This window comes from Cryptomeria japonica, chromosome 5 (assembly GCF_030272615.1).
Source record: "Cryptomeria japonica chromosome 5, Sugi_1.0, whole genome shotgun sequence".
Classification (NCBI taxonomy): domain Eukaryota; kingdom Viridiplantae; phylum Streptophyta; class Pinopsida; order Cupressales; family Cupressaceae; genus Cryptomeria; species Cryptomeria japonica.
The window spans coordinates 761,613,118-761,685,206 of record NC_081409.1 but is presented as its reverse complement, the minus strand read 5'-3'; the positions used below and the strand labels follow the sequence as shown (position 1 = coordinate 761,685,206).

The 72,089-nt window shown below is 35.9% G+C and overlaps 3 protein-coding genes and 1 long non-coding RNA gene across 4 annotated transcripts; all 4 read left to right on the top strand.

Moving 5' to 3' along the window:
- The first annotated feature begins 476 nt into the window (after window positions 1–476).
- On the top strand, window positions 477–1,887 carry LOC131036518 (auxin response factor 4-like). The gene is made up of 4 exons (XM_057968423.2): window positions 477–624; window positions 808–920; window positions 1,557–1,673; window positions 1,798–1,887. The coding sequence occupies exons 1-4, from the start codon at window positions 513–515 to the stop codon at window positions 1,885–1,887; spliced, it is 432 nt and encodes a 143-aa protein (XP_057824406.1). The 5' UTR covers window positions 477–512.
- A 1,480-nt stretch (window positions 1,888–3,367) lies between these two features.
- LOC131036517 (auxin response factor 2A-like) lies at window positions 3,368–7,191 on the top strand. Its single transcript, XM_057968422.2, has 8 exons — window positions 3,368–3,443; window positions 3,540–3,704; window positions 4,363–4,482; window positions 4,784–4,859; window positions 4,976–5,138; window positions 5,244–6,184; window positions 6,294–6,484; window positions 6,608–7,191. Exons 2-8 carry the CDS (start codon window positions 3,580–3,582, stop codon window positions 6,768–6,770), a joined length of 1,779 nt encoding a protein of 592 aa, XP_057824405.2. The 5' UTR covers window positions 3,368–3,443; window positions 3,540–3,579; the 3' UTR covers window positions 6,771–7,191.
- A 45,314-nt stretch (window positions 7,192–52,505) lies between these two features.
- On the top strand, window positions 52,506–56,450 carry LOC131036516 (auxin response factor 2-like). The gene is made up of 9 exons (XM_057968421.2): window positions 52,506–52,579; window positions 52,763–52,875; window positions 53,512–53,628; window positions 53,753–53,809; window positions 53,907–54,071; window positions 54,191–54,269; window positions 55,308–55,398; window positions 55,495–55,659; window positions 56,318–56,450. Exons 1-9 carry the CDS (start codon window positions 52,534–52,536, stop codon window positions 56,448–56,450), a joined length of 966 nt encoding a protein of 321 aa, XP_057824404.2. The 5' UTR covers window positions 52,506–52,533.
- A 15-nt stretch (window positions 56,451–56,465) lies between these two features.
- On the top strand, window positions 56,466–57,378 carry LOC131036570 (uncharacterized). The gene is made up of 3 exons (XR_009104119.2): window positions 56,466–56,814; window positions 56,931–57,093; window positions 57,199–57,378. It is a non-coding gene; the product is annotated as an uncharacterized LOC131036570 (long non-coding RNA).
- The last annotated feature ends 14,711 nt before the right edge of the window (window positions 57,379–72,089 follow it).

Here is a 72,089-nt window from a genome sequence, read left to right as displayed (position 1 = left end):
TTGTTTATTGTTTATTTGTTTGAACGTGTCTTTGAGAATTGGGGGTCAAAACAAGGAGGCTGCCAAGCAGCAGACGTGCATTAATTTGTTTAGTTTAAATTTAGGTTAAGATGAATTTGTGGACCACCTTTCATTAAAAATCAAAAAGTTGGGAGTCAAAATGGGGTTGCTAAGCAGCAAACATGCATTAATTGGTTTTATTTAGATTTAGGTCAAAATGAATTTGTGGACAACCTTTCATTAAAAATAAAAAATTGGGGGTCAAAACAACGGGGCTGCTAATCAGTAGACATGCATTAACACGTGAAAAAAAATTAAAAAATAGTTGGTGGAGTGTGCACATTCAATTTTATTTACTCATCTTCATTTTTGAATGCAATATATTTATTAGATCTAAATGATGACAAAGCATTTGATTCGGTATCGAGAGATTTGAAATTTCCAAGTAAGATTTGGAGAAGCACCGAATTAGAGAGCACAACTACTAAGCCGTTTTCCTAAATGAAAAACTCATGTTCTCGCTAATAACACCAACAATAATAGACAGTAACTATTGTTCTGAGCTTGTTTTGGGAGGCATGGCTGCTGGTCCTAGGACTCCATCTGATTCATCTTGTTGTACAGGTGAGTGGTGTTCTCCATTGTGTGTGTTTTTTTGTTGTGTTAGGATCTTTATTCTTGTTATAACCACATTTAGAATGTTAGATTCAGCTGGGGCTATAATGGAGTTTCTGCACAATGCATTTAGAACCATCCTTTAATCTCCTGATAATGTTTATATTGTTCGTTCCTTTAATTTTGTTACAGATATCACTGATCCTCTCTATAAAGAGCTCTGGCATGCCTGTGCTGGCCCCTGTGTTACCATGCCAAGGATTGGAGAGCGGGTGTTTTACTTCCCGCAGGGTCATATAGAGCAGGTATGTATATTTTATTTTATGATTACTTGGCTGTTCTTAAGGAGTGGCATATATATGACTTCTGACTTCAATGTGAATGTAAGCATGAAAAACTTCTGGCAGCTATTGGGGTATATACTTATGACCTAGAAATCTTCATAGCTTCATGTGTGGCTCTGTTTAATGGCTTTGCATGCGATGTTTATATTGTTCCTACTTCCTAGTACGTTTTAGCTCCTGTTGAATTGACATACTATTACGGCTTTCTGTAGCGGCAAAGTTTTTATCGGCGAATATGTTCTAATAGCTCTCGGTACATTAAGAAGCGTTTCCATCACCAGATCAGTCACACGATACAACATAATGCCCGTGAAGAATGTGTTTTGTTTGTTCCTCACACATTTACTTTATGTCAAATCACCTGAGACAGTTCGGATTCTGTTTGTACTTTCATAAACTGACTATTAAATTGGAAAGACCACCAAATCATCGTCATTCTGTGCTCGGCCTTCCCCTAAATTAGTAATAGACTCTGTGGAGATCTATATCTACCCTTTAAGTACTATACCAATTTGATTATTTTTTTCGTAGTCAATGCCTCTTTACCTAGACTTCGATTGAAATGAATGTTTGTACAAATTCGGTTTTGTATTACAGATTGAAGCATCAATAACCAAATACCTAGACATCAATAACCAGGAAGCTGAACAACAGGTGCCTTTGTATGACCTGCCCTCCAAAATTCTTTGCCGGGTGACGAATGTGTTGCTGCAGGTAAATTAATATCAATTCTTTCGTGCTTATGCCGGTTGATTGACCTCATTTTGCATGGTTCAGGACTATGGAGCTTAGTTTCCCATTCTTTGTCAATCTATTTACCTTATGACATTCCTTACAGGCTGAACCAGACACCGATGAACTGTTTGCTCATATTACCTTGGTTCCGGAGACAGAGGTATGCTCTACAATCCTTCTTATGCTATTATAGGTCCATATGACCTTATATTGTTCCATTCAAAGCAGGATGAATGCTCATATTGTTCCATTCACAGCAGGATGACTGCTCCACCGATATGGATCCTCCGCGTCCAACCCCTCCACCCCCTCCAAGGCCTTCTGTGCATTCCTTTTGTAAGACTCTCACAGTTTCTGAGACAAGTCCACGTGGAATTTTATCTGTTCCCAGGAGACAGGCTGATAAATGCCTCGCACCTCTGGTTAGTTTTCCAAGTACACAATAGTATAAGCATTGATATTAAATTTTATATTACCTTGGGCGCTTTTTGAAGATAGTATTGATCATACTATATTCATTTATGTAATGCCTTTTTTATAGGACAAGAATCAACAACCTCAAGAATTAGTTGCCAAAGATCTACATGGAAATGACTGGAGTTTTCGGCATATCTATCGTGGTGGGTTGCTTGCCATATTCTCTCTCGTAGCTTTAATTAAATTAGATTTCAAATTTAAGAAGAAATGTTAAATTTTTCCGTCCAAAGTCTTATTCAATATAACCCATATTATGAAAAGATGGATGCATCTGTTCTTAGACAAACATATTCTAGGATATGTTGGTTTTCTTAAATAAACCCCATGATCTGGATTTGGGTGTGTTTTATTCTTGGTCTATCATGTTCCTGTCCTCGGCTGAAGGCAGCATGGTTTTCAACCTAGATTCGAACCCTCTGTGAACTGCCCTTTTAAAAAGGCAATTCTCTGGTTTTGTTTTTGTGATCACATTCCATGAAAGAATAAATAAATTTCCAAATGCTATTTCTTCAAAAATGGCGGGACACTTGTAGCAATGACATCATTACATTTAGGAAGCTGAGAAGAATGTGGCATTCTCTACGTTGTCGGCTGCTGGATAAACCTGCTATGCTTCCGCCATAGCCAGATAAACAGAGAAGCTGGGGGGTTTTACGGCTTACAAGATTATTTAGGTTTTGACTTGGAAAATAATATAATTGTACAGCTTAGAAGATTTTAGGTTTTGACTTTTAAATTAAGAATGTTTACTAAAAATATTATTTGTAGTTGTTTTGTTTATTATCTATATATAATGTTATGTGGACTAATTTCCAATTTTAGGCTTATTTCTGTGTGCGTTTTTCCCAACACTTTCTAATCATTAACAGTCTACTTCTCTTTTAATCTTGCAATTGGATGACATTTATATGCAATGACATCAACAGAAACAAATTTATTTGTCTACTGAAATCAGCTGGTTCAGACATTGTTTCTAGTTTATATAGTGAAATACTGGAGTCCTGCTTTAAACTGTAAATCATTTGTCATTAATATCATTGAGTTTTTGAGTGTTTTAATTTAGTGAATTGAGAATATGTGAAAGAAGCTTTTATGATTAATCGTTGCTAAGGAGTTTTTTATAAAAGAAATTTGTTTTTAATTACTAACACATTTTCATTTTGTTTGATTGCAAAACATAGATGAGAGAAGGATACATTTGCTGACAGTTGGGTGGAAAGTCTTTGTTAACTCCAAAAGGCTTGTAGCAGGAGATGCGTTCATCTTTCTCAGGTTTCTAGGCTTCGCCATTGTCATCTGTATCAAGCTTTCGTAAAATGTTATATTTTGTGTATTCTTGTCATTTATATAAGATGTTTTTGGCTTCAGGGATGAAAATGGCGAATTACGTGTAGGGGTCAGGCGTGCCATGTGTCAGCAAAGTAACATTCCATCCTCAGTTATATCCAGTGGCAGAATGCAGATTGCTGTCCTTGCAGCTGCGTCACATGCCATTTCAAGTAGGACTAAGTTTAGTGTCTACTACAAGCCAAGGTGAAAACTGATGATATTTACTGCTAGGCTCTTACCACTCAATATTTTTCTGAAAAAATCAAAAGGACGCTGAGTAACTTTTAATGTTAGTAGATTTTCATAATCCATGAAATTATGCTGTAATTGATGCTTTTGGATTAGATTGCATATATCTATATTTTCAAATATACACCAATCTAATCCAGAAGCATCCAGGTAACCTGTCAAATTGTACGAACTTACAAAGCCCTGATAGTTTTATGATTTGGGATGGGATGCATTTTAGTACTTTACAAAGATATCCATATTAAATACACATGGTTGCAGTAAGTACTAGGCACCCGCAAGCCTGTCCTTTAGGTTATGAGATAGTTGCATGGTTGTTTAAACAAATTGTTTTGAGTTTATGGGGTTCCCAAAGTAGTATTACGTTGCACTATCACAAAATAGAGAAATGGGCAGCAATTTATTTCTTATATCCATTTTATGAGTATTTTTCTTATAAGCCACGCTTAAGTGTTACAGACATCTGCACTCCTAGTTTACCGAGGAGCTTCCTATATTTTCTAGATTACATTGATAAAGAAACATTATGTTACTTGAATCTGCTTATATCATTTGCCTGTTCTAAATTTTTCTTTCATCCGTTCTGATGTATGGATCTGTACATATTATGCAGAAATAGCCCGTCAGAATTCATTATTCCTTATGACCAATACGTGGAGGCCATGAACAGTAATTTCTTAGTTGGCATGAGATTCAGGATGAGAATTGAGGGAGAAGCAGCTCCGGAGCAACGGTCTTCCTATTGATTACTTTTTACTTTAAAATGGATGGATTATGATTTAATAGATAGCAAAGCATTCAATAATCGTTCTATGTTGGATTAGGATATAGTGAATTTTGAAATATGCCTAGCGCTTTAAGTTTATAAAATAGATATATGATGTTCATTGTACTGTATTGGAGATCAGTAACTAGCAGCCGTTGGATGGCTATAGATAGAAGATAAATGCAATTGCATAGTAACAGGAATTTCCTTTGAAAGATGATGTATTTGTTACAGTGTGGTACGCCTGATATGTGTTTCCGTTGGACAGATTTACTGGTACTATCATTGAAATAGGTGATTCTGATCCCCTGAGGTGGCCGGGTTCGAAGTGGAGATACCTCAAGGTATTTATGGAACAGAAGAAAGTCTTTCTTCAGTTTTAATTATCATCATCATATAATCAATACAGAACTGTGCATCTTCTTGCTTATAGTCACTCTTCGAGTTTTGTGAACTTCAGGTACAATGGGATGCAATATCAGCTATTCCACAACCAGAGAGGGTCTCACCATGGAAAATAGAACCTGCCTTGACCCAGTCAGAAATTAATCCTCTGCCGAAAGCCAAAAACAAGAGATCCCGGCCGAATGTACTGCCTCCAAAACAAGATTTGTCAGTTCTCGGTAAGTAATATGTTTTTAATCACACATAACCAAAGAGTCATTATTAAAGTGGCATTGTTGTTTTTTTTTCACAAAAGTTCTTCTTTTGACTGATTTTCGTCTCAGATAAGGCATTAATTGATTCTACACAGTTGCAAAGATTTAATACAATGGTCTTGCAAGGTCAAGAAGTCATGACCTCGGGAGGATCTTTGGATGAAAATAAGGTTGACAGTGTTCCGAGGACAGTTGTGTGGTATCCAAAACTAGATGATGTCGAAACAAAAAGTGTATTCTCTCAAGGAAGATTGGTTTCTGTAAATTGGATCCCACTGCAAAGGCATGACTCAGCATATGGAGACTCGTTTCCCAGTTCTCAGGGCATTGGTGAAATGCAAGAACTTTGTGGATCATATACTAATCGTATTGCGGAAGATCCACAACAAATAAAGTTTTCCAGTAAACCATTTCAGGAAATGAATGAGTCTAATCAGAAACAATATCTAACATCAATGGCGCCATCTCCCAAAACCGGTGGATATGTGAAGTGGAATGGCTTCAATGCGTACCCACATTTGTCAAACTTGGGAATGGAAGCATCCGGAAAACGGAAAATGCATATGATGCCATGCCATTCAGAAGTTTCAGGGGCACATGGTGGTGTTGACATAAATTTAATGAGAAACATGCAAGCTAATAAACATGGAACAACAGAGCATCAGCCTGGTTTTCCTTCACGGGAAGCTTCTAAGGATAAGAGAGTTGATGTCGTTTCAGGCCCTGCAAACAATAATCGCAAATTATCTAGTCGTCATTTGATTGACTTTTTCCCAAGCAGTGAGACAAATCCATCAAAAAATAGAGATTCTGTCAACGAGGAAGACCTACAAGTTTCTGCTCATGCCCCAAAAGAATTTCTTTCACAATTCTCCGAGGTTGACCAACAATTGGAGCCAAGAAGGCTGATCAAGTCTCCTACATCTGCTATGAGCTGTGAGCAACAAACATCATCTTGGATACCATTACAAGAAATACAGTGCAGAGCTCACAGAAGAAGCTGTACTAAGGTAGTAATCATTTTAAGTTTCTGTAGGACAAAAATTAGAATTTTGTAAATTTTATATATTGTTGGAAAGATTCTGACAGTTCAGAACCATATTTTTAATCACAATGAAGGTACATAAACAGGGTAGTGCTCTTGGGCGAGCTCTGGATCTTACAAAATTTGTAGGATACAAAGAGCTCTTCCATGAGCTTGAGGTGATGTTCAATTTTGAAGGACAACTGGAGGATCCAAGCAAAGGCTGGCAACTTGTCTACACAGATGATGAGGGAGATATGATGCTTGTAGGAGATGATCCGTGGCAGTAAGTATCAATGTCCAATATTCAACCCCCAAAACTTAGCTTGCTTCTCAATGGGTGATTCTGTTATAACCTGGCCATGTTGTAATTATTTTCTATTAACTTTTTTTGTTTTTTTTAAATCAGGGAGTTTTGCAGCATTGTACGTAAGATTTATATATATAAACGAGAGGAGGTTGAGAAAATGACCCCCGGTGCCCCTAATTTGGAGTTCAGGAGAGAGAGTGAAGAACAACCAATCACAAGCGAAATTTCTACTCTTGCCGCCACTGATGCTCGACAAAGTTAATGTTGACAACTGATGCTCACGTCGAGTCTCATCACATGTGACTTTCATGCTGCTGCCAAACGAATCTATTTTTAGAGCCGTTTACAGTTCTACTCTTAGTTCCATAGTTTTCAAATAGTTCAGAGCATTCTTTAACTGCCAGTACTAGTGCTGGCCAAATAATGCAAAGACCAAGCATAGTTTTGATTAGCCTATATTTAGTTTGCGAGAGTAGTAAACTTTCTTAGAAATTTTGTTTTTTTATTCCAGCAAATAAAGCATGCTGTACATGCTCCAGTAGCTACGATTTGTTTTTGATAGTAAACTGCTGTTTTTTCTTAGTCTTCGATCTGTTTGCTGAGATGGAAGGATGCTGCAAACTCTGTTTATGTTCAGCTTCTCTGTTTTTTAGTCAAAGATTCAATAAAATTATATTGAGACTTCCGTCATTGAGTTTTCCGTTGAATGCTTATATTGAGAATTGGAATTTGGCCAAAATTTTATTATGTTGATTTCTTAATTCCTTGAAAATGAGTATGACTATTGGTGTATTAAAAAGATAACTTTTTTTTTAAAGAAAAAGATGTGTGCGAGATTGTTGAATCAGGTTATGTAGAGTCAATTGATTAGAATACCCTCACAACCAATGATAAAACAGTCTAGAAGAAGAATGTTAAGCATTGTTTAAGATTCAAATAGCTATTGATAAGAGCTTATTTTAATTAATTGCAAATGCAAAGACAATTGAAGGTCTATCTTGAAGAATCTAAGAGAAGTTTACCAAGGTATCCTCAAGTCAAAGTTGTAAAGCTATAGACATGGAAGAGAGAATTATAGAATTTGAAGATGGAAGAAGTTGGAAGTGTGAAAGAATATTGTGTCAGGGTAAAAGATGTGGTCAATAGATGGCTATGGTTGGAGAAATTATGAATAATGAGGTTTTGAGGAGAAAGGTGTAAAGTAATCTCACCCAAAGGTGGAACTATGTTGCTTTAATCATAGAAGAAAGGAAAAAATTCCCTACCCTTTAGTTTGAGCACCTAGTTGGATATTTGATGTTTCATAAAGAAAAGTTGAGAGATTCTTTTGGAAAAAGTGATGTGAAAGATTGTTCCTCCAAATTACAAATTACAAAGAATGAAGATGTCAAGAGTATCACCAAAAGCAATCAAGGCCAAGGTAGTGGTCAAAATCAGAATCAAAATAGAGGTGGATGTGGTCTAAGAGGAAGAGGTAGAGGCCGGTTTAATAAAAATAAATATCCAATGTTACCTTTGTAACAAGTATGGACACTTTCAAAGAGATTGTAGATTAAAAGAAGATAAAAGTCTTTATTATGTTCAAGAAGGTGATGAGATTCATCCAAATCATCTATTTTTATCTTATGCCAAAGCTAAAAATACTAGTAAAGATGTTTTCTATTTAGATTCTGATTGTTCTAACCATATGTCAAGAAATGAGAAGTTGTTTTAAGCAATGGATGAAAGTGTGAAATCTATAATCCAATTTGGTGATAAAAAACCATTGGAATTTGCTGCAAAAGAAGCTATAAAAGACCATAAAAAAGAAGGTATGAAGATTTTTATAGAAATTTATTACCTAGTTAAAGAATAATTTGTGAAGTGTTGGACAATTGTGTGATTAGAATTGTAAAGTTTTCTTTCAAAATAAAAAATATACAATCAAAGATAAGAATTAGGGGAATATGGTGGTTATAGTTGTGCCTATGATAAATAGTACGATGTTCCCATTCAAGTTTGGTGAATACAACAACCATATTGCCAATATGACATATGAGGATACAAGTTGGTTCTGGCATTTGAGGTACGAGAATTTAATTTTTTATGATTTGAACATTCTAACATATAGACAAACTACCTATATAGTGTCATGACGAGAGACATTTGTAGCAACATCTGTGTCCTAAACTGGGAAGGATATGTCATTTACAACACAAGAAATTTTATTTCCAAACTATGAGTCCATATCTTTAACTATAAAAAAATGTGGATCATTCTTCCAGATGATTTGCAGTACAAATTTTTGCATTCTCATAGTTTCAATTATAAGTGGAGAGTAGAATTTATTGATGACATCAATTACTCACTCAAGAAGTTTAGGAAGAACAACAACAATTTCTAACATGCTTAGCATTGTATCCAATTCATTATGATAATTGTAATTTCATCTTAATTATACTCTTAATGCTTCTAATCCTCATCATAACACTTTTAATCCTTGTCATGATACTCACTCTATTGATTGCTTAGGGTCCTCTTATTAATACTTCTAATCCTCATGTTTATTGTAACACCTCAATAAGGAACCCTAGAGTATAACGACAAGCTAACTAAATAAACATAGCAATATTTTTTTTTAAACAATTTGTATTACATTAATACCTCATTAATAAATCAATAACACAAGTGGAAGATAATCATTCACCCAAACTAATTTCTCTTCCAGGCTCCCTAACATCGCTACCTATGCAATGCTCTAAACAATATCTAAGAATATGAAAACCATGATGCACTAATGATAACATTATGCAAAGTAAAACCATCGATATCGAATACTAGGTTCAAGTTATAACACAAATGAAACATTCCTATGATAACCTTTAGCATAGAACATGATTATACATTCATCCATGATTACATCATTTAAATATTACCAACACCACACTACTTAAACATCATTCAAAGATTATATAACTTCCAATTACATTAACTATTATTGCATCAATCTTCCATGGGGGCTTCACTTAGTGAGCTTGGGTTATATCATCCGCGTTCATGGCATACTAAAGAATCCGCCTATTTTCAAAAAATATTTCCCTAAACTCCTTTTTTTCCACCCCCTCCCAATACATAGCCTGAAATAAAAGCCCCCCTATTTGCACAAACCATTGCATTTTTTCATAGCCTTAATTAAAACCCCCCTTATTTTCACTGATGGGCAATATATTGCACCCTTATTTTTGGGATATTAATCCCCTCAATATGAAGGTGCATGATATGATAGTGAATCCCCCATGCAATCTCCCAAAGGAGTATCCAATATAGAATGATAATGTTACAACTCCAATGATATCAATGATAGCTCGTGCGGAACTAAACAATCCTTTCATAGAGACAAGGAAGTTTGATCATGCTAGATCAACATCACTAGGATGGACAAGCCTTCCCAATCTCATCCTGAGCCTAAATGAGCACTCTAGGCCATGAGTGGGAAACCAAAATTATCTTATTAATGTAAAATTCTACGCATCCCGTAATCCATTAAATTAGGTTATCACTCGATGAGATTCTCTGGCAGCCACTTTAGGGCCCCAACATAGATTGAGAGCCAACCCCTCTAACTTGCACCTCTATACCTATAACCTAGGGTTTCCAAATAGGATTAATACAACATTATAAAATCCATGGTACACATAATGAATTATCACAATTCCATCACATAAGAAAAGATCACTTTAACTGAAATAGGACTTCCACATGACCATATCAACAAAGGGTTAAGTCTTGAATCTGCAAATGTATGCATAAGAACTAACTATTTATCATCAAAGAATATTATTGGGCACATGATCACCAATTAAATCCCAATAAATCCATACAAACCAAATAAAACATGATCAATAGACACAAGACCATAACAAGCCTCTCAAACTAATTAACAGTCAACTTACCACCGAAACCCTTCCAACCGGATCTCTGAGACTTTTTGCGCCCTCCTGCTTAACTTCAAGCCGCTCAATACAAAATGAGCGGCTTGGGCGGATTTCGGCACCTATATAGGGCAAGGGTTGCTCCTGCTGGAAATCCCTTGGCACGAGAGCGCAACATGGCTGCCGAATGGGGCTAAATCGGTCAGGCTGGAATAGTTCCAGCCGGAACCTTTCTGACCAGAATAGTCATTGTTAGCCTAAAGTGCGACCCAGATCTGTACGATTACCCGATAGTTTTATAATTTGGGATGGGATGCATTTTAGTACTTTACAAAGATATCCATATTAAATACACATGGTTGCAGTAAGTAGTAGGCATCCGCAAGCCTGTCCTTTAGGTTATGAGATAGTTGCATGGTTGTTTAAACAAATTTTTATGAGTTTATGGGGTTCCCAAAGTAGTAGTACATTGCACTATCACAAAATAGAGAAATGGGCAGCAATTTGTTTCTAATTTCCATTTTATGAGCATATTTCTTATAAGCCATGCTTAAGTGTTACGGACATCTGCACTCCTCGTTTTCCGAGGAGCTTCCTATATTTTCTAGATTACATTGATAAAGGAATAGCATGTTACTTGAATTTGCTTATATCATTTGCGTGTTCTAAATTTTTGTTTCATCCTTTCTGATGTATGGATCTGTACATATTATGCAGAACCAGCCCGTCAGAATTCATTATTCCTTATGACCAATACATTGAGGCCATAAACAATAATTTCTCAGTTGGCATGAGATTCGGGATGAGAATTGAGGGAGAAGCAGCCTCGGAGCAACGGTCTTCCTATCGATCACTTTTTACTTTAAAATGGATGGATTATGATTTAATAGATAGCAAAGCATTCAATAATCGTTCTATGTTGGATTAGGATATAGTGAATTTTGAAATATGGCTAGCGCTGTAAGTTTATTAAATAGATATGTGATGTTCATTGTACTGTATTGTAACTAGCAGTTGTTTGATGGCTATAGATAGAAGATAAATGCAATTGCACAGTAACAGGAATTTCCTTTCAAATATGATGTATTTGTTACAGTGTGGTATGCCTGATATGTGTTTCCGTTGGATAGATTTACTTGTACTATCATTGAAATAGGTGATTCTGATCCCTTGAGGTGGCCTGGTTCAAAGTGGAGATGCCTCAAGGTATTTATGGAACAGAGGAAAGTCTTTCTTCAGCTTTAATTATCATCATCATATAATCAATACAGAATTGTGCATCTTCTTGCTTATAGTCACTCTTCTAATTTTGTGAACTTCAGGTACAATGGGATACAACATCAGCTATTCCACGACCAACGAGGGCCTCACCATGAAAAATAGAACCTGCCTTGACCCCATCAGAAATTAATCCTCTGCCAAAAGCCAAAAACAAGAGGTCCTGCCCAAATGTACTGCCTCCAAAACAAGATTTGTTAGTTCTCGGTAAGTAATATGTTTTTAATAAAACATAACCAAAGAGTCATTATTAAGGTGACATTGTTGTTGTTTTCTTATCAAAAGTTCTTCTTTTGTCTGATTTTCGTCTTAGATAAGGCATTAGTTGATTTTACATAGTTGAAAAGATTTAATACAATGGTCTTGCAAGGTCAAGAAGTCATGACCTCGCGGGGAGGATCTTTGGTTGAAAATAACGTTGACAATTTTCCGAGGACAGTTGTGTGGTGGCCAAAACTAGATGATGTCAAAACAAAAGGTGTATTCTCTCAAGGAAGATTGGTTTCTGTAAATTGGATCCCACTGCAAAGGCATGACTCAGCATATGGAGACTTGTTTCCCAGTTTTCAGGGCATTGGTGAAATGCAAGAACTTTGTGGACCATATACTAATCATATTGTGGAAGATCCACAACAAATAAAGCTTTCCAGAAAACCATTTCAGGAAATGAATGAGTCTAATCAGAAACAATATCTAACATTGAAATGGCGCCATCTCCCTATAAAAAATCAATTACATTTACTGATTATTATCCTCCTATCTTTGATGGATTATTTAAGCAACAAATATTGGAAAATAACACAACTGTAATTTCACAAACTCATATAAATGCGCAACACAATGAACACAATATTTTTTGGACAATTGTCCCTGGAAAAACCCCTAAGGGAAAACCAGTACTGTAGATGAGAAATATATTAAACTTCAACAAATTAAGAGATACAAATATTGCTTGCCTCTTACTAGTAGAGCTCCGATGATCTCCTAATCCTCCTGCTAAGATTCCACCATGCTACTATCCCAACGCTATCACTGCGCCCTTGCTAACACTGCAAGTTCTTCACACAATTCATTCATTCATTCATTGTTTTCCAAATGCCCCCTGACCCCCTTATATACTACTCTCACTGAAAACCAACGGCCGAGATTAATTCTCAATCAATGGTTGAGATTAAAAACATCTAAACAACCCTAACCAAATTGGTTGGTAGAAGTTTCTAAAAAAAGTCAAATAATTAATAAGAATTGTGTGAACACTAACTACATTTGTTAGCAAACAATTATTCACTAATTATTTAGCAAATGGACAAACAACTGTTCAAGCTAACAAACTAACAAACTAACACTCCCTCTTAGTGAGGAAGCTGTTCTGCATGACACCCAACATCTCTCTAAAGAAGATGAATTTCACCTTCCCCAATGCCTTTATTAGAATGTCTGCTACCTGCTGATCTGTAGGTATAAACTGTAGCTGAACAACTCCACGTTGTACACAATCTCTAGTGAAGTGATACCTAATGTCTATATGTTTTGACCTATCATGAAACACCGGATTCTTAGTCAACTTAATGCAACTTTGATTGTCGCAGTGTACCACTGTAGTCTCCACCTTCTGACCAAACAAGGCTACTAGCAACTTCCGAAGCCATATAGCTTCACATGTCGCCATGCTAGCTGCTATGTATTTTGACTCTTCAGAACTCAGAGCCACAGACTTTTGCTTCCTACTGAACCAAGAGACAACTCCTGATCCCAGACTAAAACAACACCCTAAAGTGTTCCTCTTGTCTGTTGTACTGCCTGCCCAATCTGCATCAGTATAGCCCATCAACCTGATTCCATCACCGCGAGCATATCTAATCCCATACTCGATTGTACCTCACAAATAATGCAGCACATGCTTTGCCGCTGTCCAGTGCACTCCCTTTGGTTCAACCATGAACTGACTAAGAGAGTTAACTACAAAACCTATATCTAGCCTGGTGTTGACCAAATACATGAGAGAACCAATCAACTACCTATATAAGGTGGGATCTACATCCTTCTCCCTGGATGTATCTACCTTCCTCCAATTTGTGATCATAGGTGTAGACATGGCTTTACAATCTTCCATCCTGAACCTTTTCAAGATTTCAATGCAATATTTCCCTTCTCCAAGGAAAATCTCTCCATCTGTCTGCCATACCTCCATGCCTAGAAAGTAGTGCATAAGTCCCAAATCCTTCATCTCAAACTCTACTGCAAGGTCCCTCTTGCACTCTTCTATGAGCCCTAGTGAACCTATTAGAAACAAGTCATCCACATATAGAACAAGAATGAGATTCTCACCCCCAACCACCAAGTAGTAGAGATTAGCATCCGCCTCACTCTTCACAAAGCCCATTTCCTACAAGTAACTATCAATGCGTTCATACCACGCTCTGGGAGCCTACTTGAGTCCATACAAAGCTCTCTTTAATATACACACATGAGTCTCTTTGTTGTGTGCTACAAAGCCTTCTGGTTGTTCTATGTATACCTCCTCTTTCAACTCACCATTGAGGAATGCTGTCTTGACATCCATTTGATGGATCTGACATCCCATTTGTGCTGAAATTGAGATTATAGCTCGTATATAAGTATACCTGGCAATTGGAGAAAATGTCTCCTCATAGTCTATTCCCTCCTTCTAAGAGAACCCTTTTGCCACAAACCTTGCCTTGTATTTCTCGATGCTACCATCTGCACCATGCTTGATCTTATAGATCCAACATGATCCAACCACAGCTCTATCTATTGGTCTAGGCACTACCTCCCAAACATCATTCTACATAATTGAAGTATACTCCTCAATAATAGCATCTTGCCACACTTGATGTTGTGCAGCCTCCTGATAGCTAGCAGGTTTACTATCTACCAACTGACTAACTAATGCAACATAGTCATCAAACTTGGCTGGTTGTTTCCATTGTCTACTACTCCTCCTAGGAGTACCCACTAACTCCTGAGTATTCTTTTGTGTCGGCTGAACCTCATGATTCCTATTGCCAACTGTAGAGGATGAAACATCAACCTCCATGTCTTCTTGATGCATCTCCTGCTACACCAGTTGATCCATACTCTGTGAACTCTCACTACCTAAGCCTATGCTTGTACTAGTAACTGTACTTGAGCTTTGCTGCCCTTGACTTGATTGAGCTATCCTTGGAGCTTCTGTCGGTTGCTCAGTCTGATCATCTACTGGCAAATCTCTAGACCTTCTAAATGTCTTGTCCTCCATGAACTTGATGTCACATCGAACAATAATCTGCTTGGTCCCTGGAATGAATATCCGATATGCCTTTGAGGTTTCACTGTACCCCACAAAGTACCATCTTTCTGCAGTCTGATCTAACTTGGTATGTGTATCCTTTGGAATGTGACAATATGCCATTCTCTCAAAGATCCTGAAGTGACTAACATTTGGCTTCTTCCCAGTGAATACTTCCTCTAGTGTCATCTTCCCTAGCACCTTATGTGGAACTCTGTTCTGTATGTATACTGTCATACTACATGCTTCTGCCCATAAGTAACGGGGCAGGTCCTGATCATGTAGCATAGCCCTTGCTGCCTCCGATATGGACTGATTCTTCCTCTCAGTAACCCCATTCTGTTGTGGGTCGTAAGGAACAATCTACTCTCTCTTGATTCCTTCCTTGGTATAGAACTCTTGGAATTCATTCCCTTTGTACTCGCCTCCATTGTCTGACTGAAGAACCTTTATCTTCCTTCCTATTGAGTTCTCCACAAGAGCCTTGAACTCTTGGAAGTGACTGAAAACCTCATCCTTGGTCTTCAAGAAGTATATCTAGGTCTTCCTGGAGAAATCGTCAATAAAAGCAACAAAGTACTCATATCCTTTGAGAGATTTCTTTTACATTGGTCCACATACATTTGAATGTACTAGATCAAGAACACTATCAGATCGAGTGTCAATCCTTGGAAAAGATGTTTTTGCAAACTTCCCCAACACACATCCCTTACATACATCATCATGCTTTGTGCTCACCTCTGGAATACCTATCATAGTCTCATGAAGCAATTTAAGTGCTCCATGATGTATATGGCCCATCCTCCTGTGCCATAGCTCTCCAAGATCTCTAGGATTATTTCTGCTCATGAGTGTCTTAGGAGTATCAAACTACAACCTATAAAGTCGACCACTCCTAACTCTAATAGCTATGGGTGATTTCCATTCCTTATGCTTAATCAATACATGTGCCCCTCTAAAGAGTACATTGTACCTTTGTCCTGAAAGACAGATATAGAAATCAAATTCATCCCTAAGCCTGGAACATGCAATACATCATGAAGAGGAATCATCTTACCATTCTCCCTCTGAAACTAAACAATCCCTTTCCCAACTGAGTTGAGTTTGGACATGTTTCCCATAGAGATCTGGATTTTGGTGCTCTCCTCCTTATAACTGGAGAAGTATTCTCTAACTCTTGTCATATGAAATGATGCCCCACTATCTATGTACCAAACACTCTGTGAGGTTGAGCTAACCATACATGCTATGAGTGTAAACTCATCTTCCATTCTATTGGAGAGCTCATCTGCACTTGGTGAAGCTGCAACTTGCTTCTTGCCTTTCTTGTCATTCTTCTTCCCTTTTGGGCAATTGTTGACATAGTGGCCAAACTCGTGAAAGCCGTAGCACTTGATCTTCAACAAGTCTTTCTGTTCGGTGTGGAGCCTGATCAGTCTCCAAGTGGGAGATTGTTAAAATGTGGTGACTGATCAGCAAAGTACTATACACTCAGCACGTATCCTCGTCGGGGTTTTGGCGACGGGAGCCCCCGAGAAATTTTTTTTTGCCGTTTTTCATTGATGAAAACCTACATTATAATAAAACCCTAAAAAGGCCGACTTTGTTTGTTGCCCTAAAAGTTATAAGCAGCTGGGATGCTTAAGGCATTGTAAGGTTGATGTACTATTTTTGCCGGATAATAAGAAAGATTGGATGACTATATATGGTGGACGTAACCACGTTAAATCTCTATGTTATCTGTGTCCTATTTTATTTCTTTATCTTTTGTATCTAAATCTGCATATAATTGTTAGTTCATATTTGCTTTAGATCTGCTTGAAACCCTATCAATTGGTATCAGAGCAAGGTATTCTGTAAATTGGTAGGACTCTCAAATTTGAGTGGGAGCAATGGAGGATTCCAAATTCAAGGTTGAAAAGTTTAATGACCAGAATTATCAGTTATGGAAAATGCAGATGGAGGATTACCTATATCAAAAGGATTTGTGGCGGCCATTGGAAGGAAAGGCAAAGAAACTGACCACAATGTCAGATGAAGAGTGGGACATTTTAGATAGAAAGGCACTAGGATCCATTCAATTGTGCCTTGCACCATCTATAGCATTCAATATAACAGAAGCAAAAAAGGCTGTAGATTTGATGACAACATTGGCTAAGTTGTATGAGAAACCCTCGGCTTCGAATAAGGTATTTCTTATAAAGCATTTGTTTAATTTGAAAATGAGTGAGGGAGGATCTGTAGCAGAGCACTTAAATGAATTTAATACAATTACCAGTCAATTGTCTTTGGTAAAAATTACCTTTCTAGAAGAGGTTAGGGCTCTCTTGATTTTATGTTCTTTTCCAGAAAGATGGAATAGCTTGGTTATGGCTGTAAGTAACTCTGTCTCTGGTAAAAATACTTTGGTATTTGATGATATTATTGGTGTTATCCTAAGTGAGGAAATGCAAAAGAAAAACACAGGTGAGACTCCAACATCATTGGGTAGTGTTTTGAATGTGGAGAACAGAGGAAGATCAAAGGAAAGAGGAAAAGGCCCTAGGAATGAGAAGTCACGAGGGAAGTCAAAGAAAGGACGCTCTCAATCTAGAGGAAAGAAAGATTGCTGGTACTACAGAAAGCCTGGTCATCTAAAGAAAGACTGTTGGTCTCGAAAAAACAAAGAAGGAGACAAAAATGAAAATGACAGTAAGGAAGCTAATATTGCAAGTAATACTTTACAAGATACTTTAATCTTATGTTTGGATAATGTTAATGATTCCTGGGAAATAGATTCTAGGGCTTCATTTCATGCTACACCCCATAGAAAATATTTTATAGATTATGTTCAAGGTGATTTTGGACAGGTATATTTGGGTGATGATGAGCCCTATCAAATTGTTGGAAAAGGAAAGATAAATATCAAGTTGCAGAATGGAAATGACTGATTTATGCAAGAGGTAAGACATGTTCCTAATTTAAGAAGAAATTTAATTTCTACAGGGCAACTAGGTAGTGAAGGTTGCATAGTTACCTTCTTAGATAGTATCTGGAAGGTCAGTAAAGGATCATTAGTAGTAGCTAAAGGTGCAAAGGTAGGCACATTATATCTTTGTACTGGTAACACTTACTCTACCTTAGCTACTACAGATAAAGTTACTGCAGGGATGACAACAATAAATGTTGCAAGAACAGATTCAATAATGTGGCACCATAGGCTTGGGCACATGAGTGAGAAAGGGATGAAAATCCTTCACTCCAAAAATCTATTGCCAGGACTGAAGAAGATTGATTTAGAGTTCTATGAAAACTATGTTTATGGTAAACAGAAAAGAGTCAGATTTCTCAAGGTTGGGAAAGAGAAGAAGAGTGAGAAGTTAGAGCTTGTACATTCAAATGTATGGGGACCGGCTCAGGTATCATCTCTTGGTGGCTCTTGTTATTATGTTATTTTTATTGATGACTAAACTAGAAAAACATGGGTATATTTCCTAAAACAAAAATCAGATGTTTTTGAAACTTTTAAGAAATGGAAAGCTTTGGTTGAGAATGAGACAGGAAAAAAGTTGAAGTGTCTCAGATCGGATAATGGAGGTGAGTATTGCAGCAAAGCATTTGAAGATTACTACTCCTTAAATGGGATTCGAAAGTAGAAGACAGTTCCAAGAACTCCACAGGAAAATGGTGTGTCAGAGAGAATGAATAGGACAATCATGGAACGCACGAGGAGCATGAGATTGCATGCTAGATCGCCCTTACATTTTTGGGCAGGTGTTGTACATACTACTGTCAATTTGATAAATAGAGAACCTTCAACCCCTTTGGATGGTGGTATTCCAGAGGAGGCATGGACTAGTAAAAAGGTAAATTATTCTTTTCTAAAAACTTTTGGTTGCGAAGCTTTTGTCCATGTTCATAAAGAAAACACAACCAAGCTTGATGCTAAATCTCAAAAATGTACCTTCATTGGATATGGGATAGATAAATATGGCTATCGGTTATGGGATTTTGAAAATAAGAAAATAATTAGAAGCAGAGATGTTATATTCAATGAGAAGGTTATGTATATAGAGCAGATGCAGGAAAACAAGCATGAACAGGACAAACAAGAATATGTGGTGTTGGATGAGATTCCTGAAAATGAAATGCCACAGGTACCTGATGCTTAGCAACAACAGATTGTCCCACAAACTCCTGCAAGTGTTAGACATTCTACGAGGACAAGTAGACCCCCTGAAATATTTTCTCCTTCTTTGTATTCTATTTTATTATCAGATTCTGGTGAATCAGAAGAATATGAAGAAGAAATGCAGGTAGATGCCAAACAACAGTGGGAGCTAGGCATGAAAGAGGAGATGGACTCCTTGATGAAAAATAAGACTTGGGACTTAGTCCCCTTACCTGCAGAAAAAAGAGCCTTGCCTAACAAATGGGTTTATCGGTTGAAGGAGGAGGAAGGAGGTCAGAAAAGATATAAGGTCAGACTTGTGGTAAAAGGTTTTGCACAGAAAAAGGGTATAGATTATGATGAAATATTTTCTCCAGTTGTAAAAATGACTTCAATTAGAACTGTACTTAGTCTTGTGGCTACAGATGATTTACATCTTGAACAATTAGATGTCAAAACAGCTTTTCTCCATGGAGATTTGGAGGAGGAAATTTACATGTTGCAACCACAGGGATATGAGGTCAAAGGTAAGGAGAACTTGGTGTGCAGGTTGAAGAAAAGTATGTATGGCCTAAAGCAAACACCCCGACAATGGTATTTAAAATTTGATAGTTTCATGGCTGAACACAGTTATCATAGATGTCATTCTGATCATTGTGTATATTTTAAGAGATTGGATAATGGTAGTTGTATTATCCTATTGTGTATATGACATGCTTATTACTGGTTCTAACATGGAACACATAAATGATCTTAAACAACAGTTAGCTAGGTCATTTGCTATGAAGGATTTGGGTGTAGCTAAGAAAATTCTTGGTATGAGAATTACATAGGATGGGGAAAAAAGAACCTTGAATTTGTCCCAAAGTGAGTATATAAAGAAGGTGTTGAAAAGATTTAACATGTAGGATACAAAAGAAGTTAGTACACCTTTGGCTAGTCATTTCAAATTGACTAAGGAGATGTGCCCAAAGGCATAGGAAGAGGTTAATAAAATGTCTAACATCCCGTATTCATTAGTTGCTGGTAGTCCGATGTATGCAATGGTATGCACAAGGCCAGATATTGCACATGCAGTGGGAGTTGTGAGCAGGTTTATGATTAATCCGGGTATGGAACATTGGAATGCTATGAAATGGATTCTTCAATATTTGAAAGGAACTACTATGAAGGCATTATGTCTCAAAGGATCTAATGCTGCTCTGAGTGGATTTGTTGATTCTGATCTAGCGGGTGATATTGATTCACGAAGGAGTACTATAGGGTATGTTTTTACTATAAGGGGAACTGCAATCAGTTGGATTTCTAGGCTGCAAAAGGTTGTTGCACATTCAACCACTGAAGCTGAGTATGTTGCTGCTACAGAATCCAGCAAGGAGATGATTTGGTTACAATGTTTTCTGGAGGAATTGGGTTAGGCACAGGAGGATCACCCATTGTATACTGATAGCCAAAGTGCCATTCATCTTGCGAAGAACTCTTCTTTTCATTCAAGGACAAAGCACATTCATCTCAGGTACCACTTCATCTGGACTGTTTGGGAGGAGGGTTAGTTACGGATTGAGAAGATTCACACAAGTGAGAATCCTGTCGATATGTTCACGAAGGAAGTTCCATAGGAGAAGCTGATTTCTTCATTAGTTTCTGTTGGTCTTCTTGATTGATAATTGTGGAATTTATACCAGTCGAGTTCTAGTGTTTTATCCAGCGGATGTTGCATGTACAGTGGTGTCGTGTAGTATCAGTTTCCAAGTGGGAGGTTGTTGGGTGTGGAGCCTGATCAGTCTCCAATTGGGAGATTGTTAAAATGTGGTGACTGATCAGCAAAGTACTGTACACTCAGCACGTATCCTCTTTTTTGTTTTTCATTGATGAAAACCGACATTGTAATAAAACCCTAAAAAGAGTGACTTTGTTTGTTGCCCTAAAAATGCATGTTATAAGCGGCTAGGATGCTTAAGGCATTGTAAGGTTGATGTACTACTTTTCCCGGATAATAAGAAAGATTGGACGACTATGTATGGTGGACGTAACCATTCTGGGTGAACCACGTTAAATCTCTGTGTTATTTGTGTCCTATTTTATTTCTTTATCTTTTGTATTTAAATCTGCATATAATTGTTAGTTCATATTTGCTTCGGATTTGCTTGAAACCCTATCACTGTCTTCTTCTTCTCACCTTGTGGATTTGATCCTTTTCTAGACCCCTTCTTTGCTTTTCCTTTACCCGCTAGGGCAACATTCTCCTATTCTTCCTCACTTTTCTGACTCATATTGTTGGCTCTATTAACAAGGCTTAATCTAAGCTCCTCCTGATTGAAGTCACACCAAAGTTGATCCCAACTTGGTAAGGTGTCTCGTCCATTCACAACTTGAACAAAGACATCCCACTGCTTAGAAAACCCATTTAGGGCTATCCATACCAGCTCATCATCACTTGGTTTATCTCCAATAGCCACTAAGTCATCCTTGACAAGTCTGAGTCTGGTGAGGTAACTCGTCACATCTTCTCCCTTATTCATTTAGGTATTCTTTAGCTTTTCTCTGAGAATCAACTTCCAATTAGTGGTAGCATTCTAGTACAGATTCAGAATGGCATCTCACATCTTCTTTGCAGTATCTAACTCTACAATATGTGGAACTATATGGTCCTCGACACCATCAAGGATTATCCTCCTCGTCTTGGAATCCTCCTTCTTGTATGCTACAAGCTGTGTTGCATCTGAAGGTACAGTCACAACAGTGGTAACATGTTCCTTGATACCATTCTCTTCTAGCAATAAAGAAATTATGGCTTTCCAAACACCAAAATTAGAGGCTCCATCCAATCTGCCCTAATCTCTTAAACCAACTAAGGTCATCTCAAAGGTTAAAGAAAATAAAAATTCTAAAGAGGTTAAACTAGGTTTTATAAACCCTCAGTTTCCTTCACCTAGGGTAAATCTCTTCTACCCTTAACTTAGCTCGGATACCATGTGAAAAATCTATTACAATTACTGATTATTATCCTCCGATCTTTGATAGATTATTTGAGCAACAAATATTGGAAAATAACACAACTGTAATTTCACAAACTCATATAAATGCGCAACACAATGAACACAATATTTTTGGACAATTGTCCCTGGAAAAACCCCTAAGGGAAAACTAGTACTGATCTCCTAATCCTCTTGCTGAGATTCCACCGTGCTACTATCCCAACGCTATCATTGCGCCCTTGCTAACACTGCAAGACTACTTGCTAACACTGCAAGCTCTTCACACAATTCATTCATTCATTCATTGTTTTCCAAATGCCCCCTGACCCCCTTATATACTACTCTCATTGGAAAACCAACGGCCGAAATTAATTCTCAATCAATGGCTGAGATTAAAAACAACTAAATAACCCTAGCCAAATTGGTTGCTAGAAGTTTCTAAAAAAGGTCAAATAATTAATAAGAATTGTTTGAACTCTAACTACATTTGTTAGCAAACAATTATTTACTAATTATTTAGCAAATGGACAAACAGCTGTCCAAGCTAACAAACTAATACTCCCAAAACCAGTGGACATATGAAGTGGAATGGCTTCAATGGTTACCCACATTTGTCAAACTTGGGAATGGAAGCATCGGAAAATGGAAAATGCATATGATGCCATGCCATTCAGAAGTTTCAGGGGCACATGGTGGTGTGGACATAAATTTAATGAGAAACATGCAAGCTAATAAACATGGAACAACAAAGCATCAACCTGGTTTTCCTTCACGGGAAGCATCCAAGGATAAGAGAGTTGATGTCATTTCAGGCCCTGCAGACAATAATCGCAAATTATGTAGTCGTCATTTAATTGACTTTTTCTCAAGCAATGAGACAAATCCATCAAAAAAATAGAGGTTCTGTCAACGAGGAAAACCTACAAGTTTCTGCTCATGCCCCAAAAGAATTTCTTTCACAATTCTCCGAGGTTGACCAACAATTGGAGCCAAGAAGGCTGATCAAGTCTCATACATCTGCTATGAGTTGTGAGCAACAAACATCACCTTGGAGGCCATTACAAGAAATACAGTGCAGAACTCAGAGAAGAAGCTGTACTAAGGTAGTAATCATTTTACGTTTCTGTAGGACAAAAATTAGAATTTTGTAAATTTTATATATTGTTGGAAAGATTTTGAAAGTTCACAACCATATTTTTCATCACAATGAAGGTACATAAACAGGGTAGTGCTCTTGGGCGAGCTCTGGATCTTAAAAAAATTGTAGGATACAAAGAGCTCTTCCATGAGCTTGAGGTGATGTTCAATTTTGAAGGACAACTGGAGGATCCAAGCAAAGGCTGGCAACTTTTTTACACAGATGATGAGGGAGATATGATGCTTGTAGGAGATGATCCGTGGTAGTAAGTATCAATGTGCAATGTTCCGTCCCCCAAAAATAGCTTGCTTCTCAATGGGTGATTCTGTTATAACCTGGCTATGTTGTAATTATTTTCACTCTTTTTTTTTTTTTTTAATCAGGGAGTTTTGCAGCATTGTACGTAAGATTTATATATCTAGTCTTGCCACCACAGATACTCGACACAGTTAATGTTGACAACTGATGCTCACGACGAGTCTCATCACATGTGACTTTCATGCTGCTGCAAAACGAATCTACTTTGAGAGCCGTTCATAGTTTTACTCTTAGTTCCGTAGTTTTCAAATAGTTCATAGCATTGTTTAAGTACTAGTGCTGGCTGAATAATGCAAGAGCAAGCATAGTTTTCATTAGCCTATATTTAGTTTGCGAGAGTAGTAAACTTTCTTAGAAATTTTGTTTTTCTACTCCAGCAAATAAAACATGCTGTAGATGCTCCAGTAGCTACGATTTGTTTTTGATAGTAAACTGTTGTTTTGTCTTAGTCTTCGATCTATTTGCTGAGATGGAAGGATGCTGCAAACTCTGTTTATATTCAGCTTCTCTGTTTTTTCGATAAAGATTCAATAAAATTATTTTGAGACTTGCATCATTGAGTTTTCCGTTGAATGCTTATATTGAGAATTGGAATTTGCCGCAAACTTTATTATGTTTGAATTATTAATTCCTTGAAAATGAGTATGACTACTGGTGTATTGAAATGAGTATGACTATTTGGTGTATTAAAAAGATAACTTAAAAAAAAAAAGATGTGTGCAAGATTGTTGAATCAGGTTATGTAGAGTCAATTGATTAGAATATCCTCACAACCAATAATAAAACAGTCCAGAAGAAGAATGTTAAGCATTGTTTAAGATTCAAATAGCTATTGATAAGAGCTTATTTTGAAGAATTGCAAATGCAAAGACAATTGAAGGTCTATCTGGAAGAATCTAAGAGAAGTTTACCAAGGTAGTCCTCAGGTCAAAGTTGTCAAGCTATATACATTGAAGAGAGAATTCAAGAATTTGAAGATGCAAGAAGTTGGAAGTGTGAATCAATAGTGTCAAAGTAAAAGATGTGGTCAATAAGATGGCTATAGTTGGAGAAATTGTGAACAATGAGGTTTTGAGGAGAAAGGTGTTAAGGAATCTCGCCCAAAGGTGGAACTGTGTTTCTTTAATCATAGAAGAAAGGAAAATATTGTCTACCCTTTATTTTTATCACCTAGTTGGATATTTGATGTTTCGTAAAGAAAAGTTGAGAGATTCTTTTGGAAAAATTGATGTGAAAGATTTTTCCTCCAAATTACAAATTACAAAGAATGAACATGCCAAGAGTATCACAAAAAGCAATCAAGGCCAAGGTAATGGTCAAAATCAAAATCATTCAATAGGAAATAGAGGTGGATGTGGTCTAAGAGGAAGAGGTGAATATCCAATGTTACCATTGTAACAAGTATGGACACTTTCAAAGAGATTGTAGATTAAATGAAGATAAAAGTGTTTATTATGCTCAAGAAGGTGATGAGAATCATCCAAATCATTTATTTTTATCTTATGCCAAAGCTGAAAATACTAGTAAAGATGTTTTCTATTTAGATTCTGATTGTCTAATCATATGTCAAGAAATGAGAAGTTGTTTTCTGCAATGGATGAAAGTGTGAAATCTATAATCCAATTTGGTGATAAAAAACAATTGGAAGTTGTTGAAAAAGAAGCTATAAAAGTCCATACAAAAGAAGGTATGAAGACTTTTAAAGAAATTTATAAACTAGTCAAAGAATAATTTGTTAAGTGTTGGGTGATTGTGCAAGAAGAATTGTAAAGTTTTTTTTCAAAATAAAAAATGTACAATCTATGATAAGATATATGGCAATATGGTGGTTATATTTGTACCTTTGATAAATAGTATGATGTTCCCATTAAGGTTTGTTGAATACAACAACCAAATTGCCAATATGACATATGAGGATACAAGTTGGTTGTGGCATCTAAGGTACGAGAATTTAAATTTTTATGATTTGAACATTCTAACATATACACAAACTATCTATGGTACGAGAAGTGCAGAATTATGGGGTAATGAAGTTTCTTACTAAAAAACATGTGGTAGGTTTGGATGATAGTATTTTGTATGTGTGCCAGAGGAGTATTGAATGGACAAATTCTCTTATAAAACAGGCTTATGAGGACTTCGTGAAATTAATAAATCAACTCGCAGAGTTAGTCACTTCCACGAGAAATGAACTCGTATGCATTTGGATAGAATGTCTGAAAGATGATGGATGGTGGTTCACAGAATGTCTGAAAGATTATAATGTATGAAATTATTTAGCCAATAAATCGTCCACATAATCTTTCATTATTGTGTGCATCATATTGTGAAAGACGGTGGTTATAGCTCTTTGATATGTTGCCCCTGCATTCTTCAGACCAAAAGGCATCACATTCCAATAGTATGTTCCTCATGGGCATGTGAAAGCAAGTTTATGCTGATCCTCTAGAGCAATCTCAATTTGGTTGTACCCTAAAAATGTTGGGAAAAATGGTGTCTCAACCTTGCATTTATGCGAGGTTACTATTTATAGTAAGTTTTCATTTGAGCATGAAATGGTGTGAAACTCTCCTTGAAGCTTCTGGTTGGCTAGATAAGCATTCCGGTAAAGTTGCGTCGCAAGGTCACAGCTAGTTTTGAAGATATTAAAGTTTTCATCTTGGAGGGGTGCAATAAAATATTTAAACTTAATTTTGGGGACTTTAGAGGCTCCGAAACACCCTGAAAAGTGGCCTTAACTGGCGAAGCAGGTTACGAGGTGATAGAGCACTTCGCGAGCTTTCCAACGCTTCAAACGGTTCGTCAATCGGACACCCGGTTCTCAAGTTATGGCCTCTGGAAGTTTGTACTCCTGAAATAGGAAAAATAATTTGTATCGGATACATAAATGAGTTGTAAAAGGGAGTGACACATGTTGATGTGTGCTTTAACATGTCATAGGGCATCTAGAAGGGAGATAAGGTCGGCTACACCTTATTGGGTGGTTTTAGCCCATGGTTTTGTAATACCGTTTGACGGTTTCTTGTATTGTATCTCCTATTTATGAGGTGTGTGAGATAGAGGTTGTGTGTAAGAGTCTTATGGCTATTGAGTTGCCTCTAAATCTCTGATTAGTGGTACTCCTGCGAAGAGCTTGCTCTGCAAGTATGTTGTAATCTATTTTTGATTGCTGAATAAAATATTGAGCTGCTTTTGGAGGGTGGGGTTTTTCTCCCGAAAGGGTTTTCCCCACGTAAATCACTGTGTTGTGGTATGAATGCTATTATATCTATTTCTATTTTCTGTAACTGTTGTAATGATCTGAAAATGTTTTGCATTACCCTCCTCTCAAGGTTAGTGTAGGAAGTTGTTTCCGCTACTTAACTTCCTTACAAGTGGTATCAGAGCCTGATCACCTTTGGTTTCAATTGTGGGCAGTTGGATTTTTTGAACTAATCTAGATTTGAGTGGGAGCTTGTGCAGAAGACACTTTTTGATCTTGTTGCAGGAATATTCAAATGGTGAGTTCGTCAGGGAGAATAGAGGTGGAGAAATTTAATGGAAGTAATTTTGAGATGTGGAAGCTGAAGATGGAAGATCTGCTAATAGATCGAGATCTTTGGGATGCTGTTGATGCGAATGTCCAAAGGCCCTCAGATCCTACTGCAGCAGCTCAGTATGATGTTATGGACCGAAAAGCCAAGGGTCTAATCAGACTGTGCGTGGCAGACTCTGTTCTAATCAATGTCCATGAAGAAAACTCTGCAAAGAAGCTATGGACTAAGCTTGGTGAGATGTATCAAGTGAAATCTTTATTAAATCAAATTTTCTTAAGACAGAAATTGTATTCCTTGAAGATGGAAGAGGGTGGATGAATTGTAGACCACCTGGAAGCATTCAATATGTTGGTGGCTCAATTAGTATCCGTCGGTGTTAAGATGGACGAGGAGGAGAAATGTCAGATCTTGCTTTGTTCTTTGCCTGATTCGTGGGATTCTCTTGTTATGGCTATCGGTAGTACTTTTGTTGTTTTGAAATCTGAAGACGTGGTGGGTGCCCTACTCGGTGAAGAGATGCGAAGGAAGGTATCCATCAGTTCAAAGGAAGCCCTAACCGTTCGTGGAAGACCTAAAGAGAAAGGCAAGAAGAATGAGAAGCGCGACAAGTCCAAATCCAAAGGGAGATCGAAATCTCCTGGAAAGTCCAAAGTCATTTGCTGGAATTGCGGTAAACTGGGTCACATCCGTAAGGACTACAAAGAAGAAAAGAAGAAGAAGAAAAAGAAAAAGTTCGATTCTGATTCTGAGTCCGACAAGGAAGATGGCGATGCATTTATTGCAGCTTTGGCGACTCATGCAGGTAATGATGCCTGGCTAATTGACTCAGGTGCATCTTTTCATATGACTTCCAATAGAGATTGGTTTTCTGAATATGAAGGATTTAATGGAGGTAAGGTGTACTTGGGTGATGATTCACATCTAGACATTGTTGGTCGAGGTAAAGTTAGAATCAGGTTTTCTGATGGTAGAATAAAAAGGATTAATGGTGTGCTGCATATCCCTGGATTAAAACGAAACTTGTTATCTATGAGCAAACTGATAGATGCAGGTGTGCAGGTAGTCTTTTCTGAAGCAGGATGTAAGATGATCAAGGGTGCTATGGTAGTTGCTAGAGGTGTCAGGTTTGGCACTTTGTATAAGCTTGAAGTATACACTGTTGAATGTAATAGCACTTCTGTAAAAAGCAAATCTGCGGATACTTCACTGGAAGATTTGAAGGTTTCACCTTCAGCAGATGGAAATGGTTTTTGGGTACCTAAGGGTGCTCTTTCGTCTGAAGCAAAGTTACCTGTAGAGAAGACTATGTTATGGCACCAGAGACTTGGCCACATTGGAGAAAAGGGTCTAATGACCTTGAAAAATAAAAACCTTGTTGAAGGTTTGAATGACTGTAACCTTGACTTTGATTTCTGTGAGCATTGCATTTATGGAAAACAAAACCACATTCAGTTTTACTCGAGTTCTCATAAAACTTGTGGTGTTTTGGATCTTATCCATTCTGATGTGTATGGTCCAGTAGATGTCTCTTCGATTGGAAAATCCACATATTATGTTTCATTTATTGATGATTTTAGTACAAGGACATGGGTTTATTTTCTAAAGAGTAAATCTGAAGTTTTTAGTCATTTTAAAGAATTTAAAGCAATGGTTGAGTTGCAGACTGGAAAGAAAATAAAATGTTTGAGAACTGATAATGGCGGTGAGTTTTGGTCTAATGATTTTGATAGATTCTGTAAAGACTGTGGAATTAACAGGCAGAAGACAACTCCGTATTCTCCACAGTAGAATGGAGTTGCAGAAAGAATGAACAGGACACTGATGGAGAAGGCTAGGAGTATGTTGAGTGGTGCTGGTCTCGAACAAAAGTTTTGGGCTGAAGCTGTTGCCACTGCTTGCTACCTGATTAACAGGTCTCCTACATCAGCTCTTGTTGATAAAACGCCTATGGAAGCATGGTCAGGTCACAAGCCTTCATTGAGACATCTTAGAGTTTTTGGTTGCGAGGCATATGCACATGTGCCAAAGGAGAAGCGAACAAAGTTGGAGAACAAGGCTGTGAAATGTATCTTCATCGGGTATAGTTATGGTGTGAAAGGATACAAGCTTTGGGACCCTGTTGCACAAAAGGTAATTCACAGTAGAAGTGTTATTTTTAGAGAAATTAAGTCTCCTTCTATTACATTGCAGCCAGAACAGACTAAAAAAGAAGATGTGATTCAACTTCCTTCTACACCTGAAAGAGTTGAATCGAGACCCCTAGATAGGCAAGAATTTGAGGAGAGCTCGTCTAGCTCTGAATCTTCAGAAGAGGAGGAAGAACCTCCAACTCAGCTTGTTCGAAGGTCTACAAGACATAGACAACCACCTGAAAGGTATTCACCTGATGATTGGAGATGTATTTTTGCTCTGAATACTAGTGTGGATGAACCGAAATCTGTAGAAGAGGCATTAGGTATGAATGATGCAGAATACTGAAAGATTGCTATGGAGGAAGAAATGGCAGCTTTGAAAAAGAATGATACATGGGATCTTGTACCATTGCCTGAAGGACGAAAACCTGTTGGTTGTAAATGGGTGTTCAAGAAAAAGATTGGTTCAGATGGAAGCATTGAGAAGTATAAAGCAAGGTTGGTTTCAAAAGGCTACTCTCAGGTTGAGGGTGTTGATTACGGTGAAATATTTTCTCCTGTTGCAAAAATGACATCCATTAGATTTTTGCTTTCTATTGTTGCTGCTTATGATTTAGAGGTTGAGCAAATGGATGTGAAAACTGCTTTCCTTCATGGTGATTTGGAGGAAGATATTTATATGACACAGCCGGAGCACTATGTGGTGAAAGGCAAAAGTAATTTGGTTTGTAAATTGAAGAAATCTTTGTATGGCCTCAAACAAAGTCCTAGGATGTGGTACCAAAAATTTGATACATATGTGTTGAGTATGTGTTGAGGGTGAACAGAAAGCTATGGCTAGGCCAGAGTAAGTATGTGAATTCAGTGTTACAGAGGTTCAACATGCAGAATTGTAGACCATTGAGTGTTCCTTTTACAGTTGGAATGAAACTATCTATTTCAGATTGTCCTACATCCCCATTGGAGATGGAAGACATGAGCAGAGTGCCTTACCAAAGTGCGGTTGGAAGCTTGATGTATGCTATGGTTTGTACTAGACCAGACATTGCCCAAGCAGTGGGAGTACTTTCTAGATATATGTCTAATCCTGGTAGAGTTCATTGGGATGCAGTCAAAAGAGTCTTCAGATATTTGAAGGGTACTTCAGAGTATTCTTTGTGTTATCATGGTAATTCAGTTGGAGACATGACTTCCCTTGATATCCATGGTTATGTGGATTCAGATTGGGCAGGTGATATTGATAGCAGAAGATCCACCAGTGCTTATGTGTTTACTTTGTTTGGTGGTGCAATTAGTTGGATGAGTAAGCGATAGGCTGTGGTTGCTTTATCCACTACTGAAGCAGAGTATATGGCAGCTACTCATGCTTTTAAAGAGGCCATTTGGCTTAAGATACTATGTTCGGATATTGGAATAAAACAAGGTACAGTGACATTTTACTGTGACAGTCAGAGTGCAATTAGCCTAGCTAAGAACCCGACATTTCATGCCCGGACCAAACATATTGATGTTCAGTATCATTTTGTTAGAGATATGGTCGAAGATGGTAGGGTGAAGCTAGTTAAGGTGGAAACTTTGATGAATGTTGCAGATGCTTTAACTAAGGCTGTGAGCACAGAGAAGTTCAGATGGTGTTCAGAGTCTATGGGCCTTATGGCCCCTAGCAATTGATTCATTGTGTTGACATTCCCTTCCGCTTTTGCAAGGTGTTCGACAAGTGGGAGATTTGTTGGGAAAAATGGTGTCTCAACCTTGCATTTATGCGAGGTTACTATTTATAGTAAGTTTTCATTTGAGCATGAAATGGTGTGAAACTCTCCCTGAAGCTTCTGGTTGGCTAGATAAGTATTCCGGTAAAGTTGCATCGCAAGGTCACAGCTAGTTTTGAAGATATTAAAGTTTTCGTCTTGGAGGGGTGCAATAAAATATTTAAACTTAATTTTGGGGACTTTAGAGGCTCCAAAACGCCCTGAAAAGTGGCCATAACCGGCAAAGCAGGTTACGAGGTGATAGAGCACTTCGCGAGCTTTCCGGCGCTTTAAACGGTTCGTCAATCGGACACCCGGTTCTCAAGTTATGGCCTCCGGAAGTTTGTACTCCTGAAATAGGAAAAATAATTTGTATCGGATAAATAAATGAGCTGTAAAAGGGAGCGACACATGTTGATGTGTGCTTTAACATGTCATAGGGCATCTAGAAGGGAGATAAGGTCGGCTACACCTTATTGGGTGGTTTTAGCCCATGGTTTTGTAATACCGTTTGACGGTTTCTTGTATTGTATCTCCTATTTATGAGGTGTGTGAGATAGAGGTTGTGTGTAAGAGTCTTATGGCTATTGAGTTGCCTCTAAATCTCTGATTAGTGGTACTCCTACGAAGAGCTTTCTCTGCAAGTATGTTGTAATCTATTTTTGATTGCTGAATAAAATATTGAGCTGCTTTTGGAGGGTGGGGTTTTTCTCCCGAAAGGGTTTTCCCCACGTAAATCATTGTGTTGTGGTATGAATGCTATTATATCTATTTCTATTTTCTGTAACTGTTGTAATGATCTGAAAACGTTTTGCATTACCCTCCTCTCAAGGTTAGTGTAGGAAGTTGTTTCCGCTACTTAACTTCCTTAGAAAAAAGCCATCTATAAGAGAAAGCATGGCATGTCTTATTGTTAGGTCCACAATATTGTTGATTTTTGGGAGGGGGAAGTCATCCTTAGGACATGCCTTGTTTAAATCTCTGAAATTTGTATAGATATAGATTCCCCCTTTAGGTTTACCTAAGGTACTATATTGGAGATCCACTCTGCATAATCAATTTGTCTGATGAAACCAACATCCAAGAGCTTCTTAAGTTCTTCTTTGACTACGAAAACAATCTGGGGTGCATCTTTCAAAGGTTTTGTTTGATAGGTTTAGCTCCTTCTGCTACAGTGAGGTGATGCATGACCAAATCTGGATTGAGGTTGGGCATGTCTACATAGGACCATGCAAAGTTGATTTGACACTTCTAGAACAATTCAACAAAATTTGGTTGTTCCTCTGGAGTTAAGAGAGATGCCAAATGTATTTGTTGAGGATTCTCAGTGGTCCCCACATTGAATTATTTTGTTTCCTCTATTAAGATAGTCGATCTCACCTAATTTTTACTAAAGGGGAGGATGTCAAACCTTTCATCCTCAAGCACCTCAGAGAGGTTTTCACCTTTGGATACAGTCTTTGTTTTGACTTTTTTTTGGATCAACAAGTGCCACTATGTGGTTTTCACTAGAAGATCCATGTTTTTTTATGATACTTTTGTAGTTGAAAAGTTTGGCATCTGCTCCAAAGTACATTGTGTTCTTAAGTTCGATGGAAAATCCAGTTTTGTGATTTCTGTTTGGTATGTTATCCTATAATTCTAAAAAGTCTATGATTGCCTCATCATTTTGGAAGTGGTCAAGGCATGGGGGATTTAGTTGATTCCATTTGATGAGTTTAGGATGGATAATGAGCATTACCTCATCAATCAAGTTAAGTTCATGGGAATCATTAGTGATGGTTAATACAATGGCATGAATTTTCTCTATGGTACTCTCCCTGTTAGGTTCACATGTAGGATTTGATGTAGGGCCTATGGAAGGTGATTCTACCTCAGGAACCCAAAAGATTTTAGTCCATGCCTCTCCATAAACAAGTATATCTTTGCGAGGTGGAGGGGGTGATGTGTCTTCCTCATCTAAAGTATTGAGATGTACTGAATCAAATTCCCACTCATGTGAGTCAGTCTCTGAATCCCTTTCGAGCATCCGATTACTGTACCAGGTTGGGATGTCTTTTGAGTGGAATATAGCATTAGTGACCGAATTATGTACTTCTATAGGTGGAATTGTTGGTACTACGGGTACCATTGATGCTGCTGGGGGTACTGATACTACTAATGGTGTGATCGGTTCTGTTGTTGGGATTATTGGTGCTACAGGTAGGATTATTGGTTCTGTTGGTGGGTTTATTGGTGTTGTTGGTACTTTAGGTGGGATCATTAGTTCTTTTGATGTCGTATGAATTATTGATGGGATTATCAGTTTTTTTGGTGCAGTTGATGTTACTGATGGGATTGTGGGTGCTGCAAATATGAAGAATTGATTTGATATGAACAGTTGATATGAGATTGATGTTGTGAGACTAATATGAAATTGATATAGAGATTTGATATGATAATGCCTCCCTCAAGATATCGTTCATGCACTAAAGACATGAATGATCTCTCGAAAGAAGAAGAAATCTATTTGAAAGATAGAAGAGTGAATAGTTGATGACATGCATGGGTTTGACAAGAATGATTAGATTGATATTAAGTTTGGTTTCAGGAATGATATTGCATATATAAGACAAAGATGATCAAAGCATCTAGTTTTACGAAAGATACATCCTATATAAGACTTGATCAAAATGTCTCGTTTTAGGAAAGATATATCCTGTATAAGACATGGTATAATGGATCAGATGAAAAGGATGGATAGAATTAATAAGATTGGGATCGAGTCTGGTTTCAGGAATGACCCATCCTGTATAAGACAAAGATGATCATAGCGTCTAGTTTCAGGAACGATATATCATGTATAAGACTTGATCAAACATCTGGTTTTAGGAAAGATACATCCTGTATAAGAAAAAGATGATCAAAGCATCTGGTTTCAAGAATGATATATCATGTATAAGACTTGATCAAATGTTTGGTTTCGGGAAAGATAAATCTTGTGTAAGACATGATATAATGGATCAGATGAAAGGATGGATAGAATTGATAAGACTGGGATCAAGTCTAGTTTCAGGAATCACACCTCCTGTATAAGACATGATAGACAAGATTTGGAAGAATGATGAAGATATGAAAGTGAAGAAAGATTCCATGATGATGTGATAGATATGCATGTGATGGATGCAAGATGAATGTGACTAGATGATGATGATGATGATGAGATGTTTATTGAAAATAAGATGTTTGATATGAGATGTAAGAATGTCATATTGATAAAGATAAGGCTAACTAGAAAAAAATCCACTAGTCATACTGATCTATGTCATTGTTTTGTTTTGTTCGATGATTGATAAAAAAAATGTCTAGTTTCAAAGAGAGAGTACCCCATATGATACCGATCTATCTGGTTTTGAGTGTACCTATCCTTGTATAGGACATGTTGATGTTGATGTCAATAGATGGATTGATTATCAAGACTCGGTGATTGATAGGAATGTTTGGTTTCAAAGAGTGAGTACCCCATATAAGACCGATCTATCTGGTTTCGAGTGTACTTATCTCTTTATAAGACATGTTGATGTGGATGTTGATTTTGAGTAATGAATTCATTAAGAAGACATGGGATTAGTTTGATCACAAATTTTGAGAGTCTTCTTGTTGTTCAATTGATGGATGAGAAATGCGTTAGTGCTTTGATTTTTAATTTTTATTTGATTTTGACGATTTTTCTAATTTTTTAGTTTGTGGATATTTAAATTTTTGGATCTTTTTAGATTAGAAGAAAGATGTGTTTGGTTGCCCCTATTTATAGTTTCCTCTTCCACCATCATGATGGCTATGTTGCTCAAATGCTTGTCGTATTTGTGTTGTATCTAAGTTAGAGGGTAGTTTGGCACCCTCTTGAGCAAGTTTTAAGAAATGAGTATCTGCATTGTTTCTAAGGATCTCATCAAAGAGGCTATTGAATTTGGGGTTATGTTGTGCTCTTTCTATATTGTCAATAGTTGGAGTGTTTGGATCCTTTGAATTAGTGCCTCCTCCAATAGCCTCATGAGAATCTTTGAGGTTTTCTTCCTCCTCTTCAATTTCTGGTTGTCGGCTTCTCATTGATTTTGTGTGAGCCATGCTTTTTATGTTTGTGAAAATGATTTATGAGGTGTTAATGAAATGTTTGATGGAAGACAAGTTTTATGAAATGTAAATGTTGGATGATAAATATCTAACACTGAAGGTTGGATGTCCACAGAATTCTTTGTGAATTTCTCTTGTGTGTTTTCAACAATTTTTAATGTGATAAGGTATAGCAAGGTTTGAGATATGTTACAAACCAAGCTACCTAGCAATGAGAGGATGCACTCATAAACTAGTTTTAACCTACATATAAATGAATCTTAGGATGATTGAGCCTAGATGTAGAGACACTCTAAAAAGTGATTTGTTGTTTTGATTTAGCAATATCTAAAAAGTACTAAGGACAAGATTTTTTTTTGTGTTTTGGGAGTTAGATGGATTGTGATGTGTTGAATGTGAAAGTGGAAATGGGTAGGATGTATGTCTCAATAGAACCTTTTTGTGATAAAGGGGTTTTATATTTCTTCCTCTCTTTTAGGTGTTGGTGGTTCCCCTAGAGCTTTGTTGTACGTAATAAAGATTTAAGGAAAGAAAGTATGGTTGATCTTGCCCACTTTTTTTTGTGATAATTAAAAGCTCTATACTGTGTAAAATCTCTATTTCTCAAAGGCTCTTCATCAAATTTGTTGGATTTACCTTGAAGGTACAAATGTATATGATGTAAGAATACCCTATGTGAGAGAAAAATTTGTCAATTGATATAAAAAAACTTCTTTCTTTTGATAAGAGCTCGTGAATAAAGTTGCCTCTTCTTCAATTTGGTCTTTTGATGAAGAGTTTGTTTTCTCATGATGTGAGTGATGGTCATACAAATTGATATTTTGTTTCACTTGTTGAGGTAGTTTTGTTTGTCAATGTTTGATGTGCATTTGTTGGATGAATTCTTGGTTTGAATTTTTTTGAAATTATGTGACAAGAAAACACAGCAAGCGTACAAGCACAATAATGTTGCCCTTTTTCAATAAAAGGAAAAAATAGGTGTGGGTGTAGATCAACCCAATCATGAACTTTGACCCTTTGACTAAATGTATTTTAATGTTTCCAAAGCTTGAATTCGGCTCAAAATGTTACTGGTTTGACACAAGATGAAGACAAATCAAAAACTGTTTATTCCTAAGGTCATTGGCTTGTTGTGATATTTTCAGCCCACATCTTGATATTTATTCGATTTTGGTACTACATACCTTATGAATCCTGTCGCGGCAGGTAAGGATGTGATATACTAAGTCTTTCACAAGCATAATAGATAGATGATCCCTATGATGGGGGAGTCACCACTTTTATCAAGCTACAAGTAGCCTTTCAAAAAGCCTTGTTTCTACTCAAGAAAATATGTATGGTGAGTGTATCTTGGGAGAAAAACCATCTATGCTTGTGCACTGAACTTTTCACAAATATCCTCAATCAATAGAATGGGTGGGCTTCTATAATAAAAAGGTGTCTAGTAATGTTCAATGTTTTTGGATGTAAGTTCATTCTACAGTGACTCACTTAAGAACCTTGGAACTTGTGGTGGGGCCCATATGTCCTTTCAAAAAGTTACACTATAGGAACAACTACACCCAAGGCTATAACTTTCGCTCTCACCTAATTTCTATAGAAGCTCGAAGGATTTATCGGGCAAGGTCGTTCCCAGGAGTGATGTGTCTCTTTGCAGGCCTCTGTTAAATTATTTTTTTTAGCGTTACTAACACTTTTCTCTTGCACCTAGGAAGTACAAGAGCCAAGGGAGAGGATAGTGTGTGTTAGAAATGGAACAACTCTACAAACTTTTGCACAAGTGTGCCGAACATTGAAAACACTTATTCTTTTTAATTGATTTATTGCAATGTGATCTAGATGCTATTTGGAGATTTTCTCCAACAACCATGGTGTTCTTTTTAACTCGTCAAAGCAATATGTTGTCAAACTAGGAAAATGAAAATCCTGGTAAACCAAATTGAAGCACGTTTGCTTAAGGGAAATCATTTTGTAAACCAAAATGGATGAATTGTTTGTTCTTTTGAACTTGCAAAATGAAAAATTGATTGTGAATTTTATCCTTGCAAGAAATGAAATATTTGCCCCTAACTTGCAAGGAAACAAAGTTGTTTGTTTGATTTTGTGGTTCTTTTTAACTTTGCAAAATGAAATTCTTTTTAAGCCCAAATTAAATTTTTTTCTGATTTTAGTCCCAAAGAGAAAAGGGAAGTTTGTTTTAAGCCAAAAAGGAAAGTGAATTCTTTTTTAAAATCTAACCTTAAAAATAAAGCTAGAAAGCAAAAGAAATGAAAATCCCTAATTTTTAACTCCTTAAATCCTACAAAACAAAAGGTTGGCCAAACCTACACATGAAAAGCAAATTAGTTAGTGAAATGAAGGTTCTGGTGGGCTTCTACAAGCCTAAAATTTTGATTTTATGGTTACATAATATTTTTTTCCAACTCTCTGTTACAAAAATGCTACTCTATGTAAACACATTAGGGCTACTTTACTACAAACGCACTGAAAGATTGACAAAAGCGCTAAAAGAGCAACAAAAGAGCTACAAGATGTACAAAAGTACTAATAAAAAATGTCAAACAAAATGAAAATTTTGTCAGACAGAGAGCGTAAAAGCGCTAAAAGAGTTACAATAGCGCTATTTCATGAACAATCAAGCTATAACCCGAACAAAAGTGCTAATTCTCTAGCATAAGTGCTAAATCTTAGACAAAAGCACTAAATCTCTTGCTGTCAATAGCACTAAACCGTGACCTGTGTATGGAAATTTTAGAAAATCACAAGAAAGAGGTTAGTTGGAGATCAGAAGGTTGTGTGTTCAATTCACGTCGGGTTCAACAAATGATGCGTTGCTAAAAGGATGTTTGAAACACAAGATTCAAATGTTAATCTTGTTAGTATCAATCATAAACGAAATAGAAATGAAACTACAACCCTAAGCATGCATATCAAGAGAGATATCAAGAAGATAGTGGAAAGCACACAAAAATGAAGGAAGGAAACAAAACAATCCAAGATGCCCTCCAACATGCTCATAGTTTCTCCTCCCTTGTTCCTCTCCTCTCCAAGTTCTACATGAGTGTAGCTCTCAGCAACTTTTTGCACTATTATGGATGTCTTATGGAGGTTCAAGATTATGAAAATGAAGATAAAGATTATGCAAATGCAAACAAGCTAAATTTGAGAAATTACTTATATAATCTAAGTTAATTTTATCCAAAATAACAAAGAAAACTGCTTCTAAATTCTCTCTAAAATTCCCTATAAGTTAGATGCATACAAGATTTATGGATGTGGATTATGAAGGAATGGGCTGTATTTATAGAAAAAATAGAGTAATGGATGGCCAAGATTGACTAATCTTAGCAAGGATGAGGATTGATGGGTTTGTGATGGATGTGAGGGCTTTCAACCCAATACCATGATGACAAATGTCAACATGAGATGGCTTGAGAGGAGAGGGAAGAAGCATTAGATGCTTAAGATGGGGTTAAGGAGATATGCATTGGTGATTCTTATTCTCATGATTACAAAGTAATGAGTAGATCTTAGTTGCATTGAATGTTATGATTTCATGATGTAGATATGTTATTGTGTTATTACTTGTAAGTAGTGATGTTAAGATACCCTAGGGAAAGAATGGTTGGATATTTACACATGGTTATGGTTAAGTTGATATTTCCATTTTCCTTAAACGTTACATTTAGCTATGGTCACGCTCATGATGTTTTATGTATTCTTGTAAGATAGTAAATGATGTATTTGATATGTATATGATAGTTGATCTTAGTTGCATATGTTGTATTAGTAGATGTTTAATTTTTTTTTAATCTCTATTCTTAGTTAGTTTAGTTGTATTTCGGTGGGCATTACAGGCTCTAAGGAGGATCTAGAGAGATGGAAACACCAATATTTTGGTTTCCCCCCCCTTGTGCTAGGGTATGTCTATGAGAAGAAGATGGGGCCATGTTTCTCTTCAATGCTTTCTCTCTTAGAGAGATTATTGATAGGAGTATTAGCACTTTCTTCATTCCCATTAGATACCCTAGGAGAGGTACAAGTATTATATTTTCCATTATCATCTCTAGGATTGGGATCTACAAAAGATTTTAGCTAACCTATGTATGAAATGCATTTTCCCAAAAACGTCACCATAACACAACATACATGATACATGAAAGCTTTGAGATCTATTTGATGAAAAGGAAGCAACTTAGAAATTATTAAAATGAAATATGTATGAGTGCTATGGTGAATAGAAGTAACATGAAGTGAAAGAAGCCATTATCCAACACATGATTATAATAAACGTACATAAAAACCAATATAATCATATGTCAAATAGCAAATGAATCAAATCCATTAATTGCCATGATGAATATTTAAATTTAGATCCAAGCAAATTAATGAAATAAATTAAGGTTTTGTAAATAAAACCTCTTAATTTATGTAAATTGATTTTGCTTTTTTTCTCAAATTTAAATTTTGAAAAATGTGAAATGAAAATTTGAAATTTGACTTCTTGAAAAATGTGAAATGAAAATTTGAAATTTAAACAACCCACAAGCTCAGTTTAAAAAAAAAATTAAAATTAGGGTTTTGAAAACTAAGCACTTATTGTTAAAATATGAAATTTAAATTAAAATTGCAAGTAAAAATTTTAATTTTAAAATTGAAAGAAACTCAGATCTCAAATAATTTATCCAAATTAAGCAATTCACAAGCTCAATTTTGAAATTAAAAATTAGGGTTTTAGTGAAATTAACCTCTAAATTTTTAAAATTTGCAAGGAAATAAAACTTGTACATGAAAAATTGAATTTTAAATTGCATACACTCAAATTTGAGTATAAAAATCAGAATTACTAGTGTAAGGAGTTGGGTTCACCAAAATGTAATGGTGAAAAAATAATGTTTCCATCATTTGAGAGATGAAGATTGCTAATTTACCATTACATTCAAAAGAGGGATGAATCTAGTAGATCTCATCCCAAATTAACAGGAATAAGGACTGATTACTAGGTGGATTCAAGGTTGTGTGTGAATTAATTACCCTCTTTTGTGAGTTGAAATGCTGGATTACTAGAAAATGGTGAAAATTGAAGGTAAAATTGAGAAAACAGTTAGCTACATATGCAGGATTTTTGCACACACCTGGATCTAAGCAATATAAGATAATTTGGACCCAATCCCTGAAAATATCCAAAAATATTAGCGAGGAGGTGGGTGCCTTGGTCCTCCAACTTTTTCACACACTGAAAAGAGTTGATCCATCTCTACAAATAATGCTTATTCTGAAGATTGCAGCTCCATACCTATTTCTTGCACACAGAAAGAAGGGAAAATGGGTTGGGAATAGGGGTTTTCCCAATTCAAACCCCAATTTAGGAAATAATCTTCAATGAAATATTGCAAATACTTGAAATAAATGATGGAAAGGTATACCTCAGATCTACAATGGCTAATAATGATGCCTTGCTTCTTGAATTTAATCAAATATGTTGTATGAAATGGCATGGACATGAAAAAACCCTAATCACACACACATGCTTGCAAATCAATGATGTAATGTTGCTCCATAATTGATGAATGAAGAATATTCAGCCTTGAAGACCTCTAGATATGCTTGATGATAGTTTCCTTAATGGTTGATTTCTTATGCTCTAATTTCACCACCTTATGAATGTATTGTACGTCAAAATGAAAAGGTAAGACCTCCTTATATACTTTCTTGTCATCAATTTTATTAATTTTCTGACATAGGTTGACATGAATTGAGGTTTCCTATTCAATTTTGAGATAGGGCCCAAATTAGGGAGGACCAAGGCACTACTCCTTGGTCCAAGTGAGGACTAAGGCGTTGCTCCTTGCTTTGAGTGAGGACCAAGGAACTGCTCCCTTGTGCTACCCCATATTTGGACCAGGGTTAAAGATGACAATCAGGTAGAATGTGATATAAATGCCATTATTGCATGATACAAGCATAAATGAGTCCTAGTTAGGCATAGGGATGAGAAACACCAAGGTGAGGGCCCCAAATGTGGTCAAAATTGCAAAGGGTTTAATTTTAGGATGCTACACAACCTTTGTCATACTTTAATACATAAAATCAAGTAAAGAACTTTTGTTACCTATTGTATCCAAATGTTTTTAGTGATCCTCTTGTTGAGACATATCCAATGCATTCATTATATGAGACATTTCTCAAAAGTTGAACTTGTGAAAATAAATATTAGTGACATGCTTGAAGTTTTCAAATTTACAATAATGGTAGAAATAATGGTATAATTTGTAATAATTTAAGTCACAATACTTTCCATATCATTGATTTCTTCAAGATGGCTTTTGGACAACACCACTTTACATGCCAAGTTTGCCCATAAAATGTAGCGCATAAGAGAAAATGCAAGTATACCAAAAAAAGTTAGAATCATATAGATCTTAATGTACACCCTTTATCATACTTTAAGTTATAAAAATAAGTAAAGAACAATTAATAAAGAAATGGTCTTTTGACTAGAATACGAAAACCATGCAAATAGGAAACAAATGACTTAATATGGAAGTGTCTATAACATGTGTTTGCACAAGGAATTGAGATGTAAATAGCCCTAAAAAATGTCATATTGAACCATAATTCATGACAATTTAATGGTTGCTTGTAAAAATATTCACAACACAACCCATTTAAAATTAAAATTAAATGTTACCTGCCAAGCACTTAGAATTTATTAACAAATACAAATGCAAAACGCAATGAACCAAAACTCTATTAATGCACACATTCAGTTGAAGGGATATACCATAGAACCTTTATATTCAACTCCAAAATAACATAGTTTAATGGTTGTGTCAAAAAAATACTCAAATCAAACAGAAAATAAATTGTGTAAAACCCTAAATAACAAATACATACTTATTTTCTTCCTATGATAACTTTCCAATTCTTGTTCACGATGTCTTCATTCTATTTTAGGTGAATACTTTTGCATAGTCTTATTTACCCATGTCCTTTTATTTCCCATCTCCTTCCTTTCAAAATTCCACACCAACAAAATTTACTTCAAAATGCCTTCTTTGTGAAAAATGCAAATTATCCTTTGAATTTGATATGTAAAAAATGAAAAAACAATATCTATATTGTATGAAATCATTCATAGCCAATTTTTTTTTTCAAATTGGCCAACAGGGGTTTCTATCGAATGTGAATGCAAAGAGGAGAAAAGTCATTCTTGCATTTGATTAAAGGTACTCTCAAATTGTGATCTTTCTAAGGCCAATTCTTAAATTGTCAGTATCCTTGATGAGTCTTAGTCTGGTTTCAAAATTTGTCTGTTTATTCCTAACATAGGGGACCCTATCAAAGCCTTTTCTAGTATTCTAGAAAAACTTATTCAGAAAGAGGATGTCCATTGTTACATTCATGTTTCTATAGATGAGTATGATCACAACAAAATCAGTGACTTTAAAAGAATTCATCTAGTTGATAGTTTGTAGAGGTTTGAACTTGATTATGCTAGTCTAGGGCACATGGGTTTGGATACTCGGAGAAATTTATCTATGGTTTCTAAGGATGAAGTAGTAAGGATTGTATTGTGTAGAATTCACAAATATTACTTGTGATTGGATTGACTATACCAAATTTGCAAGGAATCCCTAAGGGATGTGATTAGCTTATGCTCTATCAAAATGGTGCCTACTATCAAATTAGTAAAGAATGTGGAAGTGAACAAGCTAACTAGAGTTGTATCTGATAAGTAAGCCCTTAAAATTTATAGCACTGCATAAATGGGTGTGATATGTGTGATGATGCAAATTTCATACAAAGTCTATTTTAAAAATTAGGAAGGATCTTCCTCCTCTATGATAGTCTATGGGGAATATCAAATGGTAAATGAGAACAAGGATTGTGACTTGTGTGATTTCTTAAGGTGTCAGTTGCTAAAAAATCTCTAGATAACAACAAATGGGAATTATCCCTTCCAATATGGCTATCTTGTTGTTTTATTGGTTTTGTACTTTCTAAATGCATAACTAGGAATGAAAAATGTTGCATGGAGAAAAGATATGTCTATTGGCTCTCAAGTCAAATAGTATTTGGATAATTTGGATAGTGGTAAGGATGCTTGCTGAAAGTTCTTTATGGATCTCTAGAGGGAGATGACTAAAACAAACAAAATTTATTTGAATGTTGTAGATTTGTATAAGAAGGAGATTACTTTCTTGGTGGACAAGAGCAATTGTTTTATGGAGGTTGTAGTGTTGAGGACTTCATGGGTATCAAAACATCTTTATGAATTATCTAACAATGAATGCATGAGTATTGCTAAGATTCTTCTCAAATTTCCAAAAGATATGAGTGTGGAAAGGTTTGAAACTTTTGACAAGATCATGAGAAACTCTAATAGAAATAAAATTAATGATGTAGGAGTTGCTACAAAAGAAAAAATATTTAGTATTTGTAGACACCATTTCCTCTATTTCTAAAGTATTAAAATATAAGCATATGAGTTTAATTGAAAAAGAAAGTATAGACAATGAAGAGGTGGAGAGTGATGAAGGTGATTGGAAAAGGCCAGTATGCAAAAAGATGTTGTAAAAGAACAAAATTCCATTGCCTCCCCTACTTCTTCTGGGGAAAGGTAGTTTGAGGTTGATAAAGTATTTGATTTAATTAGACAACCTAATTTTCCGAAGGATATTAGTGACTTAAATCTTATTGTTCCTACATATGATCAGGATGTTATTGAACAAGAATGTGTTACATATATGCTTTGGAACCATCTTACTCCAAATAATGTTTTAGACTTACTTCCAATAGTGTTTATGGAAATGTTGATAGAGCATATGGCTTTATTTGATTCTGATAGTGGCCATTCAGATGAGACAAAAATGCATAAGGGCACTTCATAATATTAAACTTGATTTGATAAATTTCATAAAAGTGATTGATAATTTTGCATGGCTATATCATTATTTATTAAGGTGGCCTACCGCTATGAAGAAATTTAAGGATGAGATAGACTCTACTGAGTCTTAGCTTATTGATTCGACTCATTTATTTGATATCTATAATGATGGTAATGGTGCTATGACATCTAGGGTTTGAGATTTTTAATCTTAATTATCCCTATGGTAGAGACAAAGAGGTGAATATATGAGAGTGTTCTATGATCAAAAAGATGCAATGGAGTTGAGGAAGCCTTTATTTATCAATTTGTTGGTAGATGCTCAAAAAGTGGAATGAATTGTTGCATTTAATTTTAGTTTGGAGTGTGAATGTGAGAGTAGAATTCTTTCTACTACTATTCATTCATAGAATTCTTCTCTTGTGGGGCTTAAGAAATGATTCAAGAATATTTGACTCGGTAAGGTATGATAATTCTTATGGGCAACTATTAGATAGTTAGTTATCTGATGGTATTTATGCTTAGTCTATTCCTTTTGAAGATCTATAGTGTTAGTGATTATTTTTGTTAGGATTGTTTACAAAATTGTATAGTTTTATTGTAAGTAGAGTTGCCCTTTGTCTTTGATGTTAAAGGGGAGAGACATATTTTGTTATATGGAGTATCTAAGTATTTTTATTTTTCCATCAGTGACAAAGGGGGAGATTGTTGCACATATGAGTCTTGGTTTTCATTGATGTCAATCTTATTGGTGGTTTAGTTTAGTGGTACTATTGGTGGTCCGGCTATTTGTCTTGTTATTGGTGTTGTTGGTCTTTGTTTTTAATTAGTTTAGTTATTGATGTATTGCCTTATTGATAGGTCAGCTATTGGTCTGAAAGTGACTTGATGCAGAAGCAGATGATGTAATAATATTCTAGATTGACTCCTGTATATTAGTTGTATCAGGATGTTGGTCTAAACATCTGTCAATAAGTGATGTTATGCAAAGTTGGATATAGTTTATTTGTAGGGTGATGTGTTTCTCTTTGGAATATGTGGATATGTGATGGACGCCAACTGTAAGTTTTCAAGATTATATATTATGTTTTTGGAGGAAAAATGTATTTTTTCTTAGTACAAAAACCATTTTGGTGAATGGTATCTTTGATTGGTAATGTATGGTTGTATTGGATATGTATCAGATGGACTTGTGGATTGGCATAAGTTTATCATGGACTGATCCTCTTACATTTCAATTTTTTTAGTTGAACATATGCCTCTCTAGTACAAGAATTATCTATATTTGTGATCAAAGTTTGTGCAGTGCTAGGATGTTGTGGAGGAATGCGCTATATTCTACATGGTATACTACTTTTTTTGTGCTCTGCATATCTTATTTTTGGATATGAAATAAGTGTTCAGGTAAAACAAATCAATATATATATTATCTTATGTGTTTTTGTTTGAGTGGTTGCATACATAGAGGTTTTTGGTGACTTTTGGAAGGTGTGCTAAATCGGAGTGAATCTTCACACGTCTTATTTTCCTTTTACATATATTGCTTTAGCTCGATGATGTATATACATGCTACATCCTTAAGCTAGCCTAATAGAGGTTATTATTGATTCAGTTGGTATATAATGAACAAATCAGTTGGGTTTATTAAAAAGCACAAATTAGAGAGATAGGATGGAATGAAGTAAAGTATGTTGTGAATGTGATGAAAATTTAAGGTGATACAGTGGGCCAGATGTGTGATAGTGCAAAGATGGAAGTTAGATCATATGTATATTAAGTTGTGAACTTTATCTACATTTTGATAGATTCTATTTTTTCTTGTGCATTTCAATCTCTTATTATCATAATTGTTGTATTTGGACAAATATTTTGTATCTTACGTTGAAGAAGTGTTCTTCAATTCTACGAGTCTCTCTTTTGTATATTTGTCTAAGGTTGTGCACTTTAGCCAACAAGTCCAAGCTAGTGAGCTTCCTAGTCTATGACCAAAACCATTGTAAACACTTATTACATATATTGTGAGTTTGATTCTCACCATGGTTTTTCCAATTTGGGTTTTTCACATAAAAATCTTGGTTTTCTTGTGTGGATGCATTTTTTATTTCAGTTATTTACTTTTATGCACATGTAATGAGTTGATGGTATGGATTAAGTGATTTAATTTTCTTAAGTTTTAGTTTATGTTGATTCACCCCCCCTCCCCCCCGGCCTCCCCCCCTCTTAGCCATCTGATAGTGTTCAATATGATGGAGTAAATAGTAGATTTATTTGTTATATAAAATTTTGATGGGGAAGTTGATGTGGATTTTGGAACATAAGGACCCAAAATGGATGGAGTAGATGATGGGGCATCTAAGATAGTGGATTTTGGGACATATTAGAAAGGTGGGAGATCTTTAGATGGAGAAATGAACAAAAAGTTAGGAATACAAAGTTTTAATTCCAATTTTTATTTTTATTTAGGCTATGGTGCTTCTATGAAAAACTTGGTAATCTATACGATTTTTTATTTTTCTTTTCTTTGCGGTTTTTTCAAATAAATTGCTTCTATGGGCAACTTAGGAAACTGTATGGTTTTTTTATTTTATATTTTCTTGATGAGCCTTTGTGACCATAACAATTTTTAGTTTCCTTTGAATAAATTTTTTCTTTATTTGTGCATGTCTTTTAGATGGTACATGTTAATATTTAGATGTATGTGGATTTTGTGACTTACAGATTTTATGTTTGGCATCTAGATTGCTTCCAAGAGAAGTAGGATTCATATAGGGATAGGAATTATATGAAGGTGTTTTGGATGGATCCATGTAGATGGACTTTTCTAAGGTTCTCAAGGATCTGTGCATTTTCTCAGCTTGATTTATGGTGGGGTAATTGGATTGTGAGCTAGGTGTGATATCAATAGTGGATTGATGGATATAAGGAACTAAGATGGATGGAAGGTATAAAGGCTTTAGGTTTACTATATAAGGACACAAAATAGGTTTGAAGGATGGAAAATGTGCATAGACTAGAAAAGGGTGCATTTTTTTATTTGGAACATGGGATCATTGGATGGGATAGAAGGGATATCATGATCTATCTTAGAAGGTAAGTTATTAATGTGACTTGGAAGGATAGTTTTCTCTTGAGATGAAAGAAAATAATCTTGGATGGAATGAAAGGGGATAGTGAGATCATCATGAGACTTTACGGATATGGGATCTTGGTAAAAAAATTGATAGGATTGGAGATTCTTGGTATATCAATTTATTTTACCATTTGTTTCTTCATAATTTTGATTATCCTCTTGACATGGGTCTAATTATATAATATGTAATAATTTTTTTATATGTATTAGGGATTATTGAATGGATTCTAGAGTTTGGTCTAATAGAAATAAATTTTGAATGAGACTCTCTAGAGTGGGTTTATTAGAAGTCGAGTGCATGGTGATATTGAATCAAGGATTTATAAATAGTGCAAGGGATTTGCATCAAGAAATGGATTACCTTGAATTTTTATTGTGGATGGCCCTTGGGGATAAACACAAAAGTTGTCACCATTAGATGTATTGTATGATAGAGATAGCATAATTTGGTTTTGTAAAGATATAGGGGATGATGGAATGTTGGGAGATATAGAAGCTTCTTGTCGGCCAATTTTGTTTTGGATAACCTACTATTGAACCACATGAGGTAGATATGTTGTTGGTGTGATTCCTTTGGAATGAGTCATTTCTAGACATAAGTAGATTATTTTGATCATTCTTGGAAAAAGTGTCTTGACATATGCCTAGTTCCTTATTAAGTGAATTATTGAGACGTTCTTCAATAGTAATGTCATCTTGATCAATAAGGTCCTAAATGAGATTTTTTTATTTTGAGAACTCAAATTTTTTATGTCTTTTAGTCCTATTATAGTCACAATTTTTTTTGTTTTTCCATTATGTTGGTTTGACTTAAAGGTCATAATCAATAATTTCATGCAATGTGATGGTGTTTGACTTGAAAAAATTTTCTCAATAAGATTTGATTGGTTCTATAATATTAGTGAATTTTTGTGTTCATGTTTGGAGAACGCTTTCTATGGATTTACTGTTTGTAGGAATGTGTGAGTGGTTTTGAGGATTTTTTATCAAAATGGATGTGGTGACATGAATAGGTGATATGGTGTGTTTCAAAATGGATTTGTGAATTGCAAGTTATGGGGTCATGATTGGGATAATACACATGTATATGTGGCGTTTGATGATTTTGGAACATGTGTAAGTGGAATTGATATAAATGATAGGTTGTTGTGATGGAATAGTCTCATAAGAGAATGAAGGTTGGTATGGTGGTGACTCTATTTTGATTATAGGGATAGATGTTTTGACTTACACAACCATTTTTGTCCAACAAATTCATAATTTTTGTTTATGGATTTTAGAATACAATTTGGTATGTCTCAAGTTTTCTTTCTTGTATGTTTCTATATAGGTCTCATTTTAAATTTTAGGATGTTAAGATAGAAATGAAAATCTAAGCAAATCACTTCATAGATTGTCAGAGATGCATCACATGATGTCTCAAATGCATCATAAAATAGCTCAAATGTGTCCCATAATAGATTAGATGCAACACAAGATGTCTCAAATATCTAACAAAATAACTGAAATGCATCCCTACCTTAGATTTGTCATAGGATATCTTGTTAATACATTACAAGATGTCTTGAATGTATTATTCTAACTATATTTTATAAAAAGAAATCTCGAAGATAGTTGTTCATTTTTTGTGCATGTTTGATGATTTAGATTTTGCAAGACTCAAAATAAAAAGAAAAATAAAATGGCTATTTGACTCTTAAATTTAGGTTAATAAGGCTAAGGGCCAATACATTCATTGGTATAGCAAAAATTTTAGATAGTCATGATGAAGCATACCCCAATTATTCAAGTGGGTGTGTTTCTGTATTGTAGGCCTAAGCAATAAAATACTATAGAATTGTACATGCATTCTCCAATCTCAAGATCCCATGGCTATAGGTCTAGTTGCACAAGGGCTCACCATTCCTCTACCCCCAATTGTTTGAGAACCTTTTAACTAAGGGACTTCCACATTACTTAGGATGATACCTATTCGGTAACTATAGGTATGATAATATACCTTACACCACAATATAGGAATAACTAATGACTCTTAGGTTTCTACAATAAAGGTTCATAGTACGGTATAATCTATGGACACCAATCATTCTATAAGGATGAGACCTAAGTGTAAGTGAATTTATCTTCACCTTATGTCCTAAATCACTTAGCGAATCAAGGATGCACAAACATGATGTGATTGGATTGAGGTATAACATAAATTGTTATCCATTATTTATATAGAATGTTAGAATATCTATTTGAGGTTAAAGAAAATGGTAAGGAAATCTCGAATCAAGCCTCTCTACTAAAAAGAAGAAGAAGAATGTTGATGTTGCTCTTGAACCCAATTTTGAATGACCACATGAAGGGAGAGGATACACACAGAACACCCTTGGGAAAATAAAAAATGTACAAGAACACAATATACAATAAAAAAGGTTATGTCCCTCAGAAAATTGTAGTGTTATACAAGATAGAAATTGAAGTAGCACAATCCTTGAAAAAAAATTGTCAGTTTTCTAAAGATCAAGGTCTCCTCTCAATCATTGCCAAGTAGCTGCATATATTATATTAGAATCCAAATCTTGAATAATATTAGATAGAAAAAGATAATCTCTAATTCATATAGCACATCCTATAAATGAATTTTGTATGATTTTCTTATAGACTTGAAAAAAAATCCACTTAAAGATGATTTCATTTTAAAAACTATAAGAAATTGAAGCTTTGAAAAGAAGAGGCGACTTACAATGATTTTAACAATTTTTTGATGAAGGATCTAGAAAAATGAATTAGACCACAACATAGGTCATCAAACTAGCTTTGCAATGCTTTTGAATTTTGAAAATGCGATATGTTATACAAAATTTATGATCAATTACATTAAAATACCTTTCTTATCTCATCATATGTGTGACATAATGCCACAGTTGTAGTGTTTCAATCCACTTATGTGTTATTAAGAGCTTCAATTATGTCACTTTGCTAATCATTGGTATTTGTACCCATAGGTGTAGTGTTTAAGTTTACAAATGTGGTGTTTGAACTAGTGATTCAGAAAAAATTCAAAAAGAGGACATATGGCACCCAAAAAGAATGAAATCACTATTAGAGGTTAGTATGTGTTAAAAAAGATAAAAGGTCAATATGCCAAAATAGAAAAAAATTGATTGATTGTTACCAATATTTATCTTCTTAGTTTCAAGTATTAGAAGTAATTTTCTCTCAAATTTGTATTCTAGTACTATTTTAGTAGCATGATCACATGAAATCTCAAAGGCTGTGGTTGTTTATTATTGACAATATAGGTTACTTTTATATATTTTCTGATATCGATCAATAGTGATGATAAGATGATAATATTTCATGATCAATTGATGAGAATTGATGAAAAAAATTAATTGACATAATTAAGAAGTTAATTTGATTGCATGATTGAGATACACAAAATTGATTAATTAGCTGAACTCAATGTGAGTGTTTCTTGAGATGTTGAGATGAAGACTTAGTTAGCATTGCAAAATTAAAATTATTTAATCAGGTGCATGAGAAGAATAAATAAATAAAAGAAATAATTCAACTGTAGAAGAGTTAGTTAGGTAATTAAATAATTAAAATAACTATTCAATAGGAAAGTATAAGAAAAATAATTAATTAAATAATAAAAATTACTTAGTTAATGTGCATGATGGAAGAAAATTTAAATAATTAAATAATAAACATTACCTAATTATGTGTGCAAGAAAGAATTAATTAAATAACAAAAATCATTTAATTAATGTTAGACGAATTTGAAAAAAAATAATTCAAAATAAATTGATTTGTGATGGGGGGAAAAATGATTTTTAAAAATTATTTAGAGGAATGATGTTAGATTAATTAAATATTAAAACTATTCAACTAACTTAGAAGAAATAATTAGGAAAAATGTTGTTTGTAGTTGTGGACAATTTTAGTGACTAGAGATCCCCATTGACCTTATTGTTGTAAAACCCCCATTGTGTGCATATTTCTATTTATACACATATTATGATAATATTTTGTTAGCCAAATTTTCATGATTTCTCATTAATGCAATCCACTCTCACATTTTAATTAAACAAAACCCTTTCATTAAAGGCACCAAATCATCCAAGAAAATATTTTAGTTAAATGAGATTGGATTGTCTTTGACATATGCCATCTAATAATACACTCTTGTTGTCTAATTACTACATATCATTTGCATGTAATTATCACATGGGTTATCTAATGGTAAAATAGTGTGACTCAAGTCATGCTTAAACCCCTTGCTCCAAAGTATGTACCATTTATCAAATAGATGGTGTGTGTCATCACACAATCCATGTTGTCAGGCATTGAGTATAAGACCTTCCTCAATGGTCAAACGTTTTATCATACACTACCACCATACCAACCACAATTGTCATTTTTGCAAAAAAACTTAAATACTTTCACTTCTCTACATTTTATTCATCCCTAGATGCTTCCATCATCTTGCACTAATCTTAGAATGGAAAAAAGTCAAAAGATAAACACAAGTTCTTATAATTTTTTAATGATGTACTTTAAAGCTTATAGAAAAGCTTATAGAATTTAAGAAAAAAAATTAACCTTTTTTAATCTTCAAACAACATAGAAAAAATTTCTCTTGATAAATTCAAATGGTGAAGAATTAGAAGATTAAACTATTAACATTGGGAGAGGGGAGGCAAGAAGCTTGTGCAATCAACTTGTATGGAGAAGCACACATCTTTGACCTAATAATCCCTATTTTGAGGTAAAGGTAGGAAAAAAGGAAACAAGAAATAATCAAGAAATCAGAAAAAAATAAACAATTAGTTATTGTTTATTGTTTATTTGTTTGAACGTGTCTTTGAGAATTGGGGGTCAAAACAAGGAGGCTGCCAAGCAGCAGACGTGCATTAATTTGTTTAGTTTAAATTTAGGTTAAGATGAATTTGTGGACCACCTTTCATTAAAAATTAAAAAGTTGGGAGTCAAAAAGGGGTTGCTAAGCAGCAAACATGCATTAATTGGTTTTATTTAGATTTAGGTCAAAATGAATTTGTGGACAACCTTTCATTAAAAATAAAAAATTGGGGGTCAAAACAACGGGGCTGCTAATCAGCAGACATGCATTAACGCGTGAAAAAAAATTAAAAAATAGTTGGTGGAGTGTGCACATTCAATTTTATTTACTCATCTTCATTTTTGAATGAAATATATTTATTAGATCTAAATGATGACAAAGCATTTGATTCGGTATCGAGAGATTTGAAATTTCCAAGTAAGATTTGGAGAAGCACCGAATTAGAGAGCACAACTACTAAGCCGTTTTCCTAAATGAAAAACTCATGTTCTCGCTAATAACACCAATAACACCAACAATAATATACAGTAACTATTGTTCTGAGCTTGTTTTGGGAGGCATGGCTGCTGGTCCTAGGACTCCATCTGATTCATCTTGTTGTACAGGTGAGTGGTGTTCTCCATTGTGTGTGTTTTTTTGTTGTGTTAGGATCTTTATTCTTGTTATAACCACATTTAGAATGTTAGATTCAGCTGGGGCTATAATGGAGTTTCTGCACAATGCATTTAGAACCATCCTTTAATCTCCGGATAATGTTTGTATTGTTCGTTCCTTTAATTTTGTTAAAGATATCACTGATCCTCTCTATAAAGAGCTCTGGCATGCCTGTGCTGGCCCCTGTGTTACCATGCCAAGGATTGGAGAGCGGGTGTTTTACTTCCCGCAGGGTCATATAGAGCAGGTATGTATATTTTATTTTATGATTACTTGGCTGTTCTTAAGGAGTGGCATATATATGACTTCTGACTTCAATGTGAATGTAAGCATGAAAAACTTCTTGCAGCTATTGGGGTATATACTTATGACCCAGAAATCTTCATAGCTTCATGTGTGGCTCTGTTTAATGGCTTTGCATGCGATGTTTATATTGTTCCTACTTCCTAGTACGTTTTAGCTCCTGTTGAATTGACATACTATTACGGCTTTCTGTAGCGGCAAAGTTTTTATCGGCGAATATGTTCTAATAGCTCTCGGTACATTAAGAAGCGTTTCCATCACGAGATCAGTCACACGATACAACATAATGCCCGTGAAGAATGTGTTTTGTTTGTTCCTCACACATTTACTTTATGTCAAATCACCTGAGACAGTTCAGATTCTGTTTGTACTTTCATAAACTGACTATTAAATTGGAAAGACCACCAAATCATCGTCATTCTGTGCTCGGCCTTCCCCTAAATTAGTAATAGACTCTGTGGAGATCTATATCTACCCTTTAAGTACTATACCAATTTGATTATTTTTTTCGTAGTCAATGCCTCTTTACCTAGACTTCGATTGAAATGAATGTTTGTACAAATTCGGTGTTGTATTACAGATTGAAGCATCAATAACCAAATACCTAGACATCAATAACCAGGAAGCTGAACAACAGGTGCCTTTGTATGACCTGCCCTCCAAAATTCTTTGCCGGGTGACGAATGTGTTGCTGCAGGTAAATTAATATCAATTCTTTCGTGCTTATGCCGGTTGATTGACCTCATTTTGCATGGTTCAGGACTATGGAGCTTAGTTTCCCATTCTTTGTCATTCTATTTACCTTATGACATTCCTTACAGGTTGAACAAGACACCGATGAACTGTTTGCTCATATTACCTTGGTTCCGGAGACAGAGGTATGCTCTACAATCCTTCTTATGCTATTATAGGTCCATATGACCTTATATTGTTCCATTCAAAGCAGGATGAATGCTCATATTGTTCCATTCACAGCAGGATGACTGCTCCACCGATATGGATCCTCCGCGTCCACCCCCTCCACCCCCTCCAAGGCCTTCTGTGCATTCCTTTTGTAAGACTCTCACACTTTCTGAGACAAGTCCACGTGGAATTTTATCTGTTCCCAGGAGACAGGCTGATAAATGCCTCGCACCTCTGGTTAGTTTTCCAAGTACACAATAGTATAAGCATTGATATTAAATTTTATATTACCTTGGGCGCTTTTTGAAGATAGTATTGATCATACTATATTCATTTATGTAATGCCTTTTTTATAGGACAAGAATCAACAACCTCAAGAATTAGTTGCCAAAGATCTACATGGAAATGACTGGCGTTTTCGGCATATCTATCGTGGTGGGTTGCTTGCCATATTCTCTCTCGTAGCTTTAATTAAATTAGATTTCAAATTTAAGACGAAATGTTAAATTTTTCCGTCCAAAGTCTTATTCAATATAACCCATATTATGAAAAGATGGATGCATCTGTTCTTAGGCAATCATATTCTAGGATATGTTGGTTTTCTTAAATAAACCCCATGATCTGGATTCGGGTGTGTTTTATTCTTGGTCTATCATGTTCCTGTCCTCGGCTGAAGGCAGCATGGTTTTCAGCCTAGATTCGAACCCTCTGTGAACTGCCCTTTTAAAAAGGCAATTCTCTGGTTTTGTTTTTGTGATCACATTCCATGAAAGAATAAATAAATTTCCAAATGCTATTTCTTCAAAAATGGCGGGACACTTGTAGCAATGACATCATTACATTTAGGAAGCTGAGAAGAATGTGGCATTCTCTACGTTGTCGGCTGCTGGATAAACCTGCTATGCTTCCGCCATAGCCAGATAAACAGAGAAGCTGGGGGGTTTTACGGCTTACAAGATTATTTAGGTTTTGACTTGGAAAATAATATAATTGTACAGCTTAGAAGATTTTAGGTTTTGACTTTTAAATTAAGAATATTTACTAAAAATATTATTTGTAGTCGTTTTGTTTATTATCTATATATAATGTTATGTGGACTAATTTCCAATTTTAGGCTTATTTCTGTGTGCGTTTTTCCCAACACTTTCTAATCATTAACAGTCTACTTCTCTTTTAATCTTGCAATTGGATGACATTTATATGCAATGACATCAACAGAAACAAATTTATTTGTCTACTGAAATCAGTTGGTTCAGACATTGTTTCTAGTTTATATAGTGAAATACTGGAGTCCTGCTTTAAACTGTAAATCATTTGTCATTAATATCATTGAGTTTTTGAATGTTTTAATTTAGTGAATTGAGAATATGTGAAAGAAGCTTTTATGATTAATCGTTGCTAAGGAATTTTTTATAAAAGAAATTTGTTTTTAATTACTAACACATTTTCATTTTGTTTGATTGCAAAACATAGATGAGAAAAGGATACATTTGCTGACAGTTGGGTGGAAAGTCTTTGTTAACTCCAAAAGGCTTGTAGCAGGAGATGCGTTCATCTTTCTCAGGTTTCTAGGCTTCGCCATTGTCATCTGTATCAAGCTTTCGTAAAATGTGATATTTTGTGTATTCTTGTCATTTATATAAGATGTTTTTGGCTTCAGGGATGAAAATGGCGAATTACGTGTACGGGTCAGGCGTGCCATGTGTCAGCAAAGTAACATTCCATCCTCAGTTATATCCAGTGGCAGAATGCAGATTGCTGTCCTTGCAGCTGCGTCACATGCCATTTCAAGGAGGACTAAGTTTAGTGTCTACTACAAGCCAAGGTGAAAACTGATGATATTTACTGCTAGGCTCTTACCACTCAATATTTTTCTGAAAAAATCAAAAGGACGCTGAGTAACTTTTAATGTTAGTAGATTTTCATAATCCATGAAATTATGCTGTAATTGATGCTTTTGGATTAGATTGCATATATCTATATTTTCAAATATACACCAATCTAATCCAGAAGCATCCAGGTAACCTGTCAAATTGTACGAACTTACAAAGCCCTGATAGTTTTATGATTTGGGATGGGATGCATTTTAGTACTTTACAAAGATATCCATATTAAATACACATGGTTGCAGTAAGTACTAGGCACCCGCAAGCCTGTCCTTTAGGTTATGAGATAGTTGCATGGTTGTTTAAACAAATTTTTATGAGTTTATGGGGTTCCCAAAGTAGTATTACGTTGCACTATCACAAAATAGAGAAATGGGCAGCAATTTATTTCTTATATCCATTTTATGAGTATTTTTCTTATAAGCCATGCTTAAGTGTTACAGACATCTGCACTCCTAGTTTACCGAGGAGCTTCCTATATTTTCTAGATTACATTGATAAAGAAACATTATGTTACTTGCATCTGCTTATATCATTTACCTGTTCTAAATTTTTTTTTCATCCTTTCTGATGCATGGATCTGTACATATTATGCAGAAATAGCCCGTCAGAATTCATTATTCCTTATGACCAATACATGGAGGCCATGAACAGTAATTTCTTAGTTGGCATGAGATTCAGGATGAGAATTGAGGGAGAAGCAGCTCTGGAGCGACGGTCTTCCTATTGATCACTTTTTACTTTAAAATGGATGGATTATGATTTAATAGATAGCAAAGCATTCAATAATCGTTCTATGTTGGATTAGGATATAGTGAATTTTGAAATATGCCTAGCGCTTTAAGTTTATAAAATAGATATATGATGTTCATTGTACTGTATTGGAGATCAGTAACTAGCAGCCGTTGGATGGCTATAGATAGAAGATAAATGCAATTGCATAGTAACAGGAATTTCCTTTGAAAGATGATGTATTTGTTACAGTGTGGTACGCCTGATATGTGTTTCCGTTGGACAGATTTACTGGTACTATCATTGAAATAGGTGATTCTGATCCCCTGAGGTGGCCGGGTTCGAAGTGGAGATACCTCAAGGTATTTATGGAACAGAAGAAAGTCTTTCTTCAGTTTTAATTATCATCATCATATAATCAATACAGAACTGTGCATCTTCTTGCTTATAGTCACTCTTCGAGTTTTGTGAACTTCAGGTACAATGGGATGCAATATCAGCTATTCCACAACCAGAGAGGGTCTCACCATGGAAAATAGAACCTGTCTTGACCCCGTCAGAAATTAATCCTCTGCCGAAAGCCAAAAACAAGAGATCCCGGCCGAATGTACTGCCTCCAAAACAAGATTTGTCAGTTCTCGGTAAGTAATATGTTTTTAATCACACATAACCAAAGAGTCATTATTAAAGTGGCATTGTTGTTTTTTTTTCACAAAAGTTCTTCTTTTGACTGATTTTCGTCTCAGATAAGGCATTAATTGATTCTACACAGTTGCAAAGATTTAATACAATGGTCTTGCAAGGTCAAGAAGTCATGACCTCGGGAGGATCTTTGGATGAAAATAAGGTTGACAGTGTTCCGAGGACAGTTGTGTGGTATCCAAAACTAGATTATGTCGAAACAAAATGTGTATTCTCTCAAGGAAGATTGGTTTCTGTAAATTGGATCCCACTGCAAGGGCATGACTCAGCATATGGAGACTCGTTTCCCAGTTCTCAGGGCATTGGTGAAATGCAAGAACTTTGTGGATCATATACTAATCGTATTGCGGAAGATCCACCACAAATAAAGTTTTCCAGAAAACCATTTCAGGAAATGAATGAGTCTAATCAGAAACAATATCTAACATCAATGGCGCCATCTCCCAAAACCGGTGGATATGTGAAGTGGAATGGCTTCAATGCGTACCCACATTTGTCAAACTTGGGAATGGAAGCATCCGGAAAACGGAAAATGCATATGATGCCATGCCATTCAGAAGATTCAGGGGCACATGGTGGTGTGGACATAAATTTAATGAGAAACATGCAAGCTAATAAACATGGAACAACAGAGCATCAGCCTGGTTTTCCTTCACGGGAAGCTTCCAAGGATAAGAGAGTTGATGTCGTTTCAGGCCCTGCAAACAATAATCGCAAATTATCTAGTCGTCATTTGATTGACTTTTTCCCAAGCAGTGAGACAAATCCATCAAAAAATAGAGATTCTGTCAACGAGGAAGACCTACAAGTTTCTACTCATGCCCCAAAAGAATTTCTTTCACAATTCTCCGAGGTTGACCAACAATTGGTGCCAAGAAGGCTGATCAAGTCTCCTACATCTGCTATGAGCTGTGAGCAACAAACATCATCTTGGATACCATTACAAGAAATACAGTGCAGAGCTCACAGAAGAAGCTGTACTAAGGTAGTAATCATTTTAAGTTTCTGTAGGACAAAAATTAGAATTTTGTAAATTTTATATATTATTGGAAAGATTCTGACAGTTCAGAACCATATTTTTAATCACAATGAAGGTACATAAACAGGGTAGTGCTCTTGGGCGAGCTCTGGATCTTACAAAATTTGTAGGATACAAAGAGCTCTTCCATGAACTTGAGGTGATGTTCAATTTTGAAGGACAACTGGAGGATCCAAGCAAAGGCTGGCAACTTGTCTACACAGATGATGAGGGAGATATGATGCTTGTAGGAGATAATCCGTGGCAGTAAGTATCAATGTCCAATATTCAACCCCAAAAAATTAGCTTGCTTCTCAACGGGTGATTCTGTTATAACCTGGCCATGTTGTAATTATTTTCTATTAACTTTTTTTGTTTTTTTTAAATCAGGGAGTTTTGCAGCATTGTACTTAAGATTTTTATATATAAACGAGAGGAGGTTGAGAAAATGACCCCCGGTGCCCCTAATTTGGAGTTCAGCAGAGAGAGTGAAGAACAACCAATCACAAGCGAAATTTCTACTCTTGCCGCCACTGATGCTCGACAAAGTTAATGTTGACAACTGATGCTCACGTCGAGTCTCATCACATGTGACTTTCATGCTGCTGCCAAACGAATCTATTTCTAGAGCCGTTTACAGTTCTACTCTTAGTTCCATAGTTTTCAAATAGTTCAGAGCATTCTTTAACTGCCAGTACTAGTGCTGGCCAAATAATGCAAAGACCAAGCATAGTTTTGATTAGCCTATATTTAGTTTGCGAGAGTAGTAAACTTTCTTAGAAATTTTGTTTTTTAATTCCAGCAAATAAAGCATGCTGTACATGCTCCAGTAGCTACGATTTGTTTTTGATAGTAAACTGCAGTTTTTTCTTAGTCTTCGATCTGTTTGCTGAGATCTGTTTGCTGAGATGGAAGGATGCTGCAAACTCTGTTTATGTTCAGCTTCTCTGTCTTTTAGTCAAAGATTCAATACAATTATATTGAGACTTCCGTCATTGAGTTTTCCGTTGAATGCTTATATTGAGAATTGGAATTTGGCCAAAATTTTATTATGTTGATTTCTTAATTCCTTGAAAATGAGTATGACTATTGGTGTATTAAAAAGATAACTTTTTTTTTAAAGAAAAAGATGTGTGCGAGATTGTTGAATCAGGTTATGTAGAGTCAATTGATTAGAATACCCTCACAACCAATGATAAAACAGTCTAGCAGAAGAATGTTAAGCATTGTTTAAGATTCAAATAGCTATTGATAAGAGCTTATTTTAAAGAATTGCAAATGCAAAGACAATTGAAGGTCTATCTTGAAGAATCTAAGAGAAGTTTACCAAGGTACCCTCAAGTCAAAGTTGTAAAGCTATAGACATTGAAGAGAGAATTATAGAATTTGAAGATGGAAGAAGTTGGAAGTGTGAAAGAATATTGTGTCAGGGTAAAAGATGTGGTCAATAGATGGCTATGGTTGGAGAAATTATGAATAATGAGGTTTTGAGGAGAAAGGTGTAAAGTAATCTCATCCAAAGGTGGAACTATGTTGCTTTAATCATAGAAGAAAGGAAAAAATTCCCTACCCTTTAGTTTGAGCACCTAGTTGGATATTTGATGTTTCATAAAGAAAAGTTGAGAGATTCTTTTGGAAAAAGTGATGTGAAAGATTGTTCCTCCAAATTACAAATTACAAAGAATGAAGATGTCAAGAGTATCACCAAAAGCAATCAAGGCCAAGGTAGTGGTCAAAATCAGAATCAAAATAGAGGTGGATGTGGTCTAAGAGGAAGAGGTAGAGGCCGGTTTAATAAAAATAAATATCCAATGTTACCTTTGTAACAAGTATGGACACTTTCAAAGAGATTGTAGATTAAAAGAAGATAAAAGTCTTTATTATGTTCAAGAAGGTGATGAGATTCATCCAAATCATCTATTTTTATCTTATGCCAAAGCTAAAAATACTAGTAAAGATGTTTTCTATTTAGATTCTGATTGTTCTAACCATATGTCAAGAAATGAGAAGTTGTTTTAAGCAATGGATGAAAGTGTGAAATCTATAATCCAATTTGGTGATAAAAAACCATTGCAATTTGCTGCAAAAGAAGCTATAAAAGACTATAAAAAAGAAGGTATGAAGATTTTTACAGAAATTTATTACCTAGTTAAAGAATAATTTGTTAAGTGTTGGACAATTGTGTGATTAGAATTTTAAAGTTTACTTTCAAAATAAAAAATGTACAATCAATGATAAGAATTAGGGGAATATGGTGGTTATAGTTGTGCCTATGATAAATAGTACGATGTTCCCATTCAGGTTTGGTGAATACAACAACCATATTGCCAATATGACATATGAGGATACAAGTTGGTTCTAGCATTTGAGGTACGAGAATTTAATTTTTTATGATTTGAACATTCTAACATATAGACAAACTACCTATATAGTGTCATTATGAGAGACATTTGTAGCAACATCTGTGTCCTAAACTGGGAAGGATATGTCATTTACAACACAAGAAATTTTATTTCCAAACTATGAGTCCATATCTTTAACTATGAAAAAATGTGGATCATTCTTCCAGATGATTTGCAGTACAAATTTTTGCATTCTCATAGTTTCAATTATAAGTGGATAGTATAATTTATTGATGACATCAATTACTCACTCAAGAAGTTTAGGAAGAACAACAACAATTTCTAACATGCTTAGCATTGTATCCAATTCATTATGATAATTGTAATTTCATCTTAATTATACTCTTAATGCTTCTAATCCTCATCATAACACTTTTAATCCTTGTCATGATACTCACTCTATTGATTGCTTAGGATCCTCTTATTAATACTTCTAATCCTCATGTTTATTGTAACACCTCAATAAGGAACCCTAGAGTATAATGACAAGCTAACTAAATAAACATAGCAATATTTTTTTTTAAACAATTTGTATTACATTAATACCTCATTAATAAATCAATAACACAAGTGGAAGATAATCATTCACCCAAACTAATTTCTCTTCTGGGCTCCCTAACATCACTACCTATGCAATGCTCTAAACAATATCGAAGAATATGAAAACCATGATGCACTAATGATAACATTATGCAAAGTAAAACCATCGATATCTAATACTAGGTTCATGTTATAACACAAATGAAACATTCCTATGATAACCTTTATCATAGAACATGATTATACATTCATCCATGATTACATCATTTAAATATTACCAACACCACACTACTTAAACATCATTCAAAGATTATATAACTTCCAATTACATTAACTATTATTACATCAATCTTCCATGGGGGCTTCACTTAGTGAGCTTGGGTTATATCATCCGCGTTCATGGCATACTAAAGAATCCACCTATTTTCAAAAAATATTCCCTAAACTCCTTATTTTCCACCCCCTCCCAATACATAGCCTGAAATAAAAGCCCCCCTATTTGCACAAACCATTGCATTTTTTCATAGCCTTAATTAAAACCCCCCTTATTTTTACAGATGGGCAATATATTGCACCCTTATTTTTGGGATATTAATCCCCTCAATATGAAGGTGCATGATATGATATTGCCTATTTAGTGAATCCCCCATGCAATCTCCCAAAGGAGTATCCAATATAGAATGATAATGTTACAACTCCAATGATATCAATGATAGCTCGTGCGGAACTAAACAATCCTTTCATAGAGACAAGGAAGTTTGATCATGCTAGATCAACATCACCAGGATGGACAAGCCTTCCCAATCTCATCTTGAGCCTAAATGAGCACTCTAGGCCATGAGTGGGAAACCAAAATTATCTTATTAATGTAAAATTCTACGCATCCCGTAATCCATTAAATTAGGTTATCACTCGATGAGATTCTCTTGCAGCCACTTTAGGGCCCCAACATAGATTGAGAGCCAACCCCTCTAACTTGCACCTCTATACCTATAACCTAGGGTTTCCAAATAGGATTAATACAACATTATAAAATCCATGGTACACATAATGAATTATCACAATTCCATCACATAAGAAAAGATCACTTTAACTGAAATAGGACTTCCACATGACCATATCAACAAAGGGTTAAGTCTTGAATCTGCAAATGTATGCATAAGAACTAACTATTTATCATCAAAGAATATTATTGGGCACATGATCACCAATTAAATCCCAATAAATCCATACAAACCAAATAAAACATGATCAATAGGCACAAGACCATAACAAGCCTCTCAAACTAATTAAGAGTCAACTTACCACCGAAACCCTTCCAACCGGATCTCTGAGACTTTTTGCGCCCTCCTGCTTAACTTCAAGCCGCTCAATACAAAATGAGTGGCTTAGGCGGATTTCGGCACCTATATAGGGCAAGGGTCGCTCCCGCCGGAAATCCCTTGCCACGAGAGCGCAACATGGCTGCCGAATGGGGCTAAATCAGTCCGGCTAGAACAGTTCCAGCCGGAACCTTTCTGACCAGAATAGTCATTGTTAGCCTAAAGTGCGACCCAGATCTGTATGATTACCCGATAGTTTTATAATTTGGGATGGGATGCATTTTAGTACTTTACAAAGATATCCATATTAAATACACATGGTCGCATTAAGTAGTAGGCATCCGCAAGCCTGTCCTTTAGGTTATGAGATAGTTGCATGGTTGTTTAAACAAATTTTTATGAGTTTATGGGGTTCCCAAAGTAGTAGTACGTTGCACTATCACAAAATAGAGAAATGGGCAGCAATTTGTTTCTAATTTCCATTTTATGAGCATATTTCTTATAAGCCATGCTTAAGTGTTACGGACATCTGCACTCCTCGTTTTCCGAGGAGCTTCCTATATTTTCTAGATTACATTGATAAAGGAATAGTATGTTACTTGAATCTGCTTATATCATTTGCGTGTTCTAAATTTTTGTTTCATCCTTTCTGATGTATGGATCTGTACATATTATATAGAACCAGCCCGTCAGAATTCATTATTCCTTATGACCAATACATTGAGGCCATCAACAATAATTTCTCAGTTGGCATGAGATTCGGGATGAGAATTGAGGGAGAAGCAGCCTCGGAGCAACGGTCTTCCTATCGATCACTTTTTACTTTAAAATGGATGGATTATGATTTAATAGATAGCCAAGCATTCAATAATCGTTCTATGTTGGATTAGGATATAGTGAATTTTGAAATATGGCTAGCGCTGTATGTTTATTAAATAGATATGTGATGTTCATTGTACTGTATTGTAACTAGCAGTTGTTTGATGGCTATAGATAGAAGATAAATGCAATTGCACAGTAACAGGAATTTCCTTTCAAAGATGATGTATTTTTTACAGTGTGGTATGCCTGATATGTGTTTTCGTTGGACAGATTTACTTGTACTATCATTGAAATAGGTGATTCTGATCCCTTGAGGTGGCTTGGTTCAAAGTGGAGATGCCTCAAGGTATTTATGGAATAGAGGAAAGTCTTTCTTCAGCTTTAATTATCATCATCATATAATCAATATAGAATTGTGCATCTTCTTCCTTATAGTCACTCTTCTAATTTTGTGAACTTCAGGTACAATGGGATACAACATCAGCTATTCCACGACCAAAGAGGGCCTCACCATGAAAAATAGAACCTGCCTTGACCCCGTCAGAAATTAATCCTCTGCCGAAAGCCAAAAACAAGAGGTCCCGCCCAACGACCAAAGAGGGCCTCACCATGAAAAATAGAACCTGCCTTGACACCGTCAGAAATTAATCCTCTGCCGAAAGCCAAAAACAAGAGGTCCCGCCCAAATGTACTGCCTCCAAAACAAGATTTGTCAGTTCTCGGTAAGTAATATGTTTTTAATAAAACATAACCAAAGAGTCATTATTAAAGTGACATTGTTGTTGTTTTTTAATCAAAAGTTCTTCTTTTGTCTGATTTTCGTCTCAGATAAGGCATTAGTTGATTTTACACAGTTGAAATGATTTAATACAATGGTCTTGCAAGGTCAAGAAGTCATGACCTCGCGGGGAGGATCTTTGGTTGAAAATAACGTTGACAGTTTTCCGAGGACAGTTCTGTGGTGGCCAAAACTAGATGATGTCAAAACAAAAGGTGTTTTCTCTCAAGGAAGATTGGTTTCTATAAATTGGATCCCACTGCAAAGGCATGACTCAGCATATGGAGACTTGTTTCCCAGTTTTCAGGGCATTGGTGAAATACAAGAACTTTGTGGATCATATACTAATTGTATTGTGGAAGATCCACAACAAATAAAGCTTTGCAGAAAACCATTTCAGGAAATGAATGAGTCTAATCAGAAACAATATCTAACATTGAAATGGTGCCATCTCCCTGTAAAAAATCTATTACAATTACTGATTATTATCCTCCTATCTTTGATAGATTATTTAAGCAACAAATATTGGAAAATAACACAACTGTAATTTCACAAACTCATATAAATGCGCAACACAATGAACACAATATTTTTTGGACAATTGTCCCTGGAAAAACCCCTAAGGGAAAACCAGTACTGCAGATGAGAAATATATTAAACTTCAACAAATTAAGAGATACAAATATTGCTTGCCTCTTACTACTAGAGCTTCGACGATCTCCTAATCCTCCTGCTAAGATTCCACCATGCTACTATCCCAACGCTATCACTGCGCCCTTGCTAACACTGCAAGTTCTTCACACAATTCATTCATTCATTCATTGTTTTCCAAATGCCCCCTGACCCCCTTATATACTACTCTCATTGAAAACCAATGGCTGAGATTAATTGTCAATCAACGGTTGAGATTAAAAACATCTAAACAACCCTAACTAAATTGGTTGGTAGAAGTTTCTAAAAAAAGTCAAATAATTAATAAGAATTGTGTGAACACTAACTACATTTGTTAGCAAACAATTATTCACTAATTATTTTGCAAATGGACAAACAACTGTCCAAGCTAACAAACTAACAAACTAACACTCCCTCTTAGCGAGGAAGCTGTTCTGCATGACACCCAACATCTCTCTAAAGAAGATGAATTTCACCTTCCCTAATGCCTTTGTCAGAATGTCTGCTACCTGCTGATCTGTAGGTATAAACTGTAGTTGAACAACTCCACGCTGTACACAATCTCTGATGAAGTGATACCTAATGTCTATATGTTTTGACCTATCATGAAACATCGGATTCTTAGTCAACTTAATGCAACTCTGATTGTCGCAGTGTATCACTGTAGTCTCCACCTTCTGACCAAACAAGGCTACTAGCAACTTCCGAAGCCATATAGCTTCACATGTCGCCATGCTAGCTGCTATGTATTTCGACTCTACAGAACTCAGAGCCATAGACTTTTGCTTCCTACTGAACCAAGAGACAACTCCTGATCCCAGACTGAAACAACACCCTAAAGTGCTCCTCTTGTCTGTTGTACTGCCTGCCCAATCTGCATCAGTATAGCCCATCAACCTGATTCCTTCACCGCGAGCATATCTAATCCCATACTCGATTGTACCTCACAAATAATGCAGCACATGCTTTGCCGCTGTCCAGTGCACTCCCTTTGGTTCAACCATGAACTGACTAAGAGAGTTAACTACAAAAGCTATATCTGGCCTGGTGTTGACCAAATACATGAGAGAACCAATCAACTACCTATATAAGGTGGGATCTACATCCTTCTCCCTGTATGTATCTACCTCCCTCCAATTCATGATCATAGGTGTAGACATGGCTTTACAATCTTTCATCCTGAACCTTTTCAAGATTTCAATGCAATATTTCCCTTGTCCAAGGAAAATCTCTCCATCTGTCTGCCATACCTCCATGCCTAGAAAGTAGTGCATAAGTCCCAAATCCTTCATCCCGAACTCTGCTGCAAGGTCCCTCTTGCACTTTTCTATGAGCCCTAGTGAACCTGTTAGAAACAAGTCATCCACATATAGAACAAGAATTAGAATCTCACCCCCAACCACCAAGTAGTAGAGATTAGCATCCGCCTCACTCTTCACAAAGCCCATTTCCTGCAAGTAACTATCAATGCGTTCATACCACGCTCTGGGAGCCTACTTGAGTCCATACAAAGCTCTCTTTAATATACACATTTGAGTCTCTTTGCTGTGTGCTACAAAGCCTTGTGGTTGTTCTATGTATACCTCTTCTTTCAACTCACCATTGAGGAACGTTGTCTTGACATCCATTTGATGGATCTGCCATCCCATTTGTGTTGAAATTGAGATTACAGCTCGTATAAAAAGTATACCTGGCAATTGAAGAAAATGTCTCCTCATAGTCTATTCCCTCCTTCTGAGAGAACCCTTTTGCCACAAACCTTGCCTTGTATTTCTCGATGCTACCATCTACACCATGCTTGATCTTATAGATCCAACATGATCCAACCACAACTCTATCTGTTGGTCTAGGCACTACCTCCCAAACATCATTCTACATAATTGAAGTATACTCCTCAACCATAGGATCTTGCCACACTTGATGTTGTGCAGCCTCCTGATAGCTAGCAGGTTTACTATCTACCAACTGACTAACTAATGCAACATAGTCATCAAACTTGGCTGGTTGTTTCCATTGTCTACTACTCCTCCTAGGAGTACCCACTAACTCCTGAGTATTCTTTTGTGTCTGCTGAACCTCATGATTCCTATTGCCAACTGTAGAGGATGAAACATCAACCTCCATGTCTTCTTGATGCATCTCCTACTACACCAGTTGATCCATACTCTACGAACTCTCACTACCTAAGCCTATGCTTGTACTAGTAATTGTACTTGAGCTTTGCTGCCCTTGACTTGATTGAGCTATCCTTGGAGCTTCTATCGGTTGCTCACTCTGATCATCTACTGGCAAATCTCTAGACCTTCTAAATGCCTTGTCCTCCATGAACTTGATGTCACATCGAACAATAATCTGCTTGGTCCCTGGAATGAATATCTGATATGCCTTTGAGGTTTCACTGTACCCCACAAAGTACCCTCTTTCTGCAGTCTGATCTAACTTGGTACGTGTATCCTTTGGAATGTGACAATATGCCAAACTCCCAAAGATCCTGAAGTGACTAACATTTGGCTTCTTCCCAATGAATACTTCCTCTAGTGTCATCTTCCCTAGCACCTTATGTGGAACTCTGTTTTGTATGTATATTGTCATACTACATGCTTCTGCCCATAAGTAACAGGGCAAGTCCTGATCATGTAGCATAGCCCTTGCTGCCTCCGATATGGACTGATTCTTCCTCTCAGTAACCCCATTCTGTTGTGGGTCGTAAGGAACAATCCACTCTCTCTTGATTCCTTCCTTGGCACAAAACTCTTGGAATTCATTCCCTTTGTACTCGCCTCCATTGTCTGACTGAAGAACCTTTATCTTCCTTCCTATCGAGTTCTCCACAAGACCCTTGAACTCTTGGAAGTGACTGAAAACCTCATCCTTGGTCTTCAAGAAGTATATCTAGGTCTTCCTGGAGAAATCATCAATAAAAGCAACAAAGTACTCATATCCTCTGAGAGATTTCTTTGACATTGGTCCACATACATTTGAATGTACTAGATCAAGAACACTATCAGATCGAGTGTCACTCCTTGGAAAAGATGTTTTTGCAAACTTCCCCAACACACATCCCTTACATACATCATCATGCTTTGTGCTCACCTGTGGAATACCTATCATAGTCTCATGAAGCAATTTAAGTGCTCCATGATGTATATGGCCCATCCTCCTGTGCCATAGCTCTCCAAGATCTCTAGGATTATTTCTGCTCACGAGTGTCTTAGGAGTATCAAACTACAACCTATAAAGTCGACCACTCCTAACTCTAATAGCTATGGGTGATTTCCATTCCTTATGCTTAATCAATACATGTGCCCCTCTAAAGAGTACATTGTACCTTTGTCCTGAAAGACAGATATAGAAATCAAATTCATCCCTAAGCCTGGAACATGCAATACATCACGAAGAGGAATCATCTTACCATTCTCCCTCTGAAACTAAACAATCCCTTTCCCAACTAAGTTGAGTTTGGACATGTTTCCCATAGAGATCTGGATTTTGGTGCTCTCCTCCTTATAGCTGGAGAAGTATTCTCTAACTCTTGTCATATGAAATGATGCCCCACTATCTATGTACCAAACACTCTGTGAGGTTGAGCTAACCATACATGCTATGAGTGTAAACTCATCTTCCATTCTATTCGAGAGCTCATCTGCACTTGGTGAAGCTGCAACTTGCTTCTTGCCTTTCTTGTCATTCTTCTTCCTTTTTGGGTAATCGCTGACATAGTGGCCAAACTTGTGACATCCGTAGAACTTGATCTTCAACAAGTCTTTCTGTTCAGTGTGGAGCCTGATCAGTCTCCAAGTGGGAGATTGTTAAAATGTGGTGACTGATCAGCAAAGTACTGTACACTCAGCACGTATCCTCACTGGGGTTTTGGTGGTGGGAGTCCCCAAGAAATTTTTTTTTGCCATTTTTCTTTGACGAAAACCGACATTGTAATAAAACCCTAAAAAGGCCGACTTTGTTTGTTGCCCTAAAAGTTATAAGCAGCTGAGATGATTAAGGCATTGTAAGGTTGATGTACTATTTTTGCTAGATAATAAGAAAGATTGGATGACTGTGTATGGTGGACGTAACCCATTCTGGGTGAACCATGTTAAATCTCTATGTTATCTGTGTCCTGTTTTATTTCTTTATCTTTTGTATTTAAATCTACATATAATTGTTAGTTCATATTTGCTTCAGATCTGCTTGAAACCCTATCAATTAGTATCAGAGCGAGGTATTTTGTAAATTGGTAGGACTCTCAGATTTGAGTGGGAGCAATGGAGGATTCCAAATTCAAGGTCGAAAAGTTTAACGACCAGAATTATCAGTTATGGAAAATGTAGATGGAGGATTACCTATATCAAAAGGATTTGTGGCGGCCATTGGAAGGAAAGGCAAAGAAACTGACCACAATGTCAGATGAAGAGTGGGACATTTTAGATAGAAAGGCACTGGGATCCATTCGATTGTGCCTTGCGTCGTCTATAGCATTCAATATAACAGAAGCAAAAATGTCTGTAGATTTGATGACAACATTGGCTAAGTTGTATGAGAAACCCTCGGCTTCGAATAAGGTATTTCTTATGAAGCATTTGTTTAATTTGAAAATGAGTGAGGGAGGATCTATAGCAGAGCACTTAAATGAATTTAATACAATTACCAGTCAATTGTCTTCGGTAAAAATTACCTTTGCAGAAGAGGTTAGGGCTCTCTTGATTTTATGTTCTTTTCCAGAAAGATGGAATAGCTTGGTTATGGCTATAAGTAACTCTGTTTCTGGTAAAAATACTTTGGTATTTGATGATATTATTGGTGTTATCCTAAGCGAGGAAATGCGAAAGAAAAACACAGGTGAGACTCCAACATCATTGGGTAGTGTTTTGAATGTGGAGAACAAAGGAAGATCAAAGGAATGAGGAAAAGGCCCTGGGAATGAGAAGTCACGAGGGAAGTCAAAGAAAGGACGCTCTCAATCTAGAGGAAAGAAAGATTGCTGGTACTGCACAAAGCCTCGTCATCTAAAGAGACACTGTTGGTCTCGGAAAAACAAAGAAGTAGACAAAAATGAAAATGACAGTAAGGAAGCTAATATTGCAAGTAATACTTTACAAGATGCTTTAATCTTATGTTTGGATAATGTTAATGATTCCTGGGTAATAGATTCTAGGGCTTCATTTCATGCTACACCCCATAGAAAATATTTTATAGATTATGTTCAAGGTGATTTTGGATTGGTATATTTGGGTGATGATGAGCCCTATCAAATTGTTGGAAAAGGAAAGATAAAGATCAAGTTGCAGAATGGAAATGACTAGTTTATGCAAGAGGTAAGACATGTTCCTAATTTAAGAAGAAATTTAATTTTTGCAGGGCAACTAGGTAGTGAAGGTTGCATAGTTACCTTCTTAGATAGTATCTGGAAGGTCAGTAAAGGATCACTAGTAGTAGCTAAAGGTGCAAAGGTAGGCACATTATATCTGTGTACTGGTAACACTTACTCTACCTTAGCTGCTACAGATAAAGTTACTGTAGGGATGACAACAATAAATGTTGCAAGAATAGATTCGATAATGTGGCACCATAGGTCTGGGCACATGAGTGAGAAAGGGATGAAAATCCTTCACTCCAAAAATCTATTTCTAGGACTAAAGAAGATTGATTTAGAGTTATGTGAAAACTGTGTTTATGGTAAACAGAAAAGAGTCAGATTTCTCAAGGTTGGGAAAGAGAAGAAGAGTGAGAAGTTAGAGCTTGTACATTCAAATGTATGGGGACCAGCTCAAGTATCATCTCTTGGTGGCTCTTGTTATTATGTTATTTTTATTGATGACTAAACTAGAAAAACATGGGTATATTTCCTGAAACAAAAATCAGATGTTTTTGAAACTTTGAAGAAATGGAAAGCTTTGGTTGAGAATGAGACAGGAAAAAAGTTAAAGTGTCTCAGATCGGATAATGGAGGTGAGTATTGCAGCAAAGCATTTGAAGATTACTGGTTCTTAAATGGGATTCGAAAGCATAAGATAGTTCCAGGAACTCCACAGGAAAATGGTGTGTCAGAAAGAATGAATAGGACAATCATGGAACACACGAGGAGCATGAGATTGCATGCTAGATCACCCTTACATTTTTGGGCAAATGTTGTACATACTACTATCAATTTGATAAATAGAGAACCTTCAACCCCTTTGGATGGTGGTATTCCAGAGGAGGCATGGACTAGTAAAAAGGTAAATTATTCTTTTCTAAAAACTTTTGGTTGCAAAGCTTTTGTCCATGTTGATAAAGAAAACACAACCAAGCTTGATGCTAAATCTCAGAAATGTACCTTCATTGGATATGGGATAGATAAATATGGCTATCGGTTATGGGATTTTGAAAATAAGAAAATAATTAGAGATGTTATATTCAATGAGAAGGTTATGTATAAAGAGCAGATGCATTAAAAGAAGCATGAATAGGACAAACAAGAATATGTGGTGTTGGATGAGATTCCTGAAAATGAAATGCCACAGGTACCTGATGCTTAGCAACAACAGATTGTCCCACAAACTTCTACAAGTGTTAGACATTCTACGAGGACAAGTAGACCCCCTGAAATATTTTCTCCTTCTTTGTATTCTATTTTATTATCGGATTCTGGTGGATCAGAAGAATATGAAGAAGAAATGTAGGTAGATGCCAAACAACAATGGGAGCTAGGCATGAAAGAGGAGATGGACTCCTTGATGAAAAATAAGACTTGGGACTTAGTCCCTTTACCTACAAAAAAAAGAGCCTTGCCTAACAAATGGGTTTATCGGTTGAAGGAGGAAGGAGGTCAGAAAAGATATAAGGTCAGACTTGTGGTAAAAGGTTTTGCATAGAAAAAGGGTATAGATTATGATGAAATATTTTCTCTAGTTGTAAAAATGACTTCAATTAGAACTGTACTTAGTCTTGTGGCTACAGATGATTTACATCTTGAACAATTAGATGTCAAAACAACTTTTCTCCATGGAGATTTGGAGGAGGAAATTTACATGTTGCAACCATAGGGATATGAGGTCAAAGGTAAGGAGAACTTGGTGTGCAGGTTGAAGAAAAGTCTGTATGGCCTAAAGCAAGCACCCCGACAATGGTATTTAAAATTTGATAGTTTCATGGCTAAACACAGTTATCATAGATGTCATTCTGATCATTGTGTATATTTTAAGAGATTGGATAATGGTAGTTATATTATCCTATTGTGTATATGACATGCTTATTGCTGGTTCTAACATGGAACACATAAATGATCTTAAACAACAGTTAGCTAGGTCATTTGCTATGAAGGATTTGGGTGTAGCTAAGAAAATTCTCGCTATGAGGATTACACAGGACGGGAAAAATAGAACCTTGAATTTGTCCCAAAGTG

Bases quoted from the DNA above. Each gene is read 5' to 3' on its own strand.
- LOC131036518 (XM_057968423.2), top strand. From the start codon at position 513: ATGTTCTCGCTAATAACACCAACAATAATAGACAGTAACTATTGTTCT. The intron at 625-807 runs GTGAGTGGTGTT...ATTTTGTTACAG, and splicing joins TGATTCATCTTGTTGTACAG to ATATCACTGATCCTCTCTAT. The intron at 1,674-1,797 runs GTAAATTAATAT...CATTCCTTACAG, and splicing joins TGACGAATGTGTTGCTGCAG to GCTGAACCAGACACCGATGA.
- LOC131036517 (XM_057968422.2), top strand. From the start codon at position 3,580: ATGTGTCAGCAAAGTAACATTCCATCCTCAGTTATATCCAGTGGCAGA. The intron at 4,483-4,783 runs GTCTTCCTATTG...TCCGTTGGACAG, and splicing joins GAAGCAGCTCCGGAGCAACG to ATTTACTGGTACTATCATTG. The intron at 4,860-4,975 runs GTATTTATGGAA...TGTGAACTTCAG, and splicing joins CGAAGTGGAGATACCTCAAG to GTACAATGGGATGCAATATC.
- LOC131036516 (XM_057968421.2), top strand. From the start codon at position 52,534: ATGGCTGCTGGTCCTAGGACTCCATCTGATTCATCTTGTTGTACAG. The intron at 53,629-53,752 runs GTAAATTAATAT...CATTCCTTACAG, and splicing joins TGACGAATGTGTTGCTGCAG to GTTGAACAAGACACCGATGA. The intron at 54,072-54,190 runs GTTAGTTTTCCA...CCTTTTTTATAG, and splicing joins ATAAATGCCTCGCACCTCTG to GACAAGAATCAACAACCTCA.